Here is a 72,089-nt window from a genome sequence, read left to right on the forward strand (position 1 = left end):
ATTCACCGTGAAGGAAGGGTGTGGGATACTGGTGTGACACTGAGCTACTATTGCAAAGTTGAAATCGAAATGAGGAAATTCCCATGATCCTTTGGGAGGTGACTGCAAGAATGAGCTGCAGGGAATGTGCTGGGTCTTGTGTCTAAGAGTAGCCTGAATGGCCCCGACATAGAAGCCCAGTCAGAGAGGTCATGAAGAGTGCTGGACATGGAATAAGGAATGGGAGACGACACATGCCATTTAACTGCGGCTTCCTCTCCCTCCATTGTATATACATCCAAGCACCTGTAGATTTTCTCCTCCCATGGGTCTTTTAAAACCTGTCCACCTATTAAATAATGTATTGTCCCAGCATTTTTTAGTTGGAGTATCATCTATAAATCGGGTAAAGGGGGAAAAAAACCCTATGAGTCAGTTTCCAGGTCTATGAGTGTTTTGAAGATTACATCAGTGGAGTTCCATAAAATGAAACCACAAACTTCGTGAAAATTGTCTGCATTCACAAAGATCTACATAACTTTTAATTAATCAGGAAGAACTCCTAAAGATGTTAACTGTAGATATGTATGAACTTTTCAGGCACATTTAAAAGCCAAATCTCCACCCTCAATTTTTCTCCTATCTTTATGTAAACACAATGGTTGATACAGAAAAGGAAGCTGAATTACTGTTTATTACATTGTTCCCAAAAGTAATGTGGTAATTTTGAGAGTACTAACATAAAATGCATATACTTCTCCCTGACATTGTATAATACTATTAGGTACTATTATTTCCAACTTTTTACAGATGTGGAAATTGGCACTCAGAGAGGTTAAGTAACTTGCCTAAGGTCACACTACTAATAAGTAGCAGCATCAAGATTCAAATTCAGGGCTAACTCTAAAGGTCACATTCCACTACACTACATCATACCCCAGAAGACAACCATAGGAGTGCAATTATATAATAGGAACATTAACATTTGATGGAGAGGAGAAAAAGACCAATCAAAAAATGTAGTCAGTTCAGGGCAGAGGTTGGAGGGTAATGGGTAGGGTGACTGGATAGATTATAAAATTGCTAGGTGGAGATGAGATGAGGGAGGAACTCGCTTGGGAAGCACGGGAAAGGGGAGGGAAAGGGAGTGTCAATACAGTGTCCAACTGAACTACACTGGGTAAGGAAGCACCTGATCAAATTGGGAAGGATACTCTCCCGGTAAATAACAGGGTACCCATTTTAACCCATACACATGTATGAGAAGCTGCATATGCAACGCCTTGAACATAGCAGACTTTTCTAAGAAGTCTATGTTTAAAAGAAGTCATCTGAAGCTAAATTAAAAGGTAGGGTTCCAATAAAGACTAGAAGACTTGATTTTCATAATTGGCACATGCAGGTAATAGACTCTCAGAAAATATTTGTTCAATGACTGAGGACAAAACAATAAGGCACTAGAAGTGATTGGAAAAGGCTTGCCATGCCAATATTTGTATGTGTAAGGGTAACAGCATTTATTGAGTACCTACTATGTGTCAGTCATTAAGTGCTTCATATACATCACCTCCTTTAATTTTGGCAACCACCTATATAAACCATATTTGCAGTCTCGTATTAAGAGAAGGCAAAGAAATTAAGTAATGTATTCAAGCTCATAAAACTTGAATTCAGCAGATTTTTCTGGATCCAAAGGTTATGTTCTTAGCAAATACAATGCATTCTGAACTCTGAACTTATACTAGAGTGAAAAAGTTTAGTGACTGTGCTAGAATGTTGTATGGAGCACCTATCTCACCAAAAGGTATGAGAATCTAGGTGTCTGAATTATTCCTATGCAAAATCCTGCTGCCTCGGGTGATGAAAAAGCTAATGGCAACAGAAATTGGGCCAGGAAGCCTTGTGCCAGCGGCTACTGGTTGATAACACTTTATAAAATGCTTGCTTTTGTCCCAAACTAAGGTATAGTTTTCAACGGAATAATGGCCTTGGAAATTGGTAAGATTGGGAACAAGTGCTCAGGTGCAGTCTTCGTCTATTGCTTCATCTACTCTGGATCATTCCAGGGAAGGGCATTATCTATAAGATTGCATGCTTAGATGATGAAGATTGTGGGCGGCAGTCTGACCCAGAGGAAACCAGATGATTCCTGCTAAAAACCATCATCTTCAAGACCTGGTTAGCTCAGTTTTTAAAATAACAATTTTTTTTAAGTCTAGGCAGAAGTTTTGGCCAATTCCAAGTTGAGTGTCTGGATCTCCCGCACTACCCCCCTTGGCAATCCCTGCACATCTAACCCTACCACGCGGAGCGCGGGCGGCGTGACCGGACCCATGCGAGTCCCCGCGACGGCGGAGCGCGGCCCCGGGGCAAGCGGGAGGGGGCTGCTGGCGAGCGAGGACCGCGTGCTCCCCTCGCAGGTGTGGGGCAAGCCTCCTCCCACAGTCCCGGGAAGCCCCGACGCCGCAGGCTTCCTCGCCGTGGAGGAGCCGCCTGGGCGTAGTTCCTCCACCGCTTCCTCCTCCAGCTGCACCGCGTCCTTTCCTGCTCAACAGGCCCCCACCGCGCGGGTTTGAAGCGCGCGCCACGGCGGGCCCGGAGGCGGCGCAGAGAGCCAGAGAGGCGCGCGGCCGCACGCACGCGCGCAGCGGGCCCCGCCCCGGCCCTCGAGGCCCCGCCCCCAGCGCGGCTGGCGCGGCCAGCCTGCCCGACTCCGCTGCAAACCGCTCTCGGCGGGGCGGGGAACCGAGCTTCCTCCTCCGAGGGCCGCGCGGCGCCGCCCGACTAGTCCTTCCGCCCCGGCCTCCGCGGCTCGCAGGCGAGCGAGGGGGCGAGCGGAAGGCGCACCGTGGCCGAGGTCCGCGACGCGGCCGACGGGAGCAGCGGCGGTCGGGGGTCGTCGGCGCGGGCCATGTCGCTGTGGGGGGAGCCGCTGCAGGGCCCGCCGTCCCTGTCCTCGCAGCCACCTCCGGCCGGCGCGACCCTCAACCGCCTGCGGGAGCCGCTGCTGCGGAGGCTCAGCGAGAGCCTGGACCGGGCGCCCGAGGGCCGGGGCTGGCGGAGGCTGGCCGAGCTGGCGGGGAGCCGCGGGCGCCTCCGGCTCAGGTGAGCGCGGGCGCCGGGGCGCGAGGGGCGCGGCCGGAGGGGTGGACGCCCGTGTGGGGAGGGGAGGCGGCGGGGACAGCTTCAGGCACCTTTCAGAGAGAGCCTAAAGGGGACCCAGCAGCGTCCTGGGAACGCGAGGGTCCGAGGAGGGGCCGGGGCTCCGGAAGGGAGAAGGCAGAAACGGCGGGGCGGCTGCTCCACACCTTTGTCCTACCCCCCGCCCGTGGGGCTGAGCGCGACAAGTCGAGGTTGACCCCGGGGGCTATAGAGAGGAGGAGAGCTGTCCGGAGACCGTCGCGCTGGGGCAGGAATTCCAGAGTACTTAAAACGCGGGAGAAAGGGCTGTGGACACGACCCTGGAAGACCCAGGGAAGGTTGGGAGCGCAGGTGAAGAGCATGAAAGCAAAGGGTTGGGGCCAGGAACTCTTGAAGGTTTTGAAGGAGGGTGGGAAAGGCTGACACTCAACTCATCCTCTTCCTCCATCAAACCGAGTTACCAAGTTCTCTTCCTGACTTCACCGTGAACGTTAAACTCTAAGTAATTAAACTATTTTCTTTACCAGGCTTGGAAACCACTCTGTTAGCGGTTCTTGAAGTTTTTGGTCTCAGGACTCTTTTACACTCTTAAGAATTATTGAGGACCCCCGAGAGCTCTTATGTGGGTTTTATATATTACATACACATAAAATATACTGATATTTACCACATTAGACATTAAAACCAAGAAACTTTCAAAATATTTGCTTAAAAAGAACAGCGCATTACATGGTAATAGAAATAACACCTTTGTGGAAAAGCGTTCCAAAACAGAACAAAAAAATTAATTGGAAAAGTGACATTGGTTTATATTTTGAAGATCTCCTTAATGTCTTGGCTTAATCGCAGAGCTAGATTCTTTTATGTGCTTCTGCTTTCAGTCTGTTGCAGTATCACAGGTCAGGGAACACTGTAAACGCCATTGTATGCTCCTGGGAGAATGAATGAATGAAAGAGGTAAATAAGGTCTTAGTATGATTATTGTGAAAAATCGTATTGACTTTGTGGACCCCCTGCAAGGGTCTCAGGAACAGCACTAGGGTTCCCAGAACCACACTTAGAACCATTAACTCTATACCATTAATATGATTTGGGTCTGTCTTTGAACCCCTTAGCAGTTTTTTAAACTTCTCAAATGATTTAAGTTTGTCTTGTACTATAATTATTTGTGCACATGTTTATAGACTCCTTAAGAACAGGACCATCTCTTAATATTCTGTGTTATGGGTAGAACCTATCTTAGACGACAAATGCTTGATGAATTGAAAGGGAAGCCATCCACTCAAAATTATATTTATTGTGTGTCTTATTTGCTAGAAGTTCCATAAGATAAAAAGTTAACAAATAATTAGCTTCTGTTTATAAGGGCTTATCTACTAATGGACTGTTATTTTGGGTAGATTTACAAATAACAAATAAAGTGGATTACCATAATAATGGATGTTTCTCATTCATTGAGCACATAGTATATACTAGACATTGTACTAAGTGTTTACATATATTACCTACTTTAACCCTGTCAACAACCCTTGGTTTCTACGTTTGGGGTTGAAACAAAGAGAATAATGATTTGGGATTATTGTTCATACAGAAGAGTAATGATGTGAGGAAGGAATCAAGAAGTGATAAACTAACAAAGTCAAGCAGACATGACATAATTTTTTTCTGTTCTAGGAAAAACATTGGGCTTTTGGCTATGTAAAGAAAATCCAAAGTAATATTCTATGTCCATAAATTTCTGAATATCTAGACTTACAATGTAAAAAGTTGTCTTCTTTGGGGGCAGATCTCCAGAGTATTGTGGTGTTAACTAGTACTCTAGTAAGGGAAGGCTCTGGGCTTCCTGAAGCGAGCCTGATATCGAGTACTTCTACTTAAAGGAGAGAAGAAAGTGAATAAGGCCCTGCCAGGGAAGAAGCCTGGCTGGTGGAGTCTTAAAGTAGTGGATACCTGATGCCAGGTTTTATGTTTTCCTCCCCAAGCCTTCAGTCACTTTTTAACTGTTAAAGACTACAAAGTGGTCTTAGCTTTGTTTGGGAACTAACAGAAAGATTTGAGGCCACTTTTCTGTGGAGTAGCACAGAGAGAAGGGCAATTGCCTAGTAAGAGGTGACAAGCACAGAGGACGTGTATTTGTGGAATCTGAGAGTTCAGGATGGGATGTCTGATAAGAGACAGGTGAGTTCCACCAGTCTTCCAGGATGGTGAAGGTTAGTTCCAAGCTGGTTAGGTGGGGTGAGGTGGGTTGGGGAATTTGGGAACATTAAGCTCATCTACCTATTGAGATCAAAGAATTAAACTGACATTTAAAAAATGGTTAGCACTGGGAACTTGGGGGCTGTACAGTGACGACAGGAGCGGTGTGGTAGCGGGGTGGAGGGATGGTCAGCTGGTGATGCTCACTCTATGATCGAAAAAAATTATTTTAGAGTAATTTCATGCTGATGGGAGAAGAACACCTGTGATAGTAGACAGTCCTAAAGGCATTTTTCTCTAGTATCAAACCCAGGATGTAGTGTGAGTGTCCAATCCAAGTAGATAACAATCCCTGTGAGGCTGTGAAGTGCTTTCCTCAGTCACTGGATTCATGGCCCTAGAATCTCAAAACATGGCCTATTTTGTTTCTTTTTCTTCTATTCACTTTTTTTCTGACATTTTACATCTTGCCTCAAACTGGATGAGAATTTATTTAATAATAAAAATAAGTAAACCACAAGAAAAGAGCCCATTCAGAACTTCCCACCAGGGATTAGGAATAATTGTAAATGTTGTCAGATGGTTGCTGATGACTCAGTAAATCCTTGCATATAGTTTGGTTTGCCACAAACCCAGCCCTAGTTCCTTTCCAGACTGATCTGATATTGAACACCTTTTGCCATCAGTGTAGATAGGTACAGACCCTGAGTGTCTTTCCCAAGCCAAATAAATTCTTTGGTGGCTTGGAACATCTGAGCCGTAAGGATGGCAGAGCTTTCAAGGGGGCTCTAAAATGCTGCCTAACTTCCATTATGCAGGGAGCTTAGACATGGGGCTATGGAACCTGGGACAAGCAAAAACAGCCAGTCATTGCATACCTGCTAAATAGAAGGTTCTCTTTTAGCTGCAGAAATCCTGCTCTCAAGCATCTTAAAATAGGAATTTGAATGTGTGTAAAAAGCTCTAACAAAAGATTTTTTCCTCATCTCTATCTCTTCAGTCTCTGAATTTTGGAGCACCATCTCAGGCTCTGTTTCTCTTTATCTGTGCTGCTTCACCTACTGCCCTTCTTAGTGTTCTCCTTCCATCTCATGCCTTTACACGTATTTAGGTTGAGGACTCCCAATTTCCCTCTCCAGCCCATACCTCTGCTTTGAAATCCTAGACTCATGTATGGACATGCCTACATGTCACCTTCTGTTGAATGACTAGTAGTTACCTTAAACGTAACATGTCCAAAACTTTCTTTCCCTTGTAAACCTTTCTCTCATGGTTTCCGTATCCCTCTAGTTGCTCAGGCCAAAAGCGTTAGAGTCATTCCTGACTCCACTTTTACACACCACATCATTTTTGTCATCAGTTCCTGCCTGCTGTACCTTCACTATACATCTAGAATCCAGCTCCACCGCTCCCACATGGGGCCATGCCACCATCGTCCCTCACTTGGATTGTCCCAGTAGCCACTTATCTTCTCTCCTTTTGCTTCCCCCATCCCCAGTCTGTTCTTATTATAGCAGTACAAATGATGCTGTTAAAACATTGTATCGGATCTTGTTCTCCTTTGCTCAAAAACCCTCCAATCGCTTTTCCATCTCAGATTAAGAACACCCTGTAGCTACCAGTTAACTCTTGGTCCTGATACCTTATTCTTCTCTCCATACCTTTCTCTTGCCTTCTTGCTTTCCCTTGAACACAGTAGGGTCTTTGCTGCTTACTTAGACTGAGATGGGCTTGTTCTCCACAGATAACCACATGACTTGCTCCTTCACTTTTTCAAGTGCTTGCAGAAAAGTCACCTTCTCAATGAGCTCTTCTCTGATCATAATATTTAAAATTAGCCCCTACATCTGCTCAGCAATACCTGTACCCCTGCTTTGCCTTAGTTTTCTCAAAAACATTTATGACCAATGGATGGATGGACACACACAGTTGTGTGTGTGTGTGTGTGTGTGTGTGTGTGTGTGTGTGTGTGTGTATGTTTATCTGTCCCTCTTCTATAGAGTGAAGAATCCAGGAGGATAGGGAATTTTGTTTGCTGCTGTATCCTCAACACCTACAAAAAATGGTTGGCCTATTTTAGGTGATTAATAAATAGGTTGAATTAATGAATAAAGATTCCAAAAAAGTAAATGTACTACAAGGAGAAGCAAAATATCGCTTCTCAGCCTTGGGGCTAAAATCAAGTGGGAAGAGGAGAAGCAAAAGAACCTAAAAGCAGTGCTAGGTTTGTATCCTAAAGGGTGTGTAATATATACTATTTGATTATATATTTTAAAAAGTAAAGATAAAAATAGATTTTTTAAAAAAACAAAGTGCGTTTGTTTCAGTGATAAAGCAGTTTTAAATTAAATCAAAAATTCAAATTAGGGCTTGTAGAAACCACTTCAAAGCATACTCTTACAGGAATGTAACTAAAAAAGGAAAGAAATAAAAGTTGAGTTTGTATAAGCATCATCTTAGCCGAAAGCCTGTGCCCGTGTGGAAAATCAGTAAGACGAAAGGAGATACAGAATCTTGTTTTTCTCCTGTACCTCTTGTATTGGAAGAGAAATCATCTACTTCATTTTGATCTTTGTTCTTTTGGGGGAAAGAAAAGTCAAATTGTTTTTAGTTTTCTCTATATCAGTATAAACGTTAATTAAAGCATCAGTTGGTTGCATTTGATGAGATGGCTTCTTAATTTCATGTATCAGATCCTGGTAAACTTCTGAATCATGAGAAATTATGTTTAGCTTACAGCATCCTTATTTTTATAGGTCTCGTTCTAATTATTTTAGAATTAGTAATCCTTATATTGTTTCTAATCCAGACAGGTTCCTTCTCTTGGGCATTTCAGGAACTAGTAAAAGAAAATTTTACAAAATAGCACCAACAGGCTTCTTCAGCTTTTTATTTTTGCTGCCATCGTAGTCATCATTATTTCATAAAAGAAGGGACACTTTAACATTTAAAAATAGGAAAGGATTTTAGAATAAAAATGGGTTTTATGGTCCTTATTTTTATCATTTTACCATGAACTTCAGATTATGTTGCCACTGGTCTACAGTCCAGAATTTGGGAATGGTTGATCTATAATATGATTCACATTTAACAAGAATAGTGTACTGAATATAATAGAAGTTTAACTAGGACACTTAAAAAGGAATACATAGTAAATATAGTGATCACAGGAGGTCTTGGGGGACATTGTCAGGTTACCAAAGTAATAGCTACTCAAAAATTTTTAAGGAAAAGCTAAAATAGTTTCAGAAATAAGCATAGTTAAGAAATTAACCTTGGTATTCTTTTAATATCCCCATATTGTATAATAAGAGCTAACCTTTATTGAGTGTTTATTACTTACTAAGCACTGTGCTAAGCACTTCTTACATGGATTATCTAATTTAATTCTAATAACCCTATGAAGTAGATAATATTACTATTGAAAATAATTTGGTTAAATGCATTTTTTCCATGTGAGATCATTAACATTATCACAGAATTATAAATATTGAATGACAATGTAAATGTTATGACAGCATTTTGATAAAACTGATCAAAATGAATGAGGATTAAGAGCATTTCAAGTAAGAAAGCTTGCTAACCTTGATTCTGCCACAGCTGTGACACAGTTATGTTTGACCCCTTCCACCCACCCAGTCTTCCAACCTTTTCCATTATGATTGAAATTCATTCAGTAATCATTCATTTATGAATAATTAATATGGACAAGATGGGATTTTAGGTATTGAGTAATTTAAATATATATGTTAGATGAGGTTTCTATTTTCAAGTTTACAGTAATCTTGTTGCACAGAGAAGACATGCTTATCAAGAAAAGCTCATGGTTTTAAGCCAAATTGTGTCAGATAAAACAAACGATGGCCTGAGGGCCAAATCCAGGTGCTGCTACCTGTTTTTGTACAGCCCATGAGCTAAGTCTGGTTTTGTATTTTAAAATTTGTAAAACAAAACAAAGAACAACAAAGAAGAATGTGTAACAAAGACTATTATGGCCCTTAATGCCTAAAATATGTACTCTCTGGTCCTTTAGAGAAACAATTTGCAACCCCTCTTCTATAAAATAAGCCCAGTTAGGAAAGAAACTGTGTCTAAAGTGTGTTTGGTGGACTGGTGTGGCCTGGGAGGACCCCACAGAGACGCTAGTGTTTGTGCTGCACCGTAATTCAAGTTGGCAGAGAAAGGAGTAGGGCCTGCGAAGGTGGGTGAGGTGCGAATTCTGCAGTGTGACTATCTAAACACTTGGTTGGCCATTGTCGTTGGTTATGTTCCTTTGCGAAAGATTTTGTTTTTTTGACTGTTAGGTTTTTACTTAATTGTTTTTTCTCTCCTTGAGTATTTCACACTTTCCCCTTCTACAAAATCATTGAAGTCCATATCGTCCCATTATTTAGGACCTTCTATAGTATGATCTTAACCTGTCTTTCTAACCTTGTATACTACTTGTGCACACAATAACATGGAGAAGGAAATTGTATATGTATATTAAATACTGATACTAAAAAAAGAATAGTTTTATCAGAAGGACAATACGACAGAATGTGAAGATCCTTTAGAGCAGGGGTTAGCATACTATTTCTGTAAAGAGCCAAATAGTAAATATTTTTGGCTTTGGAAGCCAACTATTCAACTCTGCTGTTATAATAGGAAAGCAGCCATAGACATATGTAAATATGTAAATGAATGAAGATAGATGTGCTCCAGTAAAACTTTATTTACAAAAATCTGATAGCTGAACACATTTAGCCCACAGACCATGGTGTGCCTGTCCCTGTGATGTGGTATTTCTAGGTGCTTAGAAGTACTTCGAATGTCAATAATAGTCATTCTCTTTTTAAATTTACTTTTTAAAAATTTGTTGAAAATTTAATGTACATAGTAAAAAATTGAACAGTACAAAAGGGTTTATGGTGAAAAATCATTCAGCCATGTACTCTACTTTCCTAGTTTTCCTCTCTGTACTCTGTGTATGTAAGAACACACATGCACACACATATATTCTTGGTAATAAAAATGTGAATACACACATGGACGTACTACCTTGGCAATACACATAACGGTGTATTATACACACTGTTTTGTATGTTCTTTCTTTCATTTTTTTTCAATGTCATTAAGACCTATGCCTCTGCCTCAGTTTTTTTTCACGAATTCACAGGGTTTGGGTCATTTTGCACTTCATCCTCTTGGAAGAAGGAGTAAAGAAGTTTGTCTGGTCTTCCTATCCCACATTTCCAAATTAAAGGCAAAAATTTTTTCTCAGTATCAAGGCTGAATTTCTCTCAGATCCTGTTTCAAGGTTTCTCTCTCATTCTCCTGATTTAATAATAATGGGAACTGAGTGGGAAAAAGGAGTAGAGAGGAATCCCCTATGATGGGCAGGAGAAGGAAAGGACACAGTATTCATAATGTAAAGAATTTCTCACGGTTCACCAACTCCCTGTATCACCTATAGCAGTCCAGATATATAGCAGGCCTATCATATTGAAGAAGGTTGTTGACATGAATTAAATCTGTTGCTTTCAGTTGCCTGGACCTGGAGCAGTGTTCTCTTAAGGTATTGGAGCCTGAAGGGAGCCCAAGCCTGTGTTTACTGAAGCTAATGGGTGAAAAAGGTTGTACAGTCACGGAACTGAGTGACTTCCTGCAGGTTATGGAACACACTGAGGTTCTTCAGCTTCTCAGCCCCCCAGGTAGGTTTTTCCTTTAGGAATCTTCCCCAGGAGGTAGTCAAACTTAAAAAAAAATGTCTCATTTGACCAGGTGAAATGTTGAATATTTTTGGAAGCTGTAAATGTATAGTGCCTTATTTTCTTTCCCAGGTTGAGGCTAAAGATCACATAAAAAGCAAATATAATGTGTGAACATCAATTGGGTTATGGTTCAAAAACCAGCTATGGGAGATATTTTTGAGACAGGTGGAAAAATTTGAATATAACCTACATATTTGATATTAAGGAATTATCATGTGGTAATGATGTTGTAGGTCTATAGACAAATGTCCTTTATTCCAAGAAGATGCATGTTAAAATATTTAGGGGTAAGATTTCTATAACATACATTGGAATAGTGCAGCCAAAAAGATGAACATATTTATTTCTATATATCTATGTATATGGATGAGATAAAGCAAGTATGACAAATGTTTATTGCTTAAATTTTTGTTGACATGCTGCTTTCAAATGTTGATTAACTCAACTATGAGTTTTTCCTGAATATACCAACACGGAGTGAGGCTTCTCACTTCCCACACCAGGTGAGGAATAGGCAACAGTCCTCCTCTCCACAGCCGCAGTTAGGGCTGGGCAGCTGCAGTGGTGGCGGGCAGGAGGGACGTGCCGTCAGAGTTGCCTGATGGCAGCAGCACTGCAGGCCTCCTTTCCAAAAGGTCCATTTGGCCATTATTTGTCCCACTGGAAGCAAAGAGGCTCGACAGGCTTGGAAGGGCCATGGACTAAGGACCTGATGCTCTCTATTTTACGTGATTTTGATGTACGCCATTTCTATAGCCAGCTTTGTTAAGGTTTATTTTTAAGTCAATATGAGGAATTTAAAATTATAATTTAGATCTTACTTTTGACTTTGTTAGTTCTGGGATTGGGGAATTAGGGACACATGGTATAGTGGTGTGCTATCTATTACATGTACCAGAAACCCCAACTCAATTTGCCATGATAAAGGGAATATATTTCTTCTTCTAACTGATAAGCCTAGAAGCAGGTCAGGCCTCAAGAGAGGCAGAGTGCCCTGCTTGCAAGGAGTGGGATGTGTTTTTGTCTTTACTCTTCCTTTCTTGTTGGCTTGGCTTCCTTCTAAAGACTAACTCTCCACATAGTCCAAGATGTCTGCTAGCTGTTCCTGGGTTCGTTCATCCTTCTCCCAGCAAAGCCCAAAAGTTTCATTCTAGTTAACCAGTTTTGGTCACATGCGTGTCCCTAACCTGTCACTGAGGCCAAGGAGATGGAATGTCCTGACTTCCCTGGCTTAAAGCTAGGAGTGGAGTTGGGTTGAGTAAGCTTCCCAGGAACCACATGGCTCACCAAATAAAATTGAACCTGTTGGACCAGGTACAATGGCTCACGCTTGTTATCCCAGCAACTTGGGAGTATAAGGTGGGAGATCACTCGAGGCCAGGAGTTCGAGACTAGTCTGGGCAACATAGTAAGACACTGTCTCTAAAAACATAGGCCAGGTACCATCACGCCTGTAATCCTAGCACTCTGGGAGGCCAAGGTGGGAGGATCACTTGAGCTCAGGAGTTTGAGGTTTCAGTGAGCTTTGATGACACCACAGCACTCTACTCAGGGCAACAGAGTGGGACTCTGTCTCAAAAAAAGAAAAAATACAAAATAAAAATATTCTAATGTTTTCTCTCCTTTCTGCGGTAATGCCATGTCCTAGGAGGACATTAGTTCTTATTCCACAGGAAGTCTGATGATTTTTCTGTGATTGTCCTTACAGAGAGAGCTCTGGTTTGGATTATGCTGTGAGCTTCTGAACAGGCCTTTCAGGTCTAAATGCAGGGAGAAGGGGAAACTTCAGATTTATTTCAGCTAAAGGAGAAGCTTTAGTCTTATTTTACCATATTCGGTTCCAGGTGTTTGTGGAGATAGCTGTAAGAGATAACTGTAACATGAAGTTTCTCTGTTTTTTGAGAAACTGACCAAGTGACCTTCATATGTTTGTTTTGGTAGTCCAGAAGTGGCTAGGGCAGTGGTCCCCCATCTCTACCTGAGACAATTTCTGTGATGCAGAGGCAGCTTCAGTGGGCACTCAGCATGAAGTCTAAGATGAGTGTACACTCACCCTGAAATTCTTGCTCTCTGGGCTCTGGCACCCAATAAGTTCTCTGAAGGAGCCTCATAGGATTGAGGTTTGCCCTCTTCTGCTTTCTGCCATTGGGTGCTTCACAGCACAGAGGTCGGCCAGCTTGTCCCTCAGTCTGGCCTTGCTTGAACTGTGTTAGAGAAATGGCTTCTACTTTTTATGTGTGGATGTTCATCCCCATTTCCCAGCACTAATAAGTTGTTCCCATATTTTCATTCCTTTGGTCATCTCAGTGGTAATCGGAGAGGGGGGTTAAATGAGTGTGCTAAAATTGTTTTGAACCAGGGGTCTATAATGATTTTTTTAGACCTTCCTTCTTTTATTTTTTTCTCAAATCCCTTGTAGCATACTCAGTGTTATGTTTCTGATATCAATTTTTTATTATTTTTATTGTCTCTAAAATAAGTGCAAGGGATTGTTGAATATTATTCTTTAATTTCTAAAATACCTTCACATTTTATCTCACAATTCTGTGAAGAGACAGAACAGTACTATTATGAACATTTAAATTTTACTAGAAAACATTTATATGGAAAATGAGATTTCTAAAAGTTATCATTTGACCAAAGTCACAGTTAGTTATTGACAAAGGTAGGATTAAAAACCAGGCCTGCTGTCCCTGACCTGAACTCAATGCCATTTCCATGATGCTCGGACAGTTCCAGGTTATTTGAGAAACTTAGTTATAGTGTTGCCTCAGTTGCCTCTTTGACCCGTGGACTTCAATTTTTTCTTCCTGCTAAGTTAAAAAGTATTCAAATACTGTATCTTATTTATAAGGGACTTTTCTTATTTCATGAACATGAGGAAATTGATTATTATTCCTGAGAGGAAAATATCAAGAAGTGCAAAGAGACCAAGGATGGTATGGATGGGAATGAAGATAAGGGAGAAGTAGGGGAAGGGGTGGTAAGCAAGGCCTGAAAGAGTGTGCTTCTCGGCATGGAGTGTTCAGGGGCCCTCGCGGGCAGTGTAACGGGATAAGGGATGTTATGTGGGAGCCACAGTCGACACAGATGTAAATTGACTTGGAAGAGGGGCATACGTGGACATACCTTGTATAATGTTGTGGGATGAACATGTGGGCATTCTTTGGTTGTGTAATGGAGGAGATTGTTGGAGGAAGAGGAGCGATATTCTGGCACACTGTGGGGCGCATAGGCACTTTTCAGTAGTAGCTTAGAAATTTTCAGAATAACTTTGAGGAAGAGTTATAGATGGAAGCTGATGAAAAAATTTTTGGTTCATGGCCTCCTAAAGTAGATGCACTTCAGTGTACGCAGTAGGTCTGTTTCTGGAAAAGGTGTTTGTAAATTGCATCAATATTTAAGTGCATTATGAGAGAGTATAACTTAAAGGGAGCCTGTGATGACTACTTTTTGGCAAGTCGAGAATTATCCTAATTTATCTTTTTTGTAATTCCAGCAGGGTTTTAAATTTTGTTTTATTGCTTAATATCATGTCTGTTTATCTGTGTGTGTGTGTGTATGTGTGTGTGTGTGTGTGTGTGTGTTTTGAAAGCACAATCCTTAGTCCCGTCGTACCTAATCACATTCTCCCAGGCTTACAGGAAATCAAGTAACCTCTCTGACTTCTTTGCAGATGTTATCTGAAAAATATGCTCGTTTGCCAGGAAGCTGTGCATTCACCGTTTAAAATAGAACTTTGTTTGTATACCTTGGGTACATCCTACATAACACTGTGCCATAATCTTTCCTTACCTTTGTTTAGTACTTCTGACTAGTGGGCGCTGCATTAGGGTGGTTAAGGGTTGACCATGGGTCCCTGCGCACAAGGCTATGTAGGAGGAAGGAAATATGTGTGGTTAAAACATGGGAGGCATTATAACTTCTTTTCTTTACTACTCAGCAGGGGTGGTTTCCAAATCACAGTTTGACTGTCAATTCTCAGTCTTTGAAGCAATAAGTAATAAATATGTATGTATTTACTTATTTAAGACTAGACTGCTAAAGCTGATGATACAGGACAGACTTACAAACTGTGAGTTTGAATGTACATTAAAAATCACTTAGTCTTGTGTCCCACACAAAGGAAAGATACTGTTTAGAACCTGGCCGTGTGGTCCCCTTCCAGCATTCATTCATTTCTTTGTAAGACACTCTAGGGGAGAAAGCCTTTTCATTTTCATCATTCTTGTCTCTGTGTATAATGGCAGAGAATATTTGCGCTGGTAAATTTATGAGCAGTGTCATGGTGCAAGATTGTTCCCTGCCTGATACACTGGCTTCAGTAAGATAGGCTTTTTGTGTCTGAAGGTGTGAGTACAAGGGAGATACTCTAAGAGTCACTGAGATAGCAAAACATAAGAGTTTTAAAGCCAAGAAAACCTAGGTTTGCATCCTGTTTCTGCATTTTAAGAGTAAAAAAAAATTACTCGTAAAGAGGTTAAATAACTTACCCCAGGTAATTTGGGTGACCTTCTGCAAATTACTTAACTTTTTTTCATTGTAACCATCTAATTAATATCTACCTTGAATGGACATTTCAAAGGTTAGTGATAAAGCAGTCAGTCAGTTGCTGCTACAGTAATTTTTATTATTATACACATTCATTCAGCAAGTACATGTGAACACCCATTGTATCTCCATATGCCAGGCACTGTTCTAGGTGTCGGATGAACTGGTGACTAGACAAACAAGGTCCTCGTTCTCGTGGAGTTTCTGTTCTAGTAGGTAAGACAGACCATTGGAAACAAGGATTTCAGATAAGAATTAGTACAATGAAGGAGGCAAAACAGGGTGAATGCAATAGACAACGGGGGTGGAGGAATAACTAATTTAGAGATGCTTCCTAGAGAAGCTGGACATTTTAGTAAGAGAACTGAATGATGAGAAAAGACAGAGCTGCCATGAAACAGTGGGAGTTTGGGGGAGAATCCAGCAGAGGACTGTAAATAGAAAGGCAGAAAAGAGCCTGGCTTGTGAGAGGAAGGAGGGCCAGTGCAGCTGGAGTGTGATGAGCTGGGGGAGAGCGGGAGGGGTGGGGGTGGGGCACAGTTCATGTGGGGCCTTGTAGGCCACGGTAAGGAGTTTGGATTTCATTGTAAGTACAGGCACACCTCGTTTTATTATGCTTCACTTTATTGCAGATAATGCATTTTTTACAAATTGAAGGTTTGTGGCAACCTTGTGTCGAGCAAGTCTGTCAGTGTCATTTTTCCAATAGCGCATGCTCTGTGTCACATTTTGGTAATTCTCACAATATTTCAAACTTTTCCATTGTTATATCTGTTATGGTGATCTGGGATCAGTGATCTTTGATGTTACTATCTCAATTGTTTCTGTAATTGGGGTGCCTCGACTCGTGCCCATGTAAGACAGTGAACTTAATTGATAAATGTTATATGTGTTCTGACTGCTTCACCAACCGGCAGTTCCTCTGTCTCCCTCTCCTTGGGCCTCCCTATTGCTTGAGACACAACAATATTGAAATTAAGCCAATTAATAACACTACATGTAGGCCTCCTAGTGTTCAAGTGAAAGGAAGAGTTGCGTGTCTCTCACTTTAAATCAAAAGCTAGAAATGATTAAACTTGATGAGGAAGACATATCAGAAGCTGAGATAGGCCGAAAGCTAGGCCTCTTTTGCCAGTTAGGCAAGTTGTGAATGTAAAGGAAAAATTCTTGAAGGAAATGAAAAGTACTACTCCAGCGAACACACAAATGATAAGAAAGTGAAACAGCCTTATTGCTGATATGGAGAAAGTTTGAGTGGTCTGGATAGAAGATCAAGCCAGCCTCAACATTCCCATAAGCCAAGGCCTAATCCAGAGCAAGGCCCTAACTCTCTTCAGTTCTTTGAAGCTCAGAGATATGAGGAAGCTCAGAAGAAGAGTTGGTTCATGAGGTTTAAGGAAATAAACTGTCTCCATAATATAAAAATGCAAGATGACGCAGCAAGTACTGATGGAGAAGCTGCAGCAAGTTATCCGGAAGATCTAGCTAAGAACATTGATGAAGGTGACTACATTAAACAACAGATTTTCTTTTCTTTTCTTTTTTTGAGACAGAGTCTTGCTCTGTTCCCCGGGCTAGAGTACCATGGTGTCAGCCTAACTCACAGCAACCTCAAACTCCTGGGCTTAAGAGATCCTTCTGCCTCAGCCTCCTGAGTAGCTGGGACTACAGGCATGTGCCACCATGCCTGGCTAATTTTTTCTATATATACTTTTAGTTTTCCAGCTAATTTCTTTCTATTTTTAGTAGAGACAGGGTCTCGCTCTTGCTTAGGCTGGTCTCGAACTCCTGACCTTGAGCGATCCTCCCGCCTCGGCCTCCCAGAGTGCTAGGATTATAGGCGTGAGCCACCTCGCCCGGCCAACAACAGATTTTCAGTGGAGACTAAATAGACTTATATTGGAAGAAGATGCCATCTAGAACATTCATAGCTAGAGAGGAGAGATGTACAAAAAGATTAATGTTGTTTTCATGCCTATTAATACAGCATTCATTGTGCAGCCCATGAATCAAGGAGTAATTTCGACTTTGAAGTTGTATTAAGAAATACATTTTATACAGCTGTAAATCCCACAGATAGTGATTCCTCTGATGAATCTGGGTTAAGCAAATTGAAAACCTTCTGGAAAGGATTCACCATTTAGATGCCATTAAGAACATTCATGATTCATGAGAGGAGGTCAAAATATTAACAGAAGTTTGAAAGGAGTTGATTCCATCCTTCATGGATGACTTTGAGTGGTTCAAGACTTAAGTGGAGGAGGTCACTGCAGATGTGGTAGAAATAGCAAAAGAACTAGAATTAGAAGTGGAGCCTGAAGATATGACTGAATTGCTGCAATCTCATGATCAAACTTGGATGGGGAGTTGTTTATGGATGAGCAAAGAAAGTGGTTTCTTGAGATGGAAACTACTCCTGATGAAGATGCTATGAACATTGTTGAAATGACAACAAAGCATTTAGAATATTCCATAAACTTAGTTGATGAAGCAGTGGCAGGGTTTGAGAGGATTGACTCCAAGTTTGTAAGATATTCTCCTGTGTATAAAATGCTATCAAACAGCATTGCATGTTACAGAGAAATCTTTCATGAAATGAAGAGTTAATTGATGTGGCAAACTTCCATGTTGTCTTATTTTAAGAAATTGCCACAGCCATCCCAGCCTTCAGCAACCACCACCCTGATCAGTCAGCAGCCATTAATATCAAGGCAAGACCCTCCACCAGCAAAAAGATTACAACTTGCTGAAGGCTTAGATGATCGTTAGCATTTTTTAGCAATAAAATATTTTAAAATTAAGGTATGTAAATTGGGTTTTTTTTAGACATAATGCTGTCACACACTTTAGACTATAGTATGGCATATGCATACATTTTATATGCGCTAGTAAACCAAAAAATTTGTGTGACTTGCTCTATTGGGGTGATCTGGAACTGAACCCACAGTATCTCCAAGGTATACCTGTACAGTGGGAAGGCATTAGAGGATTTTAATTGCAAGAGTGATATGAATTAATTTATATTTTAAAAAGACATTTGGGCTGCTGGAAGCAAGGAAACAAGTTAGCAGGCCATAACAATAGTTCACTCCAGAGCTGACGGTGGCTTGGATTAAGATGACATTGAAGGTGGTGAGATGTGGAACTTAATTGACGGGACTGGCAGATAAAGTACACAGGAGGAAGGAGGATGTGGCATTCCAGGATGACTACTAAGGTTCTGTCCAGAGTACCTGGACAAATGGTAGACTACAAGACTTATTTACCTTCCGTAAGATGGGGAATCTTCAGGGATGGCAGAGGAGTAGATTTTTAGTCAGAAGGGATCTGGGCCATGTCAAGTTTGAGGTCACCATGAGACATCAAAATTTAGAGCCCGCCGGGCGCGGTGGCTCACGCCTGTAATCCTAGCACTCTGGGAGGCTGAGGCATGTGGATCGCTCGAGGTCAGGAGTTCGAGACCAGCCTGAGCAAGAGCGAGACCCTGTCTCTACTAAAAATAGAAAGAAGTTATATGGACATCTAAAAATATATATAGAAAAAAAAAAAATTAGCCAGGTATGGTGGCACATGCCTGTAGTCCCAGCTACTCAGGAGGCTGGGGCAGAAGGATTGCTTGAGCCCAGGAGTTTGAGGTTGCTGTGAGCTAGGCTGACGCCACGGCACTCACTCTAGCCTGGGCAACAGAGCGAGACTCTGTCTCAAAAAAAAAAAAAAATTTAGAGCCCATTTAGCCAAAACTCTTATTTTTCAGGTGTATTACTTATTCTCTTTTGTCTTTGTTGCAACTTTTTTCCCTCTTTTCACACCTAAACTTTGGAAAATCAGAATCTTTGTATCTTATGGTTGTGACATAAGACTCTTCTGGCAGACAAGCAGTAAATATGGGGCCATTAAAACACAGTGTTGTGAATTTGCTGGCGTCAGCGAGAGTGCTTCTCCCGTTCTTCAACTCTCCTACCAGCTTGTATTACAGATTTCAGAAAAATTCTGAACTTCATCCGTCTTATGCTAACTTGGCCTCAACATAAAGGACTAATGAATATGAAAGCTCTCCCTTGGTGAGAGTTTTAAATTATTTTTTGAGAGATTCTACTCTGTTTACTGAAGATTTTCAAGGGTTTCTCTGGATTCCTCAAATACGTTAGATATGCAATAAATACGCGTTTTGAATTTTGGTTTTATTTGGTATCTTTCTGCTATGAATTTCACATACATATTTTATATACCTTTTTTTCCTAGAACGTTTAGTACCTTTGATTTATTAATATTACTGTTATTTACACTGTCTCTTCTTATAATCTTGTTCCTTTGAATTAGTGGGTGGTAGAAGACAAAGGCAATGTTATGAGGTCACATTCAGAATATACAAGGAAAGAAAATAAAAGTAGGTGCAAGAAATTAAGTTTTACAAATTTTAATGATCTTTTCTGCTTCCTTTCTAAAGGCTAACCAACCCAGTTTTATGTATTATAACATTGGCAAATGTAAAATTTCCTAACTTTGGTTTCATATCAGTTATCTATTGCTGTACAATAAATTACTCCCAAATCAGAAGTTTCAGACAACGACCGTTTATCTCATGCAGTTTCTGAGGATAGGAATCTAAGAGTGGCTTAGCTGGGTGGTTCTGGCCAAGAGTCTCTCATGAGCCAGGGCTGCAGTCAGCTGAAGGTTTGACTGAGGCTGGAAAGTCCTCTTCTCAGACGGCTCGTTCATATGGAGGTTGTCAGAGACCTCATTTTCTCACTGGCTGTTGGCAGGGGGCCCAGGTTTTTTTTCTCACCACTTGGGCCTCTCAGCAGGGCTGCCTGAGTGTGCTCCTGACATGGCAGTGTGCTTCCCCAGCGTGAGAGAGAGGCAGGAGAGAGGGAGTGGGGGTGTTCTGTTATTGACTGTAGCATTTTCTTCCAAGCTCCTGTTGAAAGTTTCCAAGTTTTGATATTGGTAGTTATTCCTCAAATGAGAAATGTCTTTATCACAGGTATCAAATTTATATCCTGCTGCTCCATTTCTGTGACTTTCTGCTTCCAAAATAATTTTCATTTCAATGCGAAATCATGATGATTTAAAGACATTTTCGATGGCACTGTGTTAGTCTGTTTCATGCTGCTGTAACAGAATGCCACAGACTGAGTAATTTATAAGGAACAAATATTTATTTCTCAGAGTTCTGGAGCCTGGGAAGTCTAAGATCAAGGGACTGGTATCTGATGAGGGCCTTCTTGCTGCGTCCTCACATGGCACAAAGTAGAAGGGCAAGCAGGGACAAATATTATGTCCTCACATGGCAGAAGAGAGTAAACTCGAGCCTTTTCCATAGGGGCCTTAATCTGTTCATGAGGATAAAACCCACATAACCCAGTCACCTCCTTTAGGCCCCACCTTCCAATACTTGTTGCATTGGGAATTAAGTTTCCAATGCATGAATTTGGGGAGACACATTCAGACCATAGCAGGCATTTCAACTTAACACTTGCATGACTAATAGCACACCTAACTCAACTGACGTGCCAACCATAGGAGCATTTATGACCGAGTATTTGCATGAACTGACACAGAACTACGCTGTGACTGCTGTCCGGCAGGCATCTATTATAAGGTGCATCCTGATTTCAGAATGTTAGAATTTGGGGGAAAAAATGTTTCTAAGAATTGAAGAAATACGGAAAATAATTTTCTCACCTAATCATGGGGAAGTACAGGAGATCGAAGTCTCCTGGGTAAGTTTCTTTCCTCATGGTTTTACAAAGCCTGGGTTAGGAGATGTGAATGGGTGATTTATAACAGATAAATATGTAGATTATTTCCAAAATATTTCATTTTTTGTTTTCAGATACATAAACAAGGAAAATCCCTCTTCTGTTATTTTTATTTATTAATTTTTTTTTCAGGAATAAAGATCATTGTAAACCCAGAATCAAAGGCAGTCTTGGCTGGACAGTTTGTGAAACTGTGTTGCCGGGCAACTGGACATCCTTTTGTGCAATATCAATGGTTCAAAATGAATAAAGAGGTATTTTTTAATGTTTTTTAATTCTTCTGTAATAAGAGAGGATGATAGGAAATTAACATTATTGTCCTAAATGTGGTTTTAAGACTTTGGTTTAAGAGTCTGATAGACATTGCTGGGTTATTGCTAAAGTATTCAATAATTATTAGTTTGGTAAGACAATTCCAAATTGTCTCACCAAAAACTTATAAACAGTAATGAAATCAGTTCTCCACTCTAAAAATTGTGGAAAGTAGGGATTACATAGAGCAACAACATTAGCAAGTATGAAACTTCACCAGTACGTTCTTACATATCTATACAAAACTCTTTGCAACAGATATGTTCCAACCAAAATCTTTAAAAGATTTTCAAGGCTACGTGGAAAGGTAATGCCTTATTTTCTTAAGAATTCCACATAACTGTATTCTCTCAAAAGATTTAGGACATTGTGTAGCTTCTGAAGTAAAATTCAGGTTGGCAGAGTGGGGCATTTATTCCTTTTGTGAAAGGATTGTATTCCTGCACCACTCAGCAGATAATCTACAATGAAATATTAAAACTCTCTTTTCCTCAAAGTTCTTCAAACCACCTGCCACTGGGGGAGTTCTCAGTGGTCTGGCTGCCCCGTGTTGAGTCTCACTTTTGTGAGCTTTTCCGTTCCTCTCCCTCATCTCTCTCCCTTCACCCTCTACCTTCCTCAGTTATCTCTGAAAAGTCCGTATTTAGTCACAATTTCAGTCACAGTAATTCAGCTTTCTTCCAAACTTGATGCTAAGTCTCCATTTGCAAATCTAAAACTAAATAAAAGAGCTATTCTCAGATTATGATTTTCCCTTTAATTGGTCACTTCATGTGAAAGAAGATTTTGTGGTATTATACAATTTTTTATTTCTATCTCTTGCACAGAGATAAAGTAAAAGAACTATGGAATGTAGTAAAAAGATTGCATGTAGGCTTTGGCACCAGAGAGGTCTGTGTTGGAACCCTGACTACGCTTGTTAGCCATGTGAATTCCTATAGTAGGGGGTTGTGAGAATTAAGTAGACAGGATGTTTTATGTGCCTAGGCTGTTGAGAGATGATAGCTGAAGGTATTTTTACCATATTTTCTCAATTGCAAAATTGCTTTCATTTTAATGAATGACTTTTGAAGGGGAAATAATGGGGAAAACCTGCTACGTTTGTGTATTGTTTGTAAAATATGTCCTGATTGGAGAAAGGTAGAAATGTAGCGGGTGGGGAGTGTGTCTTAGATTGGAAGAGTTGTAATGGATTTAAAAAATCCTAACAAGTCAAGTTTTGTCAAACCACTGTCATGTTTATAGGATGTTGATAGGTCTATTTTAGGAGATCTTCATTTAACAGGTGTTTGTTTGAGTGCCTGTTTTGTGCCAGGCCATGTTCTAAGGCATGACGGTGCAGCAGTCACCACCAGGTGTCAGCACCTCTCAGTACCTGCACCAGAGCAAGAGCATCGCACTCTGGTGGGGAGACAGACAGTGAGGAAATATAGTCAGTTCTCTGAGTGAAAAGCTGTGAGGAAAACCAACAGGGTGGTGATATAAGGAGAGAAGCCACTAAAGGTTTTAAGCAAGGGAAGTAAGGCAATAGGATTTATGTTTTTAAAACACAAACTTGCTGCTTAAAAGAAGCAGAAAACAGCAAGAAGCCCAGCTATCTAATGCCTGTGCTTGACTAGAAATAGCAGTAGTGTGGGCTAGGGTATGGCAGTGGAGGTGGATCACGGTGGGTGATTCAGTATGTATTTTAGAAATATGTTTAACCCAACTGGCAGACTAGATGTGAGCATGAGGAGAAAGGAAGAGAAATCAAGATGACCTTTAGGTTTTTCACTTGAACATCAAGGACATGTTGGAGATTGAAAAGGACCAGGTTTAGGGAGAATATTCAAGAGTTTGACTTTAGACATGTTAAATTTGAAGTCCCTAGTACACATCCAGATGAATCAGCTGGGCAGTTTGGGTGTCTGGGGAGGCTGCATTGAGAGCTATGTAGGAGCAGGAACCAGCAAAGAGATAACTAAGAGGAATCTGCCAGAGAGATAGGAGGAAAGCCAAGAGAGACGGTGTGGAAGTCTCGAGAGGAAAGTGTTTCAAGAAGAAAGAGGTGGCCAGCTTCTTCAGTGCTGCTCAGAGAGAGTGGAGCCAAGAGAAGCTTGCTTGGTGTTTTGGTTTCTTTAAGATAGAAGGTACTAGAGTATGGTTTTGAGAGTAATATAGTAAAAGGGGGAAGTAGATGCTAAAGCAAAGAGAAAAAAATGCAGGAACAAGATCAAGAGAAGATGGAATTTGGGGGGAGGAAAAACTTTACCTTCTTAGGTTCAGTACCTGAGGGCCCGTGAATTAACTGAAAGAAGACAGACTAACAGGAGAAAAAGTTTGCTTATATGCATATAGGAGCTCACAAAAGAAATAGCTGGCTAAATGGCTAAGTTGTAACTTAGTAGGGAAAAGGCAGGTGTTGGGAAGCCTCTGTGGGAAGAATAAATAGGTTTCTTCTGGAAAGACAAAGTGGTTTCTAGAAGAGCAACAGGAAATAGGAAAGTTTGTGATAATGTTTGTTTGTGCAAGTGCCAGTGGTCTTTCCCCTTCTTTGTGGCCATAAACTCCCCAAAGGGGATTTATGGTAGTTTTATTCTTGGTCTCCTTTCTGGGAGTAAAAGCTGCCCTAAGAGGGAATTTATGGCAGCCTCATTTCCCAGAACTTTCTGCTTTTAGTCAGATAGGGAGAGCCTGAGAAGACTTCTTTCTGCCTCTTGAATCCCACATGTCTTCAGTTTAATGTAATCTTCATACCAACTCTGGGGATGTGAGTGGATCCCCATAGATCTTTAGTTCACATAGCCTTTATTAGGAAAATGCGTCTTCCATTTTAACAGGAGGGATAGGTCTGTGATTTGGTGTCAGGAAAAAGAGATAAGTTTTATCTGAAGTCAATGCCTGAAAGAAGTAGGATTGCTGGAGGTTTGAGGAGGCAGAGCAAGTATACATTAATAGTCTAGTAGGTGAGCAGACTTAGCAGGATAACAGGATTGTCAGGCAGTGCTAAATGCAGCCTGTCAGCCCAGTGTCATGCCCTCAGTGGAGCGCTCCTGCTCTGGTGCGGTTACTGAGAGGAAGAGAGTCGATTTCAGCTGGTTGGGGATTGGAGAGGAAGAGGGGTGAGCTTATTGAAGTACAGGTTGAATATCCTTATCTGAAATGCCTGGGAACAGGAGTGTTCTAGATTTCACATTTTTTCAGATGTTAGAATATTTGCATTATATATTTACTGGTGGACCATCCCAAATCTGAAAATCCAAAATACAAGTGCTCCAGTGAGCATTTCCTTTAAGTGTCACGCTGATATGCAAAAAGCTTCAAATTTAGGAGCATTTCAGATTTTGGGTTTTTGGATTTGTGATGCTCAACCTGCCCTTTGCAAGGGAGTTATTGTAATACAATGAGGCACTTGCATAACCCCTTAGCAATGTGCCAAAGTTGGTGTAGCTGATACATTGCTGTGAGCAGAAAAAGCGAAAGAAACCTTATTGAGGTGATGGAGCCCTGGGGAAGAGTTTGGGAACCCATGGGTGGCTGCTCCCCCCCAACACTGATAGCTTTCCATAGCCCTTCTCAGCCCAGACCTTGAAAGAGAGTGGATATTGTTTGGTTGAGGAGTCTATCCTCTTAGAGAATTTTGCAGATCAGAAAGTGAAATCTCAAAGTGACTAACTTGTCTGTGAATTCACAGCTAATTTGGTCAGAGCTGGAAATCATAGTCATGTCTAACTCTCTGTGTTCTCTCCACACCACTGTGGTGTTTGTCCTGTTGTATGGCTGCTTAACTGGTAAGTGTCAGCACTCAATGATTGAACTGTTTTAAATGACAGGTGGTTTTCTGTTAGGTTTTGGAAGATGTGTGGGGAACAACTTTAATTAATGGATTTATAAAAGACTGGGTGGATTGTTAATACTTTAGTCCTAAATAACTCAAAAATGTTATTGTTTTTTAACTCAAAAATATTTTAAAACTTGGTGGAGGTGGGGAAAAACAAGACATACTTTCAAATCTCCGTACTGAAATCATAGATCTTCCACAGTATATTTCATGACATGTTTTTGATGAGTCATTCACTTATTCTCTTATTGATTCTTTCACAGATTCCATACGGAAATACATCAGAACTTATTTTTAACACGGTGCATGTAAAAGATGCAGGCTTTTATGTCTGTCGAGTTAATAATAATTTCACCTTTGAATTCAGCAAGTGGTCACAGCTGGATGTTTGCGATGTCACAGACGGAACAGAAAGCTTCCGAGGTAAGTGATAAAAAAAGGTGAATGTTGGGACGAGGATTGCCTTATTTTATTTTATTTTAAATGTTTACTTTTAAATAATTTCAGAGTACCAGAAATAGTGCCAAAAGCTCACAAATGTACTTCATCCAATATAATGTCAGTAGTTGTTAAGATTTGATTCCATGTGCTTTGTCTTCCTCTATGCACACAGGCATGCGAGCGCACACGTATGTGTGTGCAGATCCCTCAGGATGACATAGGCCCTCCTCACTCTGCTTCCTGCACTGACCTCTTCAAACTTGCTTTTCCTCGGGGCCCATTGTCTACTCTCATGCACGGCACCTGTGTGTACTCAAGCTTCGTTTCTCCCTACCACTACCGTTGTCTTGACTGTGCCTTGCTTATTCACAGCTCACGTCTTTGCATCAGTTCATCTTTCCATCTTGAATACCTCTTCTGCTGGCATACTCTTAGGATTCTTTCAAGCCTCAGCTTCCTCTTCTGCTCCCTCGACATTCTGATTTTACCTCTATTATTATAGAACTTGTTGCATTACTTTTAAAATTATTTGTTTGCCTAGCTGTGTAGGGGTAAGGAGTAGCTCACAGTTCCCTTTTCTCCTTCTAGTTCTTAGAACAAAGCCAGGCAGGTAGTGGTCACTCATCAGTTTCACAATTCACTGAACACCTTCATGAGGCACAGTCTTGGACTTAGGTGTTAAAGCTGTTCTAAACTCAGCATTAGAGCCTCTGACCCAGATTACTTACGGAGTGATCAGGAAGGAAAGATTACCTGTTGCAGTAGAAAGCAGAAAGACCTCCTCAGAGCCTTCTTTGCTATCTCTTTTCCTCCCAAAAATTAATCTTTTGAACATACTTCTATCTTTCAGCTGTTATCGTCAGGCCTATCTGCCTATTAGACTAAGCTCCTGAGGGGAGAGTCTGGGTCTTAGCAATCTTTGATGAATCCAAACACTTAACCAATGGGCACGCGATAGATGCTTGTCGACAGAATGAAAACCCAGGGTAAATTCTGTTTCACAAGGCAGAGATGGATATGTTTCCATTAAGAGCATTTAATATTTTCACATTTAAAGCACATATTCAGGGTTATCTAAAAATCTCCAAAGAGTTCATTGTAGCCAAAACTTATTTTTCTTTACTTAAGAAATAGATTGTGAAACTAACATCATGGAAAAATCTACTTCTTGAAGTTACTCATGAATGCTGAATACTATCATTGTAAAAAGTAGATTAGAGAAACAAAAAGCATATAAGACCTGATAGTCTTGAGTTCTGTGATTCGGGTGTGAGTCAAGTAGAGGTCAGTTTGTTGTAGATTTGGATGTTGTGGTCTCTGGTTTGGGAGGAGAAAAAGCTCTTATCTAACATAGTCTTGCCGCTCACTTTTCAGTTCCTTTCTATAATGCCTGTTTTCTCCCAAACTATTGTATTGCTCCTAAAAATTTCTGTTGTGGCAAAACTCTAGAGTTGATGTCAGCACTAAAGGCCATGTAGTATGTCACTCACTGCAACAAAACATTCATCATTCATCTACTCATCGTGCTCCATCTTTTTAGTCCTGCAACTGGTATTGATCAAGATAAAAAACCAGTCTACTCTTTAGAGTAGCCATCAGATATATTTTGTTTATTCACATGCACAGTCAAGACCATATTCTTTGTTGTGTGTGCTAGACAGAATAGAGAGGGAAACAGGCTTTTTGTTAAAAGAAAGTCTGTCTTCCATTCTTCTCTCTCATTTTAGCTTTTCCTAAACTCAAATAAATAATGTCAGGGTTGTTGAGAATAAAAGAATATCACCATTTTCTTTAAAGAAAAAATATATACCTCTCTCAATTTTAATTTTTTTCGTCCTATTTTTATTGGGGTATAATTTACATACAATACAATATGCAGATCCTAAGTGGACAATCCAGTGAGTTTTAACAAATACATATCTGTTTAACCCACACCCCTATCAAAAGGCAGACCATGTTCCTTAGCTGAGCGAGTTCTCGTGTGCCCTTTGCTGGGCAGTGCCTGCCCTTCTCACCTGAGGTCACTCTTCTGATCGCTTTCACCACAAATTGATTTTAGTTTTCCTTGTTTTAGAACTTCAGATAAATAGAGTCGTATACATATATTTTTATATCTGACTACATCCACTCAGCATAATTTTTAAGATTTATTCATGTTGTTGGGTATATCAGCAGTTAGCCCTCTCTTTTTGCTGAGTAGTAATCCATCATATGAGTAGATTAGTTTGTTTATCCATTCTCTTATTGATAAACATTTAGTTTGTGTTCAGTTTTGGAATATTACGGATAAAGCTGCTATGAACATTCTCTTACAAGCCTTTTTCTGGACATATGTTTTTATTTCTCCTGGATAATTACCTGGAAGTGGAATTGCTGAGTCACAGAGTAAGATGTATGTTTAATTTTCTTTAAAAACTGCCAAATATAATAGTTTCCAAAATAGTCTTACCATTTTGCATTACCACCTGCATCTTGGGAAACCCTCTGTCCCAGGCTGACTGAGATCACTGGCCACACTAATGCCAGCCCACACTCTGCCCTTAAAAGTGTGTAAAACATTGAGCTGGCCTACTTTCCTCATCCATTCAGTTCTAAAGGTGGGGCCGAGCAGGGTGGACATTTGGGTAGGGGTTGGGGTGGTGTCTGGGATGGCCCAGAGCAGGATGTCAAAGCCCAGGTAAGGTGCCTGTGTGAGAGTGGGACATTGTCTCCAGAAATAATCCCGATTAATTAAGAGAGCAATTTATATCTTTCTAGACTATTTCTGTGCGTGTAATAAACTTTAACATATTTATAAGTAGAATCATATCCAACAAATGTTGATCACCTGCAGTGCGTTAGACACTGAGTTTCATAACAGAGACTTGGTACTGCATCAAACTGACAAGCCCTGTGCCCTCAAGGAACTTAAAGAGTAATAAATGAGTATTATTATTTCTGATATCTACCTAGGGAAGAAATGTTAGTGATAACCTTTCCATATATATTCAGTGCTGATAACAAAACTTCTTATTTCAGTAAGTCAAAGAACAGAACGTAGAGCTTTCCATGTTGAATATGAATATCATTCAAGATGTTAATAAGTTATTTTCTCCATCAAAAAGATTTTGCATTCAGACGCATTTGGAAAACACTTGAACTATATTCCTCACTTTAATTCACAGTGCATACTAACATTGAGAAGTCCTGTAATAAAGAAATGTGTTTAACCTTGTTTAACCCAGAATTTTCTAAATTATTTGTCCACGGCATTCTTTTGTCCATAGAACATCTCTTAATATTTCTAGAAGTGCTATAGTTTTGTGAAACATAGTTTGGGAAATGTTATTAAAGACTATAACAAATGAAGGGTGAACCTGGACGTGTATATTTTTTTCTAATTATAGGACAAATTTGTGTTTATTTCTAACCTAGAGCTGTTTCAAGGAAGTTTGGATGGCATCTGTGAATCCAAGTTGCAGATCTGTGTTGAACCAAGGTCCCAGAAGCTGATGCCAGGCAGCACATTGGTTTTACAGTGTGTTGCTATTGGAAGCCCTATTCCTCACTACCAGTGGTTCAAAAATGAATCACCATTAACACATGAGACAAAAAAGCTATACATGGTAGGAAGTTGATTTGGGGGGTGCTTTGGGGGATTAATATGTAAAACAAATTGTACAGTTGATATTTGGGTGAACATTAAAACTCGTATTTTTTGTGATTTAATATTTTCGGTATTTTCAAGCCTCTTAGGATTTAATATTAATTAGCTTTTATATTTGCAAAAGTGCTGGAATTCATCATGGGCTTATATATAAAATGTCAAATAGTATTGCATCAGACTTACCACTGTTAGAATCATTATAGCATTTGCTTGCTAATATTTAACCTAATGAAACTAATCTAACAATGTTTAAAGCCTTCTGAATGTTATCTTTTAGAGAGTTTTGTTAAAACCCAAAATGACTTTTTCTCCAAGCCAATTTAAATTAAAATTAAAGAGGAAATATGTATATGTTCTGATCTTGATATAGGTGCCTTATGTGGATTTGGAACATCAGGGAACCTATTGGTGTCATGTATATAATGATCGAGACAGTCAAGATAGCAAGAAGGTAGAAATCATCATAGGTAAGCAGTGTTACTCAGTGTTCTCACAAGTGGACTTTAATATGAAACAGTTAAGCAAAGGAAATTCTTTTTACCCCCTACGATTTAAGTGTGTGTTAAGTATCAGGAGTTATGAAATTTGAGAGAATGAATACTAAATACATAATCTAGGTTCACATACAAAGAGCAAAAAGAGCCAGGAGAAAAGGCTATTTTATTTAGATCATTTTAATTATTTAATTTTATAGTTTATTTTAAACATTTATGGCTAAAATGTATTCTTCAGAGCTTTAGCTACAAAATACTGATTTAGTGAAAAAAAGTTCTAATAAAACATTTTTAAAACAAACATTATAGACACATGAAGGAAGAATGATTATTAATCAGCAGTCCCCATTATAAACTGCATAATTTGGGAATTCTATTTAGGCTTCACACATGTATATTTAGGCTGTAAATAGTAGGATGCATGTTAATATTGATCATGTGTTGATTTGCCAGTATATCTCTATATTTATCTCTGTACTTAATGGCTGCCCTTCCTAAGATCATGAATTACAATATATTCAAATTTGTTTTCTCTGAAACAAGGAAGAACAGATGAGGCAGTGGAGTGCACTGAAGGTAGTATAATTCTTTGGTTTGAAACCAGATCTCCTGCATGCTGGTTACTCTCGGGATTGGTGCAGTGCTCTTAGCTTACTGAGTGCAGTAATGGAAAAAATACTAACTCTAAGAAAGGGTTATGATTGAGGGGTATTATATCTTAGTCTTTGAAATTTTATAAATTGTCACAGACACTATTAAGTTGACACACTGTTACAATAATCTTCAGTTGGCGTCTTATTGCATATAAGAACAAAGTTCCTGCATAATATCTTTTGAGTAGTGACCATTTGTAATTAATTCTTAATTTTAATTTTTATCTGTGTAAAATCTGTTAAAAAAGATAGATGGCTATCTTGTCATGGAGATTTTTTTAGATTATTTTACCTTCAGCCATAATAAGATGCCTCTCAAATACAAATATAGTTTCTATGAAAGTTTCAGCACAGGAAATTTATTGTTTAACACATATTTTATGTGTTTAAAATTATAAATATTCTATTTTAATATAAAATTCATAGAATTTTTTTGAAGCTACAAAGCTGTAGATTAATCTACCATGTCCCCTTTACCATATGTAAAGAGAACTAAAAATCTATTTCAGCATAAACTTCCCATTTGTTTTAATTAATCAAGGTATTGCATTTAAATTGTAATAAGTAAGTTTTAAAACTTAGATCACTTTTCTTAGCATGGTGTCACATTGGTTTGCAAAATTAGGTTTGTGGACAGCGAAGTATTTTTTCAATTTCTGCCTCTTTATTACACAACCTTAAGCTCTACTTGGGTAAAGTAAGAAAATAATGTTAAATTTATGTTTCCTGGTTTTCCTGTCTTTCATGTCTCTGTGGTATCACTTTGAAATACTATAATTACTGTTTTCATCCTAATACTTGTGAACAAGAATTCTCTCACATAAGGGAGTTCCAATCCCATGATCTGTTAACTGTGGTAAGCCATGTAAGAAATCCTAATCTTCCTCTTTTAATTCTTTTTGCCTAATTGCATGGCTTTTAAAACTTCTCAATGTTGGAGACCTCTAAGAATAAATATAAGCTAGCACTGCTGTTTTTCTTCAGGGTGATGCATGTGAATTATCACTTGCTGTGCTACTTCTATACCTCAAAGATTTCTCATATAATTTTTGCAGTGCAAACATACCATTAAACAATAATTTTCAAATAACTCTATTCAGAACATAGAGATGAAAATCCAGCGATGAAGTTGCTCCAGAAATTTCAGATAGAAAAATTAGATCCAAATCTTTTTCTGTAAAAGTCTACAAAGTTGAGACATTGTGTGTAAACAGTGTCCCTAGAGAGACAGAGAGAGCGCGCGCACACGCTCAGGGTGTCCTCCACTTCATTTCACGTAGTTTGTTAAAGATACTTGATCAGACTGTTCAGCCATAAAAAAAAGAATGAAATTATGTTATTTGCAGCAACATGGATGGACCTGGAGGTTATTAAAGTGAAATAAGCCGGGCACAGAAAGACAAATAAGGCATGTTCTCACTAACGTGGGAGTTTAAGAAGTTGATCTCATGGAGGTTAGAGAGTAAACTGATGGTTACCAGAGGCTGGGAAGAGGGGAATGGATGAAGAGAGTGTGGTCAGTGGTTACTCTCGGGATATAGGTCAAACAAACCTACAGTTAGATAGAAGGAATAAGTTCTAGTGTTTGATAGCACCATAGGGTGACTATAGTTAATAATAATTTATTGTATATTTCAAAACAGCTAGAAGAGAAGAGTCGAAATGTTTCCAACACAAAGAAATGATACATGTTTGAGATGATGGGTATCCTGAATACCCTGATTTAATATTACACATTCTATGCATGTGTCAAAATTTCACATGTAGCCTATAAATATGCACAAATATTATGTTTCAGGATCAGGGGTGGGGGTTGAATAGGTGGATATTTTTTAGGGCAGTGGAACTAGTCTGTATGATTAACTGTAATGGTGAATACGTGTATACAAATTTTAAACAGTCATTCAGGAGGTCAGAGGAGGCAGACCCCAAGAGAGACCGCAGAATATGAAGAGACTCTAGCTGTATTATAAATGTCTGAAAAACAGCCTCACTGAGGAGAGATGGAAGAATAAGGTACTGCTGACCCAAGTGACTGGAAATGAGTCTAGTTTGTAAGACTGAAGGCAAAAGAAATTGCACTGTCTCATGCACTGGTTGATACCCTCCTTCACTGATTTTATGTCTCATATAAGAATAAAGTTCCTGCGTAACATCTTAGGAATAGTATAACATTTGTAATTTACTGTTAAATGTTAATTTTTTATCTTCCTTAAATTCATGAAGGAAAAAAAAATAAGTTGGGTGTGGTGGCTCACATCTTTAGTCCCAGCTATTCAGGAGGCTTGGGCAGAAGGGTCACTTGCACAGGAGTTCATGACCAGCCTGGGCAACATAGCAAGACCCCATCTCAAAAAAAAATTAGATGGCTATAATGTCATAGATATTTGCTTATTTTTTTAAATGATCATTTGAGATTGTTAATTAGTTTCAAGAAGTTTATAGTTGAGGCTACAGACAAACCTGTCTCTTGGCTGTTTTTGTCTCCTAATTGGCCAGAATATCTAAAACTTTGAACAACTTATGAATGAGCTTAGTATTTTGTCATTTAATGAAAAACATTAATAGTGTAGATGTCCTAAATGATATGCCCAACAGTAGTCTTTCTTATGCAGCATTTGCATGACTTCTTCATTTGATTTGAAAAGTTCTAAACTGATAAAACGTTATAACATGATTTAATGGCTCAAAAATTACTACTCTGATTAGTCTTACTATTTATGCTAAATTGGTGGTTAGATTACTTAAAGTTAATCTATTTTCTCTTATTCCATTTTAGATGAATTAAATAATCTTGGGCATCCTGGTAAGTAGTACAAACAAAAGATTAGTTTTAGATTTTTAAGTTGTTGAATATAATAAAACTATATAGCAATACTGTAGCAAAAATACTCTTTTGCTAGAGTAATACTAGCAACTTTTTTATTGCAGTAATATAACTTGAAATTACATGAAATACAATTTCATGCAAGTGAAACATTAAAAATATTTTAGATTAAAAAACTATAAGGATAGAAAAATAAGTATTTGAGGCAACATAAAACCTCAATGTATTTTTTAGTATTATTATTATGTATTACTCCTTATATCATAAAAAGTAAGTTAATGGGGAAAGTGCATGATCTTTAATCTGAAAGACAGCAGGAGTGTCTGAAAGAGTGATGGGTAACAGTTCTGAACAGAACGGACCTCTGGGACCTTGTCTCCATTGCTCAGTTGTAGAGTGTGTCGGAACTCACTGGGCGGGCATCTTTACCTGAAGTAAGAAGTGTGTTCGTGGAGATAGTTGGCTCTGCACAGGTGGGTTGGTCAGCGACCATTGAAGACTGACGGTTGGTAGGAGTATGCAGAGCTCTGTAGACCAATTTTAATCAGAACAGATTTCTGAACAAGCTAAGCTAAAGGGAAAGCCTTCGCTCAGGTAAAAGGCGTATCAATAATGAGGATGACGTGAAGACAGGACATCAGTGTAGGTTACGGGGATTCTGAAAGATAGCGGTGGAACCTGTGAGTATACCTGAAAATAAAACCTTACAGGAGTAGATTAAGAAAGCAATGATGTCATGTAATATTTGTAGAAAGCCCTGTTATTTCTCTACCCGTTATTTCTCATTATTTTAGCACCATAACTAGTTTGCTTAGTGTCATCATATTTCATTAATAAACATCTATTACTGTGAATGCTCTTTGGGCTGTGCTGATTGCCTACGAGCAAATTAGACACAGCAGAAAGCCACCACTACCTGTGTATCATTCTCCTTGCTGTAGTATTCTCAGTAAGACCTGCTTCAAACATCCAAAACTAGAAAGTGTCAAAAACCATCCGAGTAATTATTTCTCTTGGCCTGGATAGAATCCCCTTTTCCTAACTTTGCCTTTCATTTCTTGCCCTTCTTTAATGAACATTATAAAAAGTTATTTCAGAAAAACTTTAGTGAACAACCACTACTAAAATTCTAAAGTTTTCGTAGCCCCCTCTTTGGTTATCTCCTTATCTCCCACAGTTCAGAGAGTACCAAAAACTTGAGTTTAAAAAAAGAATGATGTGTGGGAAAAGCTTTTAGTAGGCTCCAGTGGCATTTATTTTACTAAAAGTGCAGTTACCCTTTAAATAGTGGTAGGTACATGCCTGATTGAACTCCACCTTTCCCTGCATCTCTTCGTGGGGGTGCTCAAGGTGGGAGCAGGACTTCATTTCATGTGTAATAGATGGTGAAAGCACAGAATCTGGAGTGAGGCTTCCTAAATTAAAATCCAGATTTGCTACTTACAGGCTTGTTAACTTTGGACAAGTGACTTAATCTCTCACTGCCTCCATGTCCTTATCTGTATAATGGGGTTAATAATAGTACATACCTCATAAGGTAGAGTGAGGTTTCATTAGGTCTCTTACATAAAGCATGAAGAACAGTGCGAGCCAAGGCATCAGTAAATGTTAACAACTGCTGCTGCTGCTGCTCATTATGAACACCACCATCATTTTCAGATTGTAATTTCCACCAGCCTGCTAAGGATTATTACCCCAGCTGTGGCAGTCAGTTACCAGTGGAGTTCCACTGCCTTGATTCCAGTTCTGTCTCTTCATGAATGTCTTTATCGAAAATCTGAAGATCTTAAAATTGTACATTAGCTATTAGAAACTGTTTTGCTGTTATCTTAATTATGCCACTGATGTTATTCATTACTTTTCAGATATCTTTAACTCTGAAAATATTCATATCATGGATAACAACATCTTATACGTTTTGCTTTTTTATCTTTGTACAGATAATAAAGAGCAAACTACTGACCAGCCTTTGGGTGAGTAGAGCTTTAAGTGCATGATTAAAATATGATTGTCGTATTTAACTCTAGAAGGAATTTAAGACATTTTGATTGTTCTTGTAAATACTTTAATAATGTTGGGACCAAGTGTTTAATTTTTTTTTATTTGTAAAAAAAAAAAAGTACAAAAGAGGAGGCTTAAGGAAGATTACAAAATCAGTTTCTTGGGTCAAGTCAATTTCTGTGGAATGACTTGTAAGTTTCTAGAAGTATGCAAGCAAATGTAAACAAAAAGAAACATGTGCATGTCACATAAATGTTAACATAATTAACATAGAGGAAGAAGTGATTAGTACTATGAGAGTTTGCTTCCCCATCTTCTCCCATGGCAAGGAAAGAGGATTTAGGATAAAATGTAAATGAGTAGCAGTACTTAAACAGTGCCTGGGAGAACAAAACATAAGGGAGAAAACTAATAAAATAGCCAGGAGATTGATACCATAAAAGGTTAGCAAATTAATATTTAGAGGTGATAAAAGTAGTCACCGTCTTGATCCTGGCAAGTCAGGTAAACTAAGGTCTATAATTTGTCCACTGGATTCAGCTACTGAAGAAATAATTGAGGACTTTCAGTGAAATGTTGAAAGTGGCTAATGTGTCACTTACTGAGTTAAGTGAGGCATTAAAATACGGATAAAATGGATAAAGAATGATTCAGAAGTGAACATCTGAAGACATAGAGTATAAATTTATTTAAAAAATAGTGATTTGAGGTTAACTAGATGGGGCATATATTCAGAGTTTTTAGCGAGGTGGGGAAATAATGAGGATATTTACGTTTGGAGAGGAAGATCTGTTGCGACTGTGTAGGTTAGAGTGATCTGTTAAAGAACGAACAATTTGTGGAGCAAGTTCCTAGAAGAGATGTTAGAGATTTGGGCCAAGGTAAAAACAAGAGACACTGGCTTTAACAGAATGTTGAAACCTCTTCTTTTGAGATTAAAAGGAAGGAGAGATTGGCGAAGATACAGATTTGCTGGGAAGTTGAGTACACTTTTACTTGATGATTTTTCTTTCTAGGTAATTGGGCACAGTAAGATGCTTAAAGGATTGAGGAAAAGAGTAGACTAAGGCTGAATAGAGAACTTAGGCAGTGGCAGAGGCTTAAACGCTAAAGAAAATGGAAGCAATGTCTGACCGTCTACAAGTGAAAGAATATTGAGAGTCCAACTAAGACTTAAAAATTAAGACTTTATAATGGTACAGATTGGTTGTGTAATTTTTCTGTAGCCAAGCTCAGCTTTAAAATAGAGAATAATGAACTGGTTCTTCTGTTCTTTTAAGAAATACTTACCAGGTATCTACTGTGCGCCAGGCACTATGGTAGTCAAAGTTTTATAAGGCACATCCAGAAGGGAGCAAGAGAGCAGGATTTGGAGGAATTAAGCAAGGGTTAAAGACTGCATAGAGAAAGAAAGCCTTGAAAAGGCTAATAAACTAAGAGAAAATGGAGGAGTCAAGAGATTAAAAAAGTTTACTGAGTTAGCTAGGCACACAGCAGCTCATATCTGTGTAAACCCAATGCTTTGGAAGGCTGAGACAGGAAGATCGCTTGAGGTCAGGAGGTTAAGACCAGCCTGGGCAATATAGCCAGACCCTGTTGCTACAAAAAATAAAAATAAAAAAAATTTAGTTGGGCATGGTGGTGTGTGCCTGTAGTCCCAGCTACTCGGGAGGCTACAGTGAGCTATGATCGCCCACTGTACTCCAGCCTGAGTGACAGAGGGAGACCCCATCTCTATTTTTTAAAAAGTTTACTGAGTTGGAAGATCAAGTGTAGTAGGGGCAACACTGTTAAAAGAATAGGAGGATTTTGATGGTCACAGAGAGGAAATACATCATTTTAGATTTTCAGAGGTGGAGCAGCTTAGGTGTTGACAAAGTCCAGGCTACAATCAGGGAATTGGGTGACAGTGAAGGTAAAGGATCTTGATATTGAAGAGGACAAGGGACTGTGAATTACCACCTTTAAAAAAAAGAATCTGCTATGTTTCATTCGTAGTGGTGAGTTTTTGTGTATTCCAGCTCCATTATCTTTCCTCTAAATTCCCAGACCTCACTGGTTAAGAAAGACCTGTTAAGGCCAGGCCCGGTGGCTCACGCCTGTAATCCTACCACTCTGGGAGGCTGAGGCAGGACGATTGCTTGAGGTCAGGAGTTTGAGACCAGCCTGACCAAGAGCAAGACCCTGTCTCTACTGAAAAATAGAAAGAAATTATCTGGACAACTAAAAATATATAGAAAAAATTAGCCGGGCATGGTGGTACATGCCTGTAGTCCCAGCTACTCAGGAGGCTGAGGCAGAAGGATTGCTTAAGCCCAGGAGTTTGAGGTTGCTGTGAGCTAGGCTGACGCCACGGCACTGTAGCCAAGGCAAAGAGACTGTCTCCAAAAAGAAAAAAAAAGACCTGTTAAAATGTGTTCCAAACAAAGGCATAGCCATCCTGTTCTCTAGTGAGAAGCATGTGTATGTCTGCAAGTACACAAAATGACAGGATCCAAACGTAACTGGGTTAATTGCTGAAAATGGTTTAATCACAGGTATGCATTTAATAGTAATACTAATAAACTAAGTGTTTGCACTTGGTGTAATGTATAATTTAACCATAAGATGTAGATATTTTTTCTGATTTTTGCTAGATGGAAATTTAAAACTGTTTAATAAAATTTGCTCAGAATTACACAATTTAGTAGGCAAACCAGGATTGATACCCAGGTGTCTCTCATCCCATAGCACCTGTTAGTTTCATTATGCCAGGTATACTTTCTCAAACACCTCCTAATTGAAAGAATAGCAAACTGAATATCAAGTTGGTTTCTATCATTGAAATTCACCAAACATTTATCTAATGTCTCATCTGTGCTGCCCTTTATGAAGTAAGAGAATAAGTCTTGGTTCCTGAACTCAAGGCTTTGCAATCTTAATAAGGGGAGACAGATGGTAAATGAAAAATATAGTACATGGTAATGCCATGGTAGAAATATGTAAAAATCTAGAAATTGTTCATAGAAGATGATGATCAGATTAGTCTAGGAGAGTCAGGGAAAGCTTTACCTAAGAGATGAAGCCCAGGTGAGGATTTTTCAGGGATAAATAGGGAGATACCACAGTGCATAAAATGAAAAGGTGTGTTTGAGGCAGAAAGGATCAGATTTCATTCACAAATGAAGGAGGGGGGAAAAGGGCTAAGACATGGTGAGGACGGAGGCATGAAATAGATGGTGTGGGTGAGGAGCAAGCAGTTCAGCATTGCTGGAAGACAGAGTACTAGGGAAGGGGTACTGGGGATTAGAATAATCAGCAATTGTTCTATTGCTGAATAACATTATTCCAAAATTTACTAGTATAAAAACAATATCAGGCCAGGTGTGGTGGCTCATACGTGTAATCCCAGCAGTTTGGGAAGCCCAAGTGAGAAGATCACTTGAGGCCAGGAGTTCAAGACCCCATCTCTACAAAAAATTTTTAAAAATTAGCCAGGCATGGTAGTGCATACCTGTAGTCCCAGCTACTTGGGAGGCTGAGGCAGGAGGATCGCTTGAGCCCCGGAATTCGAGGTTACAGTGAGCCAGGATCAGGCCACTGCATTCCAGCCTGGGTGACAGAACAAGACCCTATCTCTGGAAAAAAAGAAAAAAATTAGTTTTATTATCTCTCATGATTCTGTAGGTTGGAATGGTTTTAGCAGATGGGTCTGCTGCTGCTCATCTTTCTTGGGGCCTCTCATGTGGCTGCAGTCAGTTGGCGGCTGGGATTCCAGCGTACAAGGTGGCTTCACTCACATACCTGGCACCTTAGTGGGGATTGGTGATTAAAAGAAAGATTAAAAATCAGTATCTCTCTCTCTCTGTCCTACCTTCTTCCTCTCTCTTTCCTTCCCTCGGTTTCTCTTCCCTCCCTGAGTGGTCTCTCCATATAGCTGCTTTCTTTACATAATGGCTACATCTCCAAAGTGGAAGCTGTCAGGGCTTCTTAAGGCTTAGACTCAGAACTGGCAGAATGTCACACCATATTATACTCAAAGTCACGTGCAGCCCAGATTCGGGGCTGGGTGACTACACTACACAAGGGCAAGGACACCATAGTTCATTGGGGGCCATTTGTTACCACAGCTGGACAGGTAGGTGTGGACTAGAATGTGGATGGCCCTGTATGCCAAACTAAGGAACTTGGACTTTATTTCGTAGGACATGGAGAGTCATTAAAAGACTTAGTGCATGAGAATAACAAGAACTATATATTCAACCAAATTTGATACCAAAACTCAATTTTTGATAGACATCCAAAGAGTTTATTTAACAGATACTTAATAGCATTTAATATGTACCAGGCCCTTTTCTAGGTGGTTCTGAATATTAACTCATTTTGGATAAGTAACATAATAATTAGAAGTATAGGACATGAAATTAATGATATAACACTGTACCAATTTTCGAAGAATATATTGCATTAGGCTTTGGAAGATGTCTAGGATCTTATAGTTAAAATATCTTTCTTCAGTGGTTTCATTATTCTTTTGCTTAATCAACTGGCATTTTTGTTTCCGTTTTCCAATTAATGGTTTGTGCTCAAGAAGTTGTGGCTGGCTTTTATAGTAAATGTTTTTCTACAGGAAGTTTCTTCCATTTATTTTATCACTTGAAAACCATGACCAATTGCTTACATACTTGCTGTCTTGAAGTTTCTTTGTTCCTCACTCTTATCTCCTCACATTCAGATTTATTGTTCCTTTCTCTGCCATATCTCTGAAGTCTGATTTTTCTTCTCTCTTTCTACAACTGATTTCCGGAATGGGTCTTTGTCCTCTCTTCTTTGGACCACACCAGTCAGCTTCTCTGTTTTAAATCCACCCCCATTCTCCTGTCATCCAGAAACTTTTACAAGTAGATTGGACAAGGTAAGATTTACCCATCATCTTCATCACCGTTAAATTCAAGAAAATATACTCTAAGGTATCTTAGGAACTAGCAATTAAAAATTATCATTGGAAAAAATTTTTAGAAGAGTTATAGGCAACTATCGATATATGCATTTTAAGACATGTAGTTCTCAAATTGCTGAACCCTTGCATTTTGTAAACAATACCAAGTGTTCTTTCACAGACTGATCACAAAACTGATGAATCAAGAATTGGTATCAGCAGAAACATTCCATGATGCTTAATTTGACAGCTAATTTTTTTCCCTAAAGAACCCAGTGATATTTTTCTGTTACATATTTATAACTGTTTTCTGCCAATAAAACTCAGTCTAAGATGTATATAATTAAATTACAGTGTTCCACAAAAAAGCCCACAATGATTTATAAGCACTTTACTACCTTAACAGCTTGGGTGACCTCATGCTCTAAATCCATGACTGGGTTATAATAGTGTAAACTACAGGCAGCACATTCTCTTATTTTCCCTTGCTTAGGAGAAGGTGGAACTGAATCTGTCATTCTATTGGGATTGGGTCTGAATTCTGATAGGGTTGATGAACTCACAGAAAAGCACACTGAAAATTTTCTTTCTGTAGATTAACTAGCCAACAGTCTTACTTTGGTATAAGAGTACTAGTTTATTTAAGAAGAAACTTTAAAAAGTATCACACAAGTGATACTAAGTGTTATTGCCTCCTATTGAAATCCATCCTGAGTATTCTCGGCTTTTTAATTGAACTAAAAATGTGGCATAAGTGTCATTTCATTTTTATCTAAAAAGTGCATATTTGTAAGAATAGGAAATTTGATAGAAATCTCTAAAAATGTAAATAGAATGAAGATACTGTGACAAAATTATTGAGGCTTTTCACAAAGTGGGGTTTTCTGCCTGTTTGAGAGAGTCACATTCTTTAAGTTGGGGCTAGTTTTTAACAGTAGCTTGAAGTGTTCAATGGAAACAAGAAATTTCACCAAAGAGATTTTTGGGGAAATTTAATCTTAGTGATTTAAAACATCAGAATTACATATTATAGACATTAAGTCAGGAATGTGATTATTCATGCCTGTTTCAACTTCCTATTCATAATAACTTACAAATAAACTGCTTAGCATCACTTAGTGATGGGGATTGGTCAGCAAGTCCTGGCCTGTGTCAAAGGCGGTGGCCTTCATCCTACCCACCTGGGCCTTCAGCAGTTGGCTGGTGCTACCAGGTGCTCTTGTCACACCATCTCCTCCCCTCCCTGGCATGTCTACACTGGTGTCTGCTGTGGCTTTTGCTGCACACACCTCACTGTCAAGCCGCAAGAAAAAAGTTACTGTAGCTTCTTATTGTTATGGGATGGTCTTGAATTTTTAACCTTTGACCCCATCCCAGACTATCTAAGAAGGATATAATTTTGAAGACCTCTTAAGCGCTAAGCTATGTCCACCCTTCCACAACTGTTGGACAGGCTACACACCCAATTAAGCTTGTTGGTACTTTTTAAGGTATAGATATAGATCTTTTTCCCTCTTACAAACAAGAAAACTATTTCTATCAGAACACATTATCTTTAGCAAAATCTCAGTGCACTAAGTTCAGAAAATGAACTGTTAAGACATTTATACAAAAAGTTTCACATTTCCCTAAAGTAGCCTTATCTCAGTCAAACGGGAAATATTTTTTAAAGAAGCTCTGAGGAGACAGTACGTCCACCTGGCTGCTGCAGGAAGAAAACAGTACTTGTGAAGTTCTGCTTTCTATCGTCTCTGGTATTTCCCCATACTTGCTCTCATATGAATTCTTCCTGTCCCTCTTTTAGGTATTTCTATTGTTTTTAGCCTCTTCCATTCTCAGCAAAACAGAACCTAATTTGACAGGAACCCAATTTCAAATATTCCTTGTTTAAATTTGCTCTAAAAGTCTAGTTGAATATTATTTACTGTTGTTGTAATTCCATAAAAATATACTTTAATATTAATTACCATTATGCTTCAAATAACAAATATCCTTTGCCTGGTTCTCAAAAGCATCAATAAGTTTAATTTCAGTTGTTTGAGTTTTTTAGCCTCTTGTGTTCATCAGAGCATAATGGTCCACTACATAAAGTAATAGTTCTAAAATGAAATTAAATAATAATGAAATCTTAAATGAAATAATGCAATCTTAACGCATACTTTTTTATTATTAATACAATGATACTATTTCCATAGGTTTTGTTTTTATATCCTCCTTTAAATGCCCTTCCCTTTTTTTTTTTTAAGCAGCAAAGGACAAGGTTGCTCTTTTGATAGGAAATATGAATTACTGGGAGCACCCCAAACTTAAAGCTCCTTTGGTGGATGTTTATGAATTGACCAACTTACTAAGACAGCTGGATTTCAAAGTTGTTTCACTGTTGGATCTTACTGAATATGAGATGCGTAATGCTGTGGATGAGTTTTTACTACTTTTAGATAAAGGAGTATACGGTAAGATATTTACAATCTTTGTTTTTATAATTACTTGCTATTCTTGTATGAGTTAGGTTAAGAGTTAAAAAATCAGATAAAGGTAAAGTGAACACATTGTTGAACACAAGTTTTATTTTTCTTGTTAAAAATGGTAGATTTGATCTTCATGCCATATGGATAAAATTAGCTTACTGTCTTTACTTTTTTGTTTCTTATTTTGTCAAAACAGTATTATTCTTACTAGAATTCTTACCTGTCTTTTGTGATTTCTTTTTTGTTGACTACCAGAGCTACAGTATAGTAAAGCTTGATGATGAAATAGCAAAGTATATACTCATATATGTAAAATATTACTGTGTGTGGTTTTGGAGGTTTTTAGTATAAAAGGATCTAACATAATGTATATTATATTTATTTCCTTTTCATTTTTCTAACTATTGTATATTCTAGTCTTACAATGGGAACTAGAATTGAATAAAGAAATGTTGGTGAATGAGGCATATGAAAACAATTTGTAAATTAAATATCTATACAGTTACAGTTAGAGATGCACCTCTACAAAAATTATAACAGTAAATTTTTAATGGTTTTTCCCATTCTTTCTCTTAAATATGTTAAGAACACTGCATGTATAGTAAAGAATTTTTAAAGAGACAGAGTATGCTGTCAGTAGCAAGTCATTTCTTTGGTAATTTGTTTGTTTTAATACATATTCTCTTGTTATGGAAAGGCCAGCTGTTGAGGTCATCTGAACTGTGTTTCGAACAATAGTGCTGCTTCCCATGACATTGTGCAATAACATCGGACTGCCAGGAAAGTGGCGTTTCTAGGCAATGTTGTTAGACATGCAAGCGAAAAATAAAAAGTATCAATTTAGCTTCTATATCTTTCAAATTACTCTACTTTAGTAATTTCTGGATTTAGCTTTATTACTTGTAATTAGATTGATATGATGAGATAAGCTTGGTGGAATTTCTAGTGATTCTCAAAGTAGAATTTTTAATGGAACAAAAGCCATTATTTCAAGATTCACCACACTGCTGTATAAGGGATGGAGAAAAGTCTTAAAATCTTATTTAAATGAGTTTCCTCCTCTAAATAATGAGAATTACTGTTGTGACACAAATGAAATTAGGAAGGTAAACACTTCAGATTTGAGATTTCAGCTGTCGTGCTGATGTTGTAGTAACGTAACTTTGCTTGTGAGCATCATGAAATGATGACTAATGGGTGAATCTATCCATTTTTCTCATGAAAATATGGAAGAATATACTATATAAATATGCCACCTTGGTAATTGGCTTATACAGGTTGAGCATCTCTAATCCAAAAATGTAAAATGCTAAACATTTTGAGCGCCAGCATGACAGCACAAGTGGAAAATTCCACACCTGGACTTCATGTGATGTGTTGCAATCAAAACTTTGTTTCATACACAAAATTATTTAAAATATTGCATAAAATTATCTTTAAGCTATGCGTATAAGATGTATATGAAACATAAATGACTTTCATGTTTAGACGTGAGTCCCATCCCCAAGATATGTCATTATGTGTGTGCAGATATTCCAAAATCCAGAAAAATGCAAAACACAAAACACTTCTGATCCCAAGCATTTCAGATAATGGTTACTCAACCTGTATTTTCAGTCCAGAATCAGGTGAATTGTTTTGAATATTTTTTATATAATCTTTCTCAGTTTTTAAGGTGCCTGCATGGCTTAAATAAGAAAAGGTTTTCAAACCTTCACTAGAAGTGATGAGGTGTAAGGGAAAAAACATTGGCCAATTTAGGTTTCTGGATTGGTGAAGTATTTAAAGAGTAAGGGAGTTATGTGAAGAATTATGATCTTGATTGTTTATTTTCATTTCTTACTGACATTGTCATCTTGGCTTTTTAAGCCGTTTGTTTGGCTTTTTAAATCAAAACCTTTAATTGTGCCTGCTAAGTAGAGAACCAGAAATATAAAAAACTATGTCAAGATTTCAGTTGAGGCTAAAGCTTTGCCCCGCTATAAGTACATCATCTTGGAGTACAGAATAAAGAGGCATATCAAAGCAAAATGGCAGCTTAAGAAAGTTAGAAAATTTTTAAATCCTACTGATTCATGTCTTAACAGGATGGCTGCATTATATTTTGAAGTATTGTGAATATCCCAAACACCAGACACATCTACATTAAATGTAAGTGTGGTAGAGGCTTGAGGGTTTAGGGCATACCATAAAGAAACGTTTAATTTTTTTTTTTTTTTTTGGACTATACCTCTAGTCCAAAATCCTTTAGTTGATCTCCCCAGGTGACTCAGTACTTGAGGGGTCTGGGGGGAGGATGGAAGGCAGAGTCACAGGAATTTCAGCATGAACAATTTTAGATACGGACAACAGAAGGACTCAAGTTTATGCCCTTTTATATTATATTGCCCACAGGTTTGTAAAAGAAATAGAAATTACAACAGAACAGAAAATAATTCACTTTTAAACACATATAGACATAAAAAATAAGAACCAAAAATAAAAACAACTGACTTATATGTCCTAGAAGATATTAATAAATCAGGATAAAGATTTCTAGTTATCTTATACAGACAACTAGGATAAAGAGTAACTATTTGGCCTGAAATCTACCCCACCAAATGCCTTTCTCTATTCATTTAATACAGCTTAGCTGTGCTTTTGTGAGAAGAATATGAGAGTCTGGTCAGAATATGGCAAAGGCTTATTTACCCTGGAGGAGTCATTCAGTGCACGTAGCTCAGTGGTTAAGCAGTGGGCCAAAGCTTTGGCTTTTCTGCTTACTAGCTGTATAACTGTGGTTGAGTTATTTATCTTTTCTAAGCCAAAAGGGATCTGTAAAATGAATTGACCTGAATTAATGAGATTGTTACAGGATAAGCAAGATAAAATTATTATCCCCATGCCTGGAATACTAAAAATGCTGAAAATATTATAGCCATTATTATTGTAATTTCCTGACAATTTATTAAAGAAATTTAAATGCTTTTTCACCTTTAGATTGGGGATTTGGACTAGGTAGCATTCTACTTCATGCCTCAATTATAGAAAAACAGCTTTCACCAGTTTTTACGTATTAAGGATCTGCCAGAGGTTTCTTTAGGGGGAAAAGGGGGAAGAAGTTTAAAGCAATAGTGTAGTAAAACAATAAAAAACTGATACACTGACATTTTATATTTTCTGAGAGTAAAGTTAACCAAAAAGATAGTAGTTGGTGGGAGGAGGGGAGAGAATGGGTGAAATTATACCGAATGGGTACAGTGTACACTATCTGGGTGATGGGCACACTTACAACTTTGACTCAAGCAGTACAAAAGCAATCCACGTAACCAAAACATTTGTACCCCTGTAATATTCTGAAATAAAATTTTTAAAAGCCAGTAGTCGATTATAGAGACAATTTAACATAGCACAGCAGTTAAGCTGGCCTGCATCCACATTCCAGTTATATCACTGATTAATCATTTGTATTTGGGTGAGCTTTTAAACCTCACGGTGTCTCAGTTTTTATATCTGTAAAAGGGGAGTGATAATATCACCTCCCTTGTTATGAGCTATATGTTATGAGAATTATAGGGGATAATACAACTAAAGAACTTTTTTGGAACCATGCCTGGCACATAGTGAGTGCTGTGCAAGTCCACTGGTGGTGGTGGTTGCTGGTCTCATGAGTGCACGTGCTAGGTGGAGTGCAAATTCACTCAAGTGGGAAACTTTTCTATTTAAATGATTATTTTTTCTGTAGACAAAAATAAATATCTGTGACAAATTATATTCTTGGAAGTCATGTTCCTGAGAAATAAAATTCCCTAAAGATCTAATCTGAAGAATTATATTTCTAACTACATTTAAGTTCTTTGACATTTATAAAGATGTCTGATTGAGTAGTGGGATAGTTAATTAAATGAATGAGTATTACTAGAGATGGAATTTTAAAAAAACAATGATCTGGGCTAGTTTGTTTTACGTTAAAGTATTTAATCCCCCTCAATATAATTTGGTTGCAGACTTTGATACAAGATGCTTGCCCTTTTCATAAGTCATTTTGGGGAGGAGAAAAAGTATTGTGGTGTCAGTTCCTTAATTTTGACATTTGTAGGGCTGGGCTTGTGGCATTGATATCATGGAACCACACTTGGGTTTTCCCTGGACGAATGGAAGCTAAGCCTGTCCTTGATGTTGTTGCTTCTCTCCAGTCAAGTCTTGCTGGAGCCAGAATATGTTACATGACCTGAGGGAGGCAGGCAGGCTTTCTGGTCGGTTGTCTCTAATACCAGTTGTTGAAATACCACCATTGCTTCTAGAAGTCAGACTCCAGATGTGACTCTGTCTTGATCGGTTTGCATTGTTAATCTAATGCAACACAGTAAGTGTTTACTGAGTTCCCATCATATCCATAATCCAGATAAGGGGTATGCTATGTGCTGAGGGAGATAAAGAAAATAAAGAACATGATCTGTCCTCCTACGGAAATTATAGTCCCTTAATATAAGGGAGGAAAAAGCCATAAATCGAGGCCAAACACCTATCAGCTATGTAGTTTTAAACAGATCATTTACTCTTTTAAATTTAATTTTCTCATCTGTAAAATAAGGGTAGAAATCATTTAAAGATTGTTACGTGGATTAAAATTAGATTGTGTGTATCAGAGTACTTTGAAAACCAAGAAAATGTTATACAGGTTGAATATCTCTAATTGAAAAATCCAAAACACTTCTTATGCCAAACGTTTTGGATAAGGGGTGTTCACCTGTACAAATGTAAAAGATTAATGTCAACATGATCTTTTTTTAATCCAAAAAACTAAGTAGAGGCTGGGTGCGGTGGCTCACTCCTATAATCCTAGCACTCTGGGAGGCTGAGGCGAGAGGATCACTTGAGGTCAGGAGTTTGAGACCAGACTGAGCAAGAGTGAGACTCTACTAAAAACAGAAAAATTAGGCAGGCAACTAAAAACACAAACAAGAAAATTAGCCGGGTGTGGTGGTGAGCACCTGTAGTCCCAGCTACTTGGGAGGCTGAGGCAGGAGGATTGCTTGAGCCCAGTAGTTTGAGGTTGCTATGAGCTAGGCTGACGCGATGACACTCTAGCCTGGGCAACAGAGACTCTGTCTCAGAAACAAAACAAAACAAAACAAAAAAACTAAGTAGATGTAAGACTGTACAATGTCAGTAAAAGCCAGTATGTGATTAAGTGTCAAAAAGTGCTACTGCAGCATTTCAAGGGAGGGAGAGATTGAAATGCATGAGAAAGCTAGAAACCAGGTGATAACTTGCCAAAGATTCTGTACTTTTGAGATAACCTTTGAGGGTTGGTTAAGGTTTGAGTAGATAGAAAGGAGACATAATAACTGGAGAAAAATCATGAAAGTTAAAAATAAGCTTATCTCACTCTAGAAGCAGTAAAGAGACTGGTGAGAAGTAGAATCATATTTTGAATACTTGATAGAAGAGTATAAATTTCACTCTTTAAAGTGTAATTCAGTGGTTTCAGTATCTTCAGAAAGTTGGGCATCAGTCAGCACTGCATGACTCCATAATATTTTTATCACTTCAAAAAGAAACCCCATACCCATTAGCAGTCACTCCCATTCCTCCTTACCCAGCCCCTGCCAACCACAAATCTGTTTTCTGTCTGTCTCTTTGGAGTTGCCTGTTCTGGACATTTCTTATAAATAGAATCATTCAATATGTGGCTTTTTATGTCTGGCTTCTCTCACTTAGCATAACATTTTCAGGGTTCATCCATATTGTAGCATGTACTAGAACTTCATTATTTTAGAGTTAGATAATATTTCATTGTATGATTATACCACATTTTGTTTATCCATTCATCAGCAGATGGACATTTTTGGATATTATGAATAATACTGCTATGTGCATTTGTGTACACATTTTTGGGTGGGTGTAAGTTCCCACTGCCCTTGGGTATATACCCAGGAGTAGAATTGCTGGGTCATATGGTTAGCCTATATTTAACTTTTTGAGGAACTCTTAAACTTTCCAAAGGTCTTATACCATTTTTCACTTCCACCAAAAATGAATGAGGGTTCCAATTTCTCTGCATCCTTGTCAGCACTTATTACTGTCTGTTCTTTTTATTATAGCCATCCCAATAAGTATGAAGAGGTATCTTACTGTGGTTTGGATCTGCATTTCACTAGTGTCTCATGATGTTAAGCATCTTTTTCATGTGCATATTTGCTATTCGTATATCCTCTTTGGAGAAGTGTTTATTCAAATCCTTTGCCTATTGTAAAATTGGGTTATTCTTTTTGTTGATGAGCTGAAGAGTTTCTTATTCTTGATGGAAGTTGTCCTTATCAAATAATGATATGCGGACATTTTCTCCTCTTGTGTGGTTAGCTTTTCACTTGCCTCATCTTTTTTGCTTATTAAAGTAGATCCACCTCCTTCATCATGATTTTCAAAACTGTGCACTCTTATTTTCCCTATCTGTATACTCTTATTTTCATTTACAACCATAATTTAATTTCTTGCCAGGCCAGTTTCTTCTTTGCTAGCTGTCATTCCAGGTCTAAGCCTTGTTAGTTTCTGTTCTCCTGCCCATGATGTACCTTGCATGCTCACTCGCTCACTTTCTCTCTCTCTGCCTTTCCAGATTCTACCCGTCCTCTCAAGACCATCCCCCGTTGTTTACCTCGTACTGATATTCCTCTCTGCACTTCGCTCATTTCATACATTGTTGCCCTAATATGATGTGTGGCATTTAACTATATGCTGACTTTCATTGTTGATTAATAACATGAGCATGGCTGAATCTCCAGCTAGTTTGCAAGATCCTAGAGGGCAGGAACTTTGTCTTTTTCATTTCCCTCAGTGCCTACATGATTGTATTGAGTGCACACGTGAGCTACAGTATAAACCCACAGTGAAGAAATGGGTGTATCCATTTTCTCATTTTACCACAAATGCTGTATGTGTAAGAGTAATTTTCCTCATTTTAATAGAAATTCAAGAAAAGCAGAACCTGGATTCTGCCCTCTAGGATTAGGTGAAGCAAGTTGTCTTTAGTTCTGAGAGCCACATTCTCTGTTGGGAGAGTTGGGGCTATAATTACAATGAATTAGCTATTTTTGGTTCCCTAAGTGCCTTTTACTGTTAACTTTAAAATACCATATAAAAAAATCCCTGCTCTGTGCCAGGGATACACGAATAATTGTAAGACTGTCTCTGTTCTGAAAAATCTCCTAGCTTCATGTAGGAGACAGATGAGTCAAAGAAGCCCTAGGCCACCTTCTTTTATACATCATAATATAAAATTGCATTTCATTTTATACCATTGATTACAAATCTAATGCATTTATGAATTAGAATACACTTCAGACAGCATTTTGGTATTTTAAATGCATCATTTAAGTTAAGACTGTTGACAAAATAATTTTAAATGCAAATTAACATTGACTTTATAATCGGGTATTGCTTAAATAGGCTTGCGTCAATTTGAAGAAAATAAAAGTCATAGTTTTTTTTAAATAATGATGCTATGTGTTTAGAGTGTATTTAGAATTAACACCTCCCTTTTTTCTCTCTCTCTCCTCAGGGTTATTATACTATGCAGGACATGGTTACGAAAACTTTGGGAACAGCTTTATGGTCCCTATTGATGCTCCAAATCCATACAGGTCTGAAAATTGCCTATGTGTACAAAACATACTGAAATTGATGCAAGAAAAAGAAACTGGACTCAATGTGTTCTTGTTGGATATGTGTAGGAAAAGGTAAAATTTCTAATATTTTTTAAACAGTTTATATTAGAGTTAAATATCAACCTTGACAAATTAAACCCTAAGGCAAACCTGTGATATGCTAAGAACCATTTGAGTTCGTGAATTTTAGATTACACCTTGAAACCGAAAGAATAAAACTAGAGGAAAATATATTTATTCCATTTATATGTGATTATATTAACTCTTTTCCTATTTGCCATAGAACACAAATGAAGAACTAAGGGGCGTGGGTGCTTATACTAGAAGGGATTCAACTTTCTGGAATGCCTTTAGGTGTCTACTAATCACCACAGTTATTCCCTCGGGACTTAACAAAACCAACACCTGCAGAGTTAGGGCCTCTGGTCACTAGTCGGTCCTGGTCTTGGAGATACAGAAAGTAGAGCTGAAGCAGGTGTTTGAAGATTCGGACCCCATTTGTCTGCCGTTGCCTTACTAGGGAATAGAAGCAATGACTCTTCCTCCCAGATTTTCTATTTTTTGCTTGCTCAGCATTTACCTAGTAAAATTCAATGCCAGAGTTCAAATGCAACTCCAGTTTTAAAGCTAAAAGGAAAGATATGACTGTCTACTGTCTTAATAGTGTAGGAGCCCTCGGTTATTTTGGGTTAATATGTAGCTGACAAGATGAAAGAAGTTTGAGTCTATAGTTTTAAATTGTATATACTAAAATAGTATTATATTTTCTTATTATATTATTTTATACTCTTTTAAGAATGCTGTTTAATTTCACATTTGTATCTGCCCTTCTCTCTTTCCCCCTTTTAAATAGAAATGACTATGATGATACCATTCCAATCTTGGATGCACTAAAAGTCACTGCCAATATTGTGTTTGGATATGCCACGTAAGAAAATTTTATGTTTATGTTGAAGATTCCACTATTCTTTCATGTCTTCTTTTTGATTGTAGATTAAAGGCCTTAGAAATATCCATAGACATCTAGGCATAAATTTGTCTCCTTTATATTCCTGGTAGAAAATTCTAAGTAATTGACTTTAGCATTTCATGTCTTCCTATCTTATCACTAAGCCTGAAAGCATTTAGCTCCTGCTTAAAGGTTAACTCTTCAATTAGGGATGTCAAGCAAGGAGCAGGAAAGATAAGGAGGCTCAACTGTGTGCAAAAGTCCCATGTGGCAAGTTGCCTTTTTTAAATTTTCTTTTTTTCTAATTATTTTTATTGGATATTGACAGATTATAGTTGTATATTTGTGGGGTACGAAGTGATGCTATGATGTATGTATTTAATGTGGAATGGCTGAATTAAGTTAATTAACATATCTACCACCTCCGATACTTACCATTTTTTCCTCCTGTCTCACTGAAATATTGTACCCTTTAATCAGCATCTCCTCAGCCCCCATCCCCCTGCTTCTATAAGTTCTTTTTTTTTTTTTTTTTAGCTTCCACATGTAAGTGAGGACATGTGGTATTTGCCTTTCTGTGCCTGGTTCATTTCACTTCTTTATTTTGTTGTTCTCAAGGTGTCAAGGAGCAGAAGCTTTTGAAATCCAGCATTCTGGATTAGCAAATGGGATCTTTATGAAATTTTTGAAAGATAGATTATTAGAAGACAAGAAAATTACTGTGTTACTGGATGAAGTTGCAGAAGGTAAAATAAAAAATAAAGAGAAAACTACTTGGAAAAAGGAGAGAGAGAGGGAAATACAACTCCTCAGGGTTCCCTGTTGGTGATTGTTTTATTCTTGCTGTTACTGTATGGGTTTGGAATTAGTGTTTACTTTATAAAACAATTTTTTTCTGTAATGTTCAACAGCACACCTGCTATTTAATTTCTTCCTTCCTTCCCTGTTGACTCAGCCGCAAGCCATCTGTGCAGCATTACTTAGACTCCAGGGCTGACCCCAGGCACCATTGTGAAATAAGGTTTAATCCTGAAAGCTCTACGTTATTTCTATACCTAGTGCCTTGGTGCTGCCAAATCTGCTTACTTGCCCAAAAAATGTCCTATGAGCAGTCTCTCCCAGGGTTAGAGAAGACTTTACAGAAATTTTGAGACCCCGCTAGAAAAAGCTGAGTTCATTTTTTTCTTGATAAACTTAGTAGTTTTAAAATCCTGTTTTAAGGATATCCAAGTGCAAGATTAATTTTCATAAATATCACATAATGTGCTTGAGAAAAAAATGGAAATTCTCTATAGTTATTGCATGTAGAACTCCATATGTCCATTATTTATGAATACCTATACATGAGTAAAAATTAAAATATGCATGGGAATATACATACAACATTAGGTAATGGTTACTTCAAGTCAGGGAAGAGGAGTGGTGGTGCTTTAACCAGATGGGTGGTTTTAACACATTATTTCCTGTTTTAAAAATAAAGATATTTGAGGTAAATGTGGCTTGTTTTAATGTGGCAAATTATCATGGCTGCTCTTTTAGTCAAGAAATATACTTTTAGTTCTTTGTGGATTTTAAGGCCTAGGACATTAGGGATCTTTAAATAGACTTATGGAAGATAAAAGCTAGGAAGCGACCTTTAAAAGTGAACTGGTGCAATAATTTTGTGTGTTTGTTCACTGCTACATCCCCAGCACCTTAAACCATATGTGGCACATAGTAGGTACTCAGGAAATATTTATTGAGTGAATGAATGATATTGAGAATATAACCTGATTTGTAGGAAAGTTCTTAGCCTAAATATTTAAAACATAACAAAAGAATTGGTGGTCTTAAAAATAATATTTACTTTCTTATCTTTTAGATATGGGGAAATGCCACCTTACCAAAGGCAAACAGGCACTAGAGATTCGAAGTAGTTTATCTGAGAAGAGAGCACTTACTGATCCAATACAGGGAACAGAACATTCTGCAGAATCTCTGGTGCGGAATTTACAGTGGGCCAAGGCTCATGGTATGGTAAAGTCTATTGTTTGTGAGATCTTTCTATAATATACTTATGTTAAATCATTAAGTTTTTTCTTTTCTCCCAATTTCATAGTGAAAATATTTTGGCCCTAGTAGGCAGATCCAAAACTAAACAAATGTTTTAATTATGGATATTACACTGATATATTTGATGTTGGAAATATCAAATTATTTAACTTATTATTTTCACCATTGGTAAAATTTAAATGATGATTTTTAAATTTTTCTATTTTTAAAATGAAAAATTTTTCTATTTTTAAAATTTTTAAAACGGTTAATTTTCCATTTGTCTAATATGAGTCTCCTAAATTGTGACCCGTTGAAGTGTGCAGCTGTCAAAATCAGCCAGTCTGGGTTCTGATTGGTCTGTATCACTTGATATAAACATGTTACCTATAAAATAGGGATAAGAAATAGTACCTACTTTATATGGTGGTAGAGATCTACACTTGTAGAGACATGCATGGTGCTTAGCAAATGTTCTGTGCTCATAAATATTACCGAACATTCTCTCAGACACTGGTATTGGTAGATTGGGTGGTGAAGAGGAAAGAAGATGAGATAAAAATCGTATCTGTGGCTTAATTACCATTTAGTAATTCTGTGTGATTTAGTGAAAAAATAAGTTTAAATTGTTGACTGAAATAAAGATTTTGGATTTTCTGTGAGTCCCAAATATCTGTTCTGTGAATCTCTTATTATAGATAATTGAAAAATAATTGTATTTATTGAGTTTCTATAAAATATCTTTATTTTCAAAATAGTTTTTGTTCTCTGAGTTATATTTTTGGTAAATTAAAGTTTAAGCACATTAAATGTAAAATACCATAAATGTATTATCTTGCCATTCTAGATAACTGGATAAGTAACTGAAATTGTATTTTCCCTAAAAAAGATCTAAACAGCAACAATAACAAAAATACAGTGGTACAGATCAACAGTGAACAAAACCTTTTATAAAATGAAACTAAAAGATCAAACAGTATTTGTAACAAATGTAATACGTAGGTAACTTTTTAATAATAAAGAGCTCATACAAAATGGTAAGAGAAAAAACATTAAGACTCCTTCCTCAATAAATCAGTAAATGATGCTAAGTTCAACAATCCACACAGTTGGAAATAAACTAATAATTAAGAAAGAAATCTAGCAAATGCTGGATTTAAATAGTAATTAAGAAATAATGAAAACTATGATGATGTATTTCTTTTTAGGATCCCATCAAATAGACAAACTTTAAAAATTGATATTATCCTTTTTGGAAATGTTATAATGAAACTAGTATATTTATATTCTATATAAATTGAAAACAGTTTATCCCATATGTGAGGAACCATTACATAGCTAAAGTCTACATTCTTAAAGCATTAAATATGTGTATGAGAAATACTGATTACAATAGAAAAACAGTAAAACACGGAGGTAGTACAGATGTTCAAGAGTTAGCAGAATGGTTAAAGGTAACAAACTATAGTGTGGCCATTAATTTTGTATGTATGTGTGTGTTTAAACAATATGTTAGTTATATAATATTTTTAAGTAAAAGAAAGCCTCTAACCATATTCTGCCCCATAAAAGGTATTTTATGTTTATCATCAGAAAACTTAACCAAGCACTCTTTAAATAATTTTTTGTAAGTTCTTACTGTTCTTTTTCAGAACTTCCAGAAAGTATGTGTCTTAAATTTCAGTGTGGTGTTCAGATTCAATTAGGATTTGCAGCTGAGTTTTCCAACGTCATGATAATCTATACAAGTATAGTTTACAAGCCACCTGAGATAATAATGTGTGATGCCTATGTTACTGATTTTCCACTTGTAAGTCTCTCCTTTTTTCTTTTATTTAAAATATAATGATGTATTCTCACTTATTAAGACTAAATTTTTAAAAACAAAGTCGATGGTAAATATAAAGGAAATATGTATATATTTATATAAGTGTATATATGTATGTTTATTTGTAGTTTAGTAACCCTGATCATAATATTTAATAATAACCAAAATACCTCAGGTTTATCAAATATAGAAATATCTAAAGTTCACTCCAGAAGGATGCCTTTAATTTCTCATATCCTAAATAGGATATCAAATGTAAAGAAATAAAATGTGCAATACATATGTCAAGAATAATTTCCTTTTAAAAACTTGTGTTTCCAATATGTTATTGTAAGTTCTGTCTTATTTGGCAAGTTAAGGTAGTATCCCAGAAGAACAGAAATCTAGCTCTTTCTTCAAACATTTAGGTATGGTACTTATTTTATGTTGGTCTAAAGAAGCCAGTAAATAGAACCCCTCTTTCCTACATAGGTGTGACAAACTGAGAAGTAAGCAAGGAGTAAGACAAACAGAAACCCAGCGTATCGCTTTTATTACTGCTAGAGGCTTCACGGAGGACATTGCTTCATGTGAGAGCAGATGGTCTAGCACCAAACCCCAGAATTCGATAAGTCAGCCCTGCGCCCCAGTCACAGCAGCACCAGGCAGGGATAGGCCTCCCAGGGTGCTGAGGAGGGGCAGAGGCTGGGGGCTTCTCTCTGGAGGAGCAGAACACCTCTTGCTCTTGGCCAGTGGGCCGGCCATAAATGAAGAAAAGGGGAAAGGTTGCCTTCGGCATGCCCATTTATTCTTCTTAAATATGCTAATCATATATATCCCCCTGCACCTTCCCAAAAGTGACGACACAGAGGGAGAGAACCCAGGAGTCACACACTAATGGGGCTCTCTCCACTTACAAGGAAACATGAGTAGGTTAAGAAGTGTTCCTAGGAATGGTTTGAAAGGAAACTCTCCTTTCAGAGCTCACTTTCTAAATGGTTTAGTGCAGAATTGAGAGTTCCTGTTATAACCATAGAATGTTGGTTTCATTGTTTCTTTAATCCTGAATTAGGAATAACCTACTCAGACCAAAATTCATGAAAGAGCAATACCTGTTAAAATATCTTATGTCATAAACTATGTGGTGACTGTCATTAACCTCATCATTTACATTCACTTTTTTTTCACAGGACCTAGATATTGATCCAAAAGATGCAAATAAAGGCACACCTGAAGAAACCGGCAGCTACTTGGTATCAAAGGATCTTCCCAAGCATTGCCTCTATACTAGACTCAGTTCACTGCAAAAATTAAAGGTTGCTACTTTTCCTGTTTGTAGCTACTAATAGAAAACTTCATGGAACTGGAAGTTCATTTCAGCATAGACCATAGATGTGCTGAAGTAGAGATAACTGATCTGCACTGAGTCTCATCAGTGCTTACCCTCCATGTTGTTGAAAAGTTAGGAACATAGAGCATATTCTACTTTTAAATATCATAGTATTTTCAAATAATCATTTCTTAGTTCTGTGACTTTCTACAGAACATACAACAAATTAGAATTGGAACTTCTTTTCAATCTTTTTTCATTTCTAGTTGACTTACAAATGAGAAGCTAGTTGTATATGGTTGAGCATCCTAATAAAAGCATATCCTTACAGAAATTGAGATTTTAATTTGTTCATAGCTGCATGACCATAAAACATATCAGCCAAAACTCAGGAATAGAAAGGGCCATATTGACAGTTACATAAGAACAATAGGCATAAATCTATTGTCACCCTGTTTATTAGCTCATCTACTTCAAGTCTCCTCTTCTCTTAGAAATTTAGCCCATTATCTGATTCAGTTATATTTTCTACCTATGATTGTGGATTATTATTTATAATATCTTAAAAATAGCTTAAGCTTTTGACCTAGGTGTAAAGCCAGATCGCTTTTTATTAAAGGATAACTCCCCATCTCCAACAATAGGATCAGATAAGTTTCCTAAGCCCCACTGCTTAGAAAATATCTTTTCACTCTTCATGAGGAATAGAATATAAGACCTCTGTGATTTCGACTATTTACAGTAGTAAGGACTACAATTCTACTAAATTCTTGAGTATTGAATGAAGGAAAAAGAAGATAAGTATAGCTGGCCTTTCTCAGTTTAGGGCAGATGCAAAGGATACCTTGATTTGGAACCTGGGAAAGAGGGATGGCTGGATTTTTGTGTTGGGGTGTGTGTGTGTGTAATACTTTAAGAGTGATATATTTTCACTGTTGATGTAGATAATGAACCTCATTTTTTTTCCTTTTCAGGAACATCTGATCTTCACAGTATGTTTATCGTATCAATACTCAGGATTGGAAGATACTGTAGAGGAAAAGCAGGAAGTGAATGTTGGGAAACCTCTCATTGCTAAATTGGACATCCATCGAGGTTTGGGAAGGAAGACTTGCTTTCAGACCTGCCTTATGTCTAATGGCCCTTATCAGAGCTCTGTGTCCACCTCAGGAGGAGCAGGACATTATCACTCATCTCAAGACTCATTCCATGGTGTTTACCATTCGCATCTTGGTAATTCGAATAATGTCATGCCATCAGATAGTTGTCACTGCAGCCGGACTCCAGATGCGTTTATTTCAAGTTACCGTGCTCACCATTATTCATGCCAGTTTGGTAGAAGTAATGTGCCAGTAGAAACAACCGACGAAATACCATTTAGTTTCTCTGACAGACTCAGAATTTCTGAAAAATGACACCTTTGTTTTTTGAATTTAGCATAATTACTAGATGACTCATGAAATAGTACTGTACCTTTGTAAAGTAAGGCAGCGTGAAAATATGTAGAGAGAGAAAATTAGTAACAGCTGGTTCATAGCAAACTCAGGACTTTGAAATGTTGGCATTACATCATTTAATCACTTCTTTCTCTTTTTGAAGATTTTGTGAGTTGGTTGATCTGTTTTATAAGAATGAAGTGTGGGTGTGTATGTGTTTATGTGTAAATAACAAAGATATTTTCATTTGGACCACTTGGAAGTAAGAGCAGTGGGAATGGCATTATTGTCAAATATGTGTATTGTATTTTTAGCACCAGAAAGAACCTTGCTGATGATCGGGCTTAACCCAGTTTTACTAGTGGGAGAAATAGAGGCATCTAAATTAGAGCACCAGAACCGAGACCTCCAGAATTCTATTCCAGTGTTTTTTCCACTACACACTGCCTTCCTGACAGGTTCTGAGACAGGTAATATTTTTGTAGATAGATTAGAATATATTTATATATGTATAAATATATAGATATGCATATCTGTGTATTATCTCAATGTACAAATTTTAGTTGGTGATTATAGGACTTTGCTGCAAGTGTCAGTTAAGAGATTTGTGTATAAGTCTTATGTAGAACAGGCTGAAATTTCTTGTTTGTAAGATTATGATACCACAGGAGAGGTGAGGATTTCCTGTTTGTCTATGTTAAAGCTAAATAGCAGAGGTTAAGAATCAAAATATAATTGAGTAATTTTGATAGCTGCTTATCTGACTGTTCCCAACATTGGAAGTGTTTTCCTTGATAACATGTATTTTGTTCTTGAATTTTACTGGCCTTAAGCAATAGTAGCCTTATCACCATTGGTTCTACCTAAAAGCAGGCTAAAAAGGTAACTGACAATAACAACAACAACAAAAAGATTGAATTAGTAATTTTTAAAGTCTCACAAAGAAAATCCCAGACGTAGATGGCTTCACTGCTGAATTCTACCAAACATTAAAATTAGCCTTAGTTCTTTGTAAACTCTTCCTAGGAAAAGAAGAGAGAACACTTCCCAACTCATCCTTTGAGGCCAGTGTTCCCCTGACACCTGAACCAAACAAAAATACCACAAGAAAACAAAACTATTCCTTACAGACACAAAAATCATTAACAAAATACTAGCATACTGAATCCAGCAACATATAAAAAGGATTATACATCATGACCAAGTGGGATTTATCCCAGGAATTCAAGGTTGGTTTGACATCTAAAAATTAATTAAGCAAATATACAGTCAATTCTCATTATTCACAGTAGTTACGTTCAATAAACTGACCACAAACACTGAATTAGTGAGTATGGAACCATTGCTTTGGGGAGAAGCGTATGTGTGTTTACATAACTCACATAGATTATGAACTTGAATCCCTAAAAAACAACTCATCCTGGTAGATTCCATTCTGTCTATTTTACAAAAGTGAAAGTAAGATTCGGAAGTGTTAGGTGACTTGCCTGAGGCCATCCCAATAATAGGCGCCAGAGTTGGAAGTCAAACCCCACCCATCTGGCCCCAGAATGAGAGTTTCTTGTACTGCACTGAACTGCCCCTGCATCTCCATCCTCCTGTCATCTCTCTATGAGAGCTGAAACAAGAAAGCAAAGTATGTCTTTGTTTGACTTCAGCTGGGAACATGCATATTAGGTGACTCAAATTTTTTACCAGTCTGCACATGTCCATGGATGACTGCAAAGTGCCACAAATATTGATTTGAGAGTTATAAATAAATTTTAGTTAAGTCAGTAAATGCAAAAATACATAATCATAAATAATGAGGATCAACTATACCATATTAATAAAGCACAAAACCACATTGATTGTCTTAATAGATGCAGAAAAAGCATTTGATAAAATCTAACACCCTTTCATGGTAAAAACAACAAACTAAGGATAAAAGGGGTCTTCCAAATATGATAAACAAAACATCTATAGGAAACCCATACCTAACATCATACTTAATGGTGACAGACTGAAGGCTGAATGCTTTCCCCTTAAGATCAGGAATGAGACAAGAGTGTTCACTGTCACCAATTATGTTCAGCATTATACTTGAGGTTGTAGCCAGGACAGTTAGGCAAGAAGAAATAAAAGCCATCCACATTGGAAAAGAAGTAAAAACTTTATGTGTTCACAGTTGACATATACTCATATAGAGAAAATCCTAAGGAACTAATTTAAAAGCTAATAAATGAGTCCAAGGTTGCAGGATACAAGATCAAAATACAAACATCAGTTTTATTTCTATACTAGCAACAAACACTCTGAAAATGAGATTAAGAAAATTCTATTTACAATAGCATCAAGAAAAATAAAACTATAAAATAAAATAATACTATAAAACTTTAATTTCTTCCTTATTGAAAGAAAGTAAAGAAGATCCAAATAAATAGAAAGATGTACATGTTCATGGATTAGAAGACCTGACTTTGCTAAGATGGCAGTGCTGCCTAAACTGGTCTACAGACTCAACACAATTCCTGTCAAAATCCCAGCTGGAGTTCTTGCAGAAATTGACAAACTGATGATAATATTGATGTGGAAATGCAAGGGACTCAAAATAACCAAAACAATCTTAAAAAAGAACAAAGTTGGGAGGACTTGCTGTTGCCAGTTTAAAAACTTACTAAAATAAGACAGTGTAGGCATATGGATAGACATATAGATTAAAAGAAGAGAACAGAGAATCCAAAAATAAACCCGTACATTTCTGACTAACTGGTTTTTATCAAGGGTGCCAATACCATTCAGTGGGGAAAGAGTTGTCTTTTCAACAAATGGTGCTGGGACAAGTGGTAGCTACATGCAGCGCAAAAGGGTCCTTACCTCATACCCCATGCAAATTTTAACTCAAGATGAATCATAGGCCTAGATATAAGAGATAGAACTCTTAGAAGAAAACGCAGAAGTAAATCTGTGTGACCTTAGGCTAAGCAATGGTTTTTTAGAAACAACACCAAAAACATAAGCAAAAAAGGAAAAAAATAGACAAATGGGACTTCACCAAAATTAACTTTTGTGCCTTGACAGACACCATTATTAATAAAGTGAAAAAGTGACTCTCAGAATGGGAGGAAAATTCACAGATCTGATAAGGGACTTGTAGTATCCAGAATACATAAAGGACTCTTATAAAAAGGCGTATGTGCGCACGTGCTTAACCGTGGTTACTGTACAGCAGCCCAGCGGGCATCTGTGGTGGTGGACATGCTCTGTGCCTGCCTCTAGCCTTAGGTGGGTGTTGAGCAATTAAAGTACAGCTAGTGTGAGGAATGGAATTTTTAAATTTTAGTTTTAATTTAAATAGCCACATATAGCTAGTGGCTTCCATACTGGACTGTGCAGGTGTCTGGAATGGCACTAGAAGGTAGGTAGGGTAAAGGAACGTTTACCTTTCACTTTATACCGTTCTGTATAGTTGAATTTTTAAAAATCTAAGCATGTATTGTATTTAGAATTTTTAAACTGGCTTTAAAAACAAGAAGAATGGTACAGTTTTTTTATCAGCTATGTTTTTATTTTACTTGAATTTCTTATGCCAATTTCTTTGTAATATTAGGATAGGATTTACACAAACATGGAATTAGGAACAGTAATCTATCAATACCAATCAGAACTAAGAAAGAAATTAGAATAGTAGAGGCTTGAGCAATTAAAGGCTCACCTAAATCCAAAGCCAATATTTGATGCTGGGGAAGAGGGTTATATTATTTTCTGGAAGACAATTTTTAAAAATTATAAAGTAGCAGTTATAAATTATGTTTTCTAATAAAAAGAAAACCAAATGTTAATACATGGGATCGTTTGAATGTAAAACACTGAATTGTTATTCATCCCGTGATGAATAGGTCAAAACATGCTTTAGGAAAGAAAGTCTTTCAAGAATACTAGCACAGAAAAGTGCTAGTGCATTTAGTCATTGCCTTCTTCCTTTATCTCCAGTGTTTATTACTTTTCAAATCTCTGACTTGCACATGAAGCAACAATGAGGTGGCCTATTCAGTAATCACAATTTTTGGACTTGTCAAATTCAAGAAATTCAATCATGTAACCAGAACATAGATCGTTGACATATATATCGGCATAAGTGTAATATCAGGATGAAATCTGATTTTTTTTGTTTACTTTTAAGGTTTTTTTTTTTTAAAAAAAAAAGATGGCCTAGTAAACTTGTTTCCTGTTACTCGAACATTCCCCTGATACTAATGCACCATCGTTGCTTTCAACTGTCAACTGATGTCAAACACTCTGATTTTTTATACTGCTTTTGTGCATTTCGTCCTGTTTCTCAGATTGACATTGGCATTCAAATTCAGAGTTTGACATTGTGAATTTTATCCAGGTCTAACTAAAGTATACTTTTTATTTCTCACCCCTTGAATTATATGACATTTCTCATGTTAATAAAATATTAGTAAGAAAAAATATACCCAGAACATAAGAATGTTTGTGTAAATATACGTATTTTTTTCCCAGTTGATTTCATTAAGAATACATACTTCAGCATCAGACACAAAGTTTGTCTTTGCTACAGAGAAGAGGCTGAGACAACTCCGGGTTTCAGCACTTACTAATAGCATGGTTTAAAGTGTGTTACTTGTCTATGTTTCTATTTTCTTAATATGTAAAATGATGATATAACATCAAAGGGCTTATAATACTTTACAGAGCTGTCAGGACTAAATAAGATCGTTTCTATAAAGTGCTGGCTTTTTGAAAAGGATCAGCATTGCTCTTCCAATGTGTCATTCTCAAAACCATACCTGTAAGCAGTACAGAGTGCATTTGGTATTAAAGTACTTCCTACAAAGTACTGTCATAGTGTTGGCAATGTATATCTTTTAAAGTAAGTTGCAATTGAATTTTATTCACTCCAAAATCACTTTTCAAAAAGCATGCAGATTTCACATCACCAGTTGTTAGTGTTACATATCTACCCCTCAAAACAGCTCGACGGTGATTTACTGAAAGATTAACAGTGTTTATCTCTCATGGGATTATTTTTCTTTGTTTGCTTACCTGTATTTTCCAAATTTTACCCAGTGAACAACTATTGTACAATTTTAAAATATAGATATGCATAATTGTATAATGTAAATATGCTAAGCTTCAATAAATTTGGTTTTAGAACACATTTTTAACTTTTCATAAGGACAATCTTAAAAGTTCACAGGAGTGTGCTCACTTCAGCAGTACATAAATTGGAACGATACAGAGAAGATTAATGGTCCCGGCACAAGGATGACATGCAAATTCATGAAGCATTCCATATTTAAAAAAAAAAAAAGTTCACAGGACTCGTAATTTTTAATATCGTGAGTAATTACAGAGGTGCTTATTCTACCTGTTACAATATGAGTAAAGTTGATTATACCCGTAAACCTGAAGTAATTCCCAGGTTTTTTTTCCATCATGCTTAGTTGATAAAAAGCATTTTAAGTAGCAAAAATGGTTGGGTGAGTATTAGTAACATTAGTAAGTTGCTGAGCACCAGGGCAGCAGGGTGGCAGATGGTATCACTTTCTGCATGCCAGCTACAAACATTTTATACACAGTTTCATTTACCCCTCAATAGACTTGCAATTTATAGACTAAGAAACTGATGGTTAGGCTAGGCTGGGATGTTAGTTTGCCCAGGGTAACCCACCTGGCAAGAGCAGGGGCGGGATGATGCTAGCCAGACCAGGGCCCGTGCTTGTGTCCACGTGCTGCTGCCGCTGCGGATACAGTCATGGAGAAGCTACACAATCACTGAATCCATCGGTGCAAAAGTGCAGTGACATTAAATGCTCATAATTGTTGGAGTATTACAGATTGTATCTAAGAGATAGAACTCTGAAGTTTGCAAGACATTGCCCTACTTTGTAAACAGAAGAAATGGCACCTGAGTTAGATAACTTCAAGTGCTTGAAGCCAACAGTGGTTTCTGATGACATTTTAACAGTGTCTTAATATTTCATTCTTCCATGAAAAAATATGTTTTAAATACTGAAACACTGTAGAAGAGGAAATAATTTACCATCTCTAAGTGTGAAAGTCACAGGTCACACTGAAAAAGTTTCCAAAGGATTTGGAAAAATTAACATTGTTTCTGTATTACCCTCAATAGAGTAGGCTGTTCTGATAGGGAAGTGTGGGGTTTTTAAAATATTGTTTAAAGATTTGCATAAGCTTTTGCTTTGCCACTCCAGCTTTGTGTAGAATGGTCATTTCTGTATTACAAAGACTTAGTGTCTCCCCTAAAGGTTGACAATTTTTATATATATTTATACATCTATTCCTCTTACTGCCAGATTTGGGTTCCTATTGTTACTGTCTGACCTTGGCCTCCTTTATTTTACGCTGGAACTTGGGTAAGTGGCTTTGTTTCCCTTCCCACTTTCCTCTTCACACAGTGACCTCGCATCTACATCCAGTGGGGTTTTCAAACTGTTGGGAGTAGCCCCTCGCGGGAGGCGGGAGTGGGCCCCCCCACCTGTGTGATGGAGAGCAGCCTCGCTTCCCTGTCTCTGCACCGGCTTTCCCCGGGGGCTTTGGCCTGCGTCATGGATCCGCTCTCCTCTCACTGGGCCCTGCCATTGCTTGGGGACTCTCCCCTTACACACAGCCATAGCCACACCAGCTGGGTGCCTTTGGGAGACCACAGTGCTGAGAAAGTAGGGGAAGAAAAGCTTCCCAGCTGCGCAGTGAGTGCTAGAGGTGTCCAGCCTCCCTGCTACAGCAGGGTCCTGTGAGCCGGTCAGTTTGAGCTGCTGAGGACAAGGAGAGGCCATGTGAGCAGGTCCTGGCCTGCAGTTTGGGCCCCTGGAGCAAATAGCACCAAACCTGGCCCTCGCATGGGCTTTGTCATTCAAGATGTGGCTTGCTGGTGGGTGTTACTAACAAGACAAGGAACCACCTGGTGCCCTCCCATTGGAATCATTTGTTATGTTATTGCCAACTAGGTATTAACTTTCTTAAAACCTGATTTTGCCCTTTGGTGTTATCTGACCTGGTTCTGGCTTTGGGAGGGAAAGAGTTTCCAGGTAGAAGCATGTTTGCTGGGACAGGCAGGTGGGCGGCGCACTGGGACCAGCAAGCTGGGACGTGCTCTTCCTGGCAGCACAGCTGTGTGGAAACACCTGTGTGGGAAACCAAATCACTATCAAAGGTGCTTTGTGAGCATGACAGAAACAGGGGAGTCATGTAGATGAATCTGATGGTAAATGACAGCAGGCTAAGATGACCCAAATGTCCCTCTCATTGGCCGACCTTGCAAATGAGCCTGGAATGCTTCCAGGCCCAGAGTCCCTGGGTCCTGGACAGCAGCTCCAGGGCCCTGCCAGTGTCTGCTGCCACCTCCCCTCCCGACAGAGTTGTCTTTGGCTGTAGTGATTCATTTGATCAGCTCCCAGACTTGCCTCGGGAGCCGGTCTGGCCATGTAAGCTCACCCATGTGTGTCCGTATCATGGTGTGACTCTCAGGACTACCCATCCCCACATTTTCATGTCCTAGACGCCTGTTGGCAGCACGTGACCAACATTGGTCACCAAGGGCCAAGCTGATCTGGCCAGCAGAGAGGGCTGAGGGTGGTGGAAACTACCACAGTTCTTAGCTTCGATTCTGTCCACAGACAGGCAAGAAGGCCAGCAAGTACTGCAGCGAGGAAGGCTCAGGAAGACTGTTCCATGAGGCCCGGCTCAGCTGAGTGGCACCAGAGGCCCCGCTGGTGAGAGATGAGAGAGGGATGTCTTTCTGGTGGGCCACAAGGAGCAGCTGGCTTTCAAAATGCCTCCTCAAAGGGACACCTGGTACCCACGGTGGCTGTCCCAAAGCTTGAGCTCTCTCCTGAACCCCAGTCACTTTCCCACTACCCTAATCTCAGCAGGTGACCACACAGCCCTCTAGAGGGGCACAGAGGCCACAAGGGGCCCCCTCCCCCATTCCCTCCCCTCGAGGTGAGAGTTTCAGGCACTTTCCCAAGGCCTGCGGTGGGTGCTTCCCTTTAGAGCCCGTCTCCTCCCTCTGCCCCTGGGCCTTCACCATCTGTTGCCACATTTGCCCAGGAGCTCACTGGGGACCTGCACCTGCTCTCCCACCAAGGTGGATCCCCCCCCCTCCCTTCTCATGTGTGCAGCCTGTCCCTTGGCACTGGCTTCTCGACCAGAGGCTGCAACATCGCCCAGAAAGGTGCCCCTCAATCCTGGGTGCCCCCCAACTCTCCTTCCCTCCTCTCCTGCACTTCTCGACAACACGGTACACACCGTGTCTACGCTTCTTCCCATCCTGTTCCCACCTCAGTCTCCCAACTTGACCTCAACTACAGGAAGAACAAAGAATGCTTTTTTTTTTTTTTTGGCTTATGGTGTGCTACAATCTATTTATAGAGATGCTTCAAGCCTTTTTAAATAATGAATTCCTGGCGAAAGCTAAATGCGGAAGGCCTACGCGTCCTAACCTCAGGTGCGTGGTGCAAGGAAAGAGGGACTTGCTTTCGGTTCAGCCAACCTTCTGAAGCCAACCTAAGGTTCTCAATCCCTGGGCAAATGCTTCTTTTGAGATCGCCCAGAGAATCTTTCCACGGCTGTGTTGTCGGGTGACTATTTGGAAATGCTCCTGTTTGCTTTCAGAGTTCTTCCTGGGCATGATCTGCCCCCTCGGGTATCAAGATTTCATACGCCCAGAAAAATCTCGCTGCCGTTTGTGACTTCCTGAGGGAAAGTCTTCCATTCAATGGAAGCAGCCCAAGGCCTGTGTCACTTCTCACGCTGGGGCACCCTGGGGACTCGGTGTCAACACCGCAAACTCATGGAGGAAGAGACAGGGTGAGGGGAAGTGCAGAAAGATGTCCCTGCCTTCTTGCCACCTCCTGCTTACTTGTCCTCTGTCCCCAGGCTGGCCTGGTCTCTGAAGGATCCCTCCATTCAGCCACAATAAAGTACCAACCCCTCAGCTTTCAAGACCCCCACCGCGACATCACGCCAAGGTGTGGCTGACTGGCCCTCCCAGGAGCAGTGGAAAATTTTGAGGGAGAGAAAGAAAAAAGGAAGGGAATGAGGGAGAGTGAGAAATCTCTCCTAGAAACAGCCACACACAGACCCAAGAGCTGAGCCTCTGGTGATACAACTTCAGGCACTGTGACAGGCAAGTGACTGTGAGAGCAGCCAGGAGGAAAAGGCGACCACAGCGCGTTGAGCATCTCCGCATAGACCGTCTCCTCCCAGCAAAACCCAGCCCCGCTCACCGGAGCGTTTCCGGCGGCTGCAAAACTTCCGATATGAACACGTTTTCTCTCAGAGCTCACACTGGCACCTTTAATGACACCATTGCCTCCTGGCATTTCCTATTCTGATGTCAGAGCAGCCATCCCCGTAGAGCGCAGAATGGGAAGCTAAATTGCAGAGATGGGAGCTGAGCAACAGGGAATTCAGCGTCTCCCAAAATATTAACTATGGGTGCCAGGAAATTTCATTAAGAAGAAATGGAGATGGACGATGCCATAAGCATTCTTCAGCAACCGTAAGAAACCACTTGCAGGAAGAGAGGTCGTAAACAGCCACACCAAGGGCGAGGCCACAGGCAGCGTGGTACCGGCAGAGGGCATTGGTCAAGGTCAAAATGTCTCCTGGCGCCCAGGCCTCAAACTTACTCTAGATGTATTGGACTAGATTTTTTTATTTATTTACTTTCTGTAAAAAAAGATCTTTAAAAGTCCCTCCTCCCCCATAATCCTAATTCCACTTTTAAGAGATAATCAATGTTAACTCTTTGGTGTGTTTTCCTTCTGATTATATTATATATATAATCTCCAGGCCATATAGACACACACACATACACATATAATAGTGTGTGTATTATGCATAAACATAGATGTGTGTACAGACATGTCTATTTTACATGCATGTGTACACTTGTATGTAAACATAAATACATATATATGCTATCGCACTAAGAGCACTGTTTTATAGTTCCTTCTTCAGTTCATGATAGCTCTGGGCCATCTTCCACAGCAATGTCTTTAGAGCACCTCCATAAACAGAATGAATTTTTTTTTTTTCTTTTTAGAGACAGAGTCTCACTCTGTCACCCAGGCTGCAGTGCAGTGGCACAATCACAGCTTAATGCAGCCTTGAACTCCTGGGCTCAAGTGATCCTCCCACCTCAGCCTCCCAAGTAGCTGGGACTGCAGGTGCATGCCACCACGCCCAGCTAATGTTTCTATTAATATTTTTTTTGTAGAGACATTATTTCACTATGTTGCCCAGACTGGTCTTGAGCTCCTGGCCTCAAGCGATCCTCCTGCTTCAGCCTCCCAAAGTATTAGGATTATAGGTGTGAGCCACCATGTCCAGACAGGTAAGTTGTTGATATTTCCTTTTATCATATGTATGAAATGAAGCCACCAAACCTCACCTGTTTAAAAGAAAATCCAATCAATTAATAATACAATGGAACAAACCCTTGTGACAGGCAGAGGCTGCGGACACATTTCCACCGTGAAGAGGCAGGTAGCATCAGCCTGGGAGTAGAGGGCAGTGCCACTGGGTTTGAAGCCGGGCTCTGCAGCCGACTCACCTCTTGAAGCCTCAGTTTTCTCATAGGTAAACAGTACTATCTGCCCTAGGGCTATGAGCATTAAATAAGGTAATTTGAAAGAGCTTGCAGTGAGCTATGATGACGCCACGGCACTCTAGCCCCAGCAACGGCATGGGACCCTGACTCAAAAAATAAATAAAATAAAATAACAAAATTTGGGCCACCCACTGAGTTATTTTATTACACAGGAGAAAAAAGGAAGATGTAGTGGGCTGAATGGTAGCCCCCCAAAAAGACATAACCACTTCCTACCCCCTGAACCTGTGAGTGTGGCCTTACTTGGAAATTGGGTCTTTGCAGGTGTAATTAAGGATCTGGTCATAAGAGCATCCTAGATTAGTGTGGGCCCCAAATCCAGTGACAAGTGTCCTTGTGAGAGATGGAAGGGAAGACATGGACAGAGAAGGTCACGTGAGGATGGAGTGACGCAGCCACAGGCAAGCAGACCCGGGGCCACCCCCGCCGCACGAGGCAAGGGAGGGTTCTCCCCCAGAGCCCGGCCCCACTGGCACCCGGATTTCCGCCCAAGCACAGTGATTTTGCATTTCGGGGCTCCAGAACTATGCGTGGATAGGTCTCCGTTACTGTAAGCCGCCAAGCTAGCGGATATTTGCTGTAACAGCCCCAGGAAACGAATACAGAAGGGCGGAGGGGCTCGAGCGCCTTCGTCACGCGCCTCTTTGTTCTATGGGAGCCCCCGGCCCTCGTGCTGCGGTCTCGCGCGCCCCCTGCTGGCCCAAAGGCAGAACGGCGCGCCCTTCAGTCTAGTCCCCTCCCAGAGGCAAGCGGAGAACGGAGGCCGTCTGAAAATTTAGAAATACGGTTGCAAGAACAAATCTTTAAATAGTAAATTTAAGTAAATTTTTAAGTAGCATTTTTTTCTCCATCTTGAGAAAAAAGTGAAGACGTTAGCACTTGTCCTGAAGCCTTATGCTCATCCGTCCCCTCTGGTCACCCTTGGTCATTTCCACTCCTTGTTGACAGCCCAGCCGCCGCTCCTCTCCGTGCCTTGACTTCCTCGCCCACAGAGACTTCCTGTAACGCAGCCACACGCATCCCTGGAGATGCCCTCGCGGGCCGTGTCCTCACAGTGACTGCACACTCCCTACAGCTCGGGTTTAAACTGTGCCCTCTGGGATCACAGTGTCCTGGGCTTCCGCTCACTTTCTCCAATCGTGAAGATTCACCCCGATCAACTTGCCCACCCAGTGGTCCCTCTGATGCCAGACAGGTCTCTCTGAACTGAACTTACTTTCCTGCCTAACCCAGTCTCTTGCTTCATCTCACCATCACTCTCCCCCACTTTCCTTTAACTGGCAAAGCTCCAGCCCCACCACCTTCCACACCATTTCTGTCTGCTCACACCCACCTTCCTCCTCCTCCTCCTCCTCCTCCTCCTGACTGAGAGCCCTGCCTGTCGTTGAGGAACGGAAGCCATCACAGAGTATCGCCAACCCTCCTGCATCCGCAACATTTTTCTCTCTTCCTGCTACAAGGGGAGAGGCCTCCTCCTATCTAACCAGCCCCTCCGCATAGACTTGGGGTCCCATCTCCTTTTCGTCTTCCCCAAATTTCATTTCATGGGCATCCCCCCTCTTTCTTACATTATCGATATCTCTCTTTTTAACAAATGACTCTCACTGGGGCACACACCCACCGTGGGCACCAGCTTCACAGCACATGACCCCTGCAGTCACACACAGGGCACCGTGCTTGCTTTACTGCTCTGTTGCCACTGTTCTTAAATTCTGCATAATCTTTGAACAAGGGGCCAGTCCTGCCGGCTGTAGCATCTGCCATTTTGCTCTGCCTCCCTCTCTAAATTGTCAAAAGAGCAGCCACCTCTACTTCCACTTGCATCTCTACTTCTTCACTGTCGCCAACTCTGGAAGTGTTCCAGTCCCAGCGCTTTCCCCCTGAAACTATCCCTGCCGAACTTTCCAATGGCCTCAATGTGGTGAACGCTTTTCAGTGATACTTTTCTGTCGTCATCCCTGAAGACCCTCCTCTTTCGGTCCTCCACTTCATTCTCCATGCCGGCGCCCTGCTCACTACTTTCCTAGCACTTTTCTCAATTCCTAACTGTGGGATTTTTAATGTGCTTTGTCTTCTTCCACTAGACTCTAAGCTATGGGCAGAGATCGTGTGTGGTTGGTGCCTAACACGGTACCTGGCATGTAGAAGGCACCCAGTGGATATTTACTGAGTGAATGAAGAATGAATGAATGTGTAAGAGAATAAAAGAATAAGAATTCAAATGAGCAGTAATATATAAACTCAGCAGAGAAATTTTAAAAAGCTAGGAAGACCTGATGGGTTGAAAGAAAAGGAGGGGCCAAAAACCTGGATTACCTGGAAAGAAAATGAGCAAATATTAAAGAGTTTACATTAAGAGGATGGGTGGTTGCTGTGAGAAGGTGGAATTCTGAAGTTTAAGATTTTTAGAACAGTTCTGGTCGCTGCCCAGGCGGACCCGTTCTGGGGTGGCCACGAATGAGGGTGCATTGGCCGAAGTGGAAGTGAATCAGATTAATGTTCTGGAAAGATCAGTCTGGCTGCAGAGTCAGGTGGGGGTTGGCTCTTGCAAGGGCTGGGGACTGATGGGCAGGTGCCTAGACCTCTGTTTCGGAAAGGAAATGGGGCCAGCGGGATGCAGGGCACGCCCTGCAGGAACCACAGCCCCTCCCCCTCCCAGGGGGAGAGGTGAAGCTCTCCTAGCCCGAAGTGGAGAGAGCACGCCCTGGTGACCTAGAAATGGCTTGGGACGCGCCAGCCTGCACCCACACAGAGGCGGGGGCGGACCCGCGAGAATCGCTGGGGCCCCGGCGAGGGGAAGCGGCCAGAGCCGGCCTGGGGGTCTTTGGGGACGCGAGGCACCCCTTCCTTCCAGGCCGCTGCCTCTCCTGCCCCGCCCCTGCTCTGCGGCTCCCCGCCTGGCCTTGGGGCTCCCTTCTGCGTCTGAGCTGGGGAAGGCGGCGGCGGGTCCCCGCCGAGGGCAGCGCAGGCCCGCGCCGGGCCATCCGCCCCAGGCCCCGGCGGTGTGGGCTCTCGGCCTGCGCCCCAGGACCGCGCAGGTGCGCCCGTGCGCCGGGACGCGGAGGGAACCAGGGCAGCCTGGGGGCGGAGGGGGGCAGGGGGAGGGCCCGGGGCGGGGGTGGCCGCCAGACTCTGGCCAAAGGAACAAGCCCTCGCAGCCACCTCCCCTCTCCTCTGCTTTCCTCTCCCACGTCCGCCCCGGAAAAGGGCAGAGAAATGTCAAAAAGCGCCATTCCTGGGCCTGGCCTGGCCACAGCCACCCGACCTCCTCTGAGGGCTCCTG

At 39.3% G+C, this 72,089-nt stretch overlaps 1 protein-coding gene and 1 pseudogene across 2 annotated transcripts; both read left to right on the plus strand.

The window, feature by feature from the left end:
- Positions 1 to 2,726: 2,726 nt before the first annotated feature.
- Positions 2,727 to 58,309, plus strand: MALT1 (MALT1 paracaspase). 2 transcript variants are annotated; one of them, XM_045527449.1, is made up of 17 exons: positions 2,779 to 3,084; positions 10,843 to 11,009; positions 21,515 to 21,636; positions 25,778 to 25,937; positions 29,370 to 29,560; positions 29,972 to 30,068; positions 30,639 to 30,671; positions 33,528 to 33,554; positions 35,516 to 35,548; positions 42,744 to 42,947; positions 50,506 to 50,683; positions 51,465 to 51,539; positions 52,179 to 52,306; positions 53,422 to 53,571; positions 55,244 to 55,401; positions 56,589 to 56,714; positions 57,703 to 58,309. In XM_045527449.1, exons 1-17 carry the CDS (start codon positions 2,891 to 2,893, stop codon positions 58,141 to 58,143), a joined length of 2,484 nt encoding a protein of 827 aa, XP_045383405.1. In that variant the 5' UTR covers positions 2,779 to 2,890; the 3' UTR covers positions 58,144 to 58,309. The 2 variants fall into 2 exon arrangements, with proteins under 2 accessions (XP_045383404.1, XP_045383405.1); XM_045527448.1 differs by lacking the exon at positions 30,639 to 30,671 and having other exon boundaries at positions 2,727 to 3,084.
- Positions 58,310 to 63,371: 5,062 nt separating this feature from the next.
- LOC123621966 lies at positions 63,372 to 63,470 on the plus strand (annotated as a pseudogene).
- The last annotated feature ends 8,619 nt before the right edge of the window (positions 63,471 to 72,089 follow it).

This window comes from Lemur catta, chromosome 16, assembly GCF_020740605.2.
Source record: "Lemur catta isolate mLemCat1 chromosome 16, mLemCat1.pri, whole genome shotgun sequence".
Classification (NCBI taxonomy): Eukaryota; Metazoa; Chordata; class Mammalia; order Primates; family Lemuridae; genus Lemur; species Lemur catta.

Coding starts and splice junctions, on each gene's coding strand:
- MALT1 (XM_045527449.1), top strand. CDS start 2,891: ATGTCGCTGTGGGGGGAGCCGCTGCAGGGCCCGCCGTCCCTGTCCTCG. Junction 11,010..21,514: donor TCAGCTTCTCAGCCCCCCAG/GTAGGTTTTTCC, acceptor TTTTTTTTTCAG/GAATAAAGATCATTGTAAAC. Junction 21,637..25,777: donor GGTTCAAAATGAATAAAGAG/GTATTTTTTAAT, acceptor ATTCTTTCACAG/ATTCCATACGGAAATACATC.